At 46.1% G+C, this 71,557-nt stretch overlaps 2 protein-coding genes across 2 annotated transcripts in view; one reads left to right on the top strand and one right to left on the bottom strand.

Moving 5' to 3' along the window:
* Nucleotides 1–17,317: 17,317 nt before the first annotated feature.
* On the bottom strand, nt 17,318–40,226 carry TGFBI (transforming growth factor beta induced). Its single transcript, XM_075056514.1, has 17 exons — nt 40,068–40,226; nt 35,439–35,537; nt 28,568–28,632; nt 27,522–27,679; nt 26,291–26,455; nt 25,657–25,803; nt 24,814–24,955; nt 24,002–24,214; nt 23,715–23,852; nt 23,333–23,478; nt 23,030–23,166; nt 22,377–22,507; nt 20,337–20,461; nt 19,270–19,372; nt 18,993–19,072; nt 18,580–18,604; nt 17,318–18,412 (listed from the first exon to the last, which is right to left on the bottom strand). The coding sequence occupies exons 1-17, from the start codon at nt 40,181–40,183 to the stop codon at nt 18,357–18,359; spliced, it is 2,046 nt and encodes a 681-aa protein (XP_074912615.1). The 5' UTR covers nt 40,184–40,226; the 3' UTR covers nt 17,318–18,356.
* Nucleotides 40,227–70,073: 29,847 nt separating this feature from the next.
* Nucleotides 70,074–71,557, top strand: part of LECT2 (leukocyte cell derived chemotaxin 2) — a 3,115-nt gene continuing 1,631 nt past the window's right edge. The window contains exon 1 of the mRNA XM_075056515.1: nt 70,074–70,225. Within this exon, the coding sequence (XP_074912616.1) occupies nt 70,174–70,225 (52 nt within the window). The 5' untranslated portion in view covers nt 70,074–70,173. The remainder of the gene's footprint in view (nt 70,226–71,557) is intronic.

The raw sequence follows: 71,557 nt of genomic DNA, 5'->3' as shown, positions 1-71,557 counted from the left end.
TAATTGCTTGGCTCAAAAGCAAGCACAGCTTTTCTTATCAGTCTTCTGTGCTTATTGTTAATTTTCTTCTATAAACTAAACTCCAGACGTCTTCCCTGTAAAAGCATGCCAGAATTTACAGTGGCACCAAACTGAAGCAATAATTCCTGCAGAAACTAAGCAGCTTTCATTACTGTCAGCATGTTTTTCACATCAGAGGAAAAGGTTGAACAATTCAAATGTCACATAAAAGGTGGGATCATCTTACTAGGAGAAAGGGCTGGAGGATCTCAGTCCCCTTGGTATTTTAGCAGCTATAATTCCTCCTACAAGGCAGAGACTAAACTGCAGAAATCTAGAGACAAAATACTGAAACAAAAGCTTTCTCTTAATTTCAACAGAATTTGGACCAGCACAGGTATGCAGAAATAACCTTGTTTTGCGTCTCCTTCAGCTCTTATAGAAGGTTTTGGCATCACTTTTAGCTGAAGCAGACTATGGCTGCGTAAGACAGGTCTGCAAGGAGTGTTGCCACACTGAGGAAGCAGCTAGCAGACCTTCAAAAGAGAAATCCATCCTGGAAGCCAACATCTAAGTTCCTCATTAACTCTCTAGTCGCCTTGTGCAGCCCCCAGGAATTCATCCAAGAGCTCTGGGACATTGGGCATTTCTCTTTAAATTCTCTCAGCACCCCAGTCATTGTATTTTTTAAAGTTAATTTTTAAGGAAGCCTCCTTTGTCTCTCTCTCTCTTTACTTTCTCCTCCTATAAATTCTTGTTTGAATGTTTGGGGACAACAAGCCCAGGTCCTGCTGACTGACAGTTTCTCAGTCAGCATGGAAGGTTACAGCAAAGGAATAGCAGTTGTCAAGAGCCCTTCTTTGACCTTGAAATACATTGTGATTTGGAGGAAGCACAGGGGAAAACCCAAGAGGATATAGGAGTAACCCAATACAGAGAGGGGAACACAGAAATAAGTCTTTTACCCTCACACAAGAATAGAGGCACTTTCAATCTGCAATCACTACTGTGGACAGGCAAATTCAGGAAGACCCCTTAAAGCTAAAAGCCCATTGTTAAAAAAAGATGAAAGGGGTTTTTTGCCTCAAGAATGGCCCAGAGGAAAGGCAGACGGCCTCTAAAAAAGCCTGGAGGAGCTCCAGACTTGTGGGCTGTTTTCCTGCAAGAACAGCTAGAGAAAGTGATGCCCAGAGACCTACATCTGTCCATGCTGGACCTGGATTTGTTCCCCACAGTTTATGTACGTGGTGCTGCTGAACTCGTGATGGAGGAAGGACTTAAAAGAATTTTTTCCGTTTACCAGCCCACACCCACGTTCTCCCACTTTTCAGAGTAGCAGGAAGTCTAGCAAGTCCTGACGCTGTTATATAAATGAAAATCGTCTTAATTACATGGCAACGGACACATATTTATGTTGATGTTTAACAGCTGATGAAGAAATAATTGAAACTTGATTTTTGAAGGAATTCGTGACTAGACCATCAGTGCTGACTCCGGGGGAGGTTCAGTCCCAGAGGGACTAAGGCTCCAGTGTGACTTAACATCACTACCAGCGATTGCTAGAAATGTTAAATTAGGAGCCAACTGGTGCTTGCATGGCTCTTGGTCTGTATTAGCATTCCAGATTGCACAACCGATGGTAGAATAACAAAACCACACGGAGAGCCACAGCCATTGAAAACCACAGGACCCAGCCAAAGGCCTGGGCTTTTTGGTTGCAATAGAAACAGAATATTTTCTGAGTAAAAGCAGAGACACATGCTTTCTTCAAGACCTTTGGGACATGCTTAGAATTTAACAGGTTGACTACAGCTAAAGAAAAAAAAAGGCACATGGTAGAGCAATAGTCAAGAATCCTAATGATGGTACTACACTGGTTTTGGTTTTGACCATGAATTACTGTTCCTCATCACAACATAATGTAGTTCTCCATCAATTTTTTTGTTTGTCTGGGTTTTGGTTTGTTGGGGTTTTTTTTTGTTTTTTTTTTTTTAATTCAAAATTAGCTGGAAAAATGTCAAGTTAATATGCAAACCATCAGCTGCATCTTTTTTTCCACTAACACCACATTCAAAAGCTTTTGTCTGACATCACTCCAATGACCTCACTGTTTCACCATCCGTTTCTGTTCAGCATCCAGATGCATTAGAGTCCAATCCCTCCAGCTTCCAACAGCCAGCCAGAAATAAAGGGGCTTTTTCAAGAAGAGGGGAGTCTAGGACTCTTTCCAGGAGCTTGGGGAGAGCTGCCCCGGTGTGGAGATCCAAAGGGAGCAAAGGGAACCGGAGTGGGAAGAAAGATGATGCTGACAGACCTGTGCTTGCAAGACTCGGTGCTCCATTCAAGACCTTCCCGAAAATGCACAGGAAAGGGAACTTCCAGCCATCGCCTGCCCTTCGAGCCAGCCCTGCGGCCACCATCTCTGCAAAGCCAGATGAGATGCTCTGGATGTCCCATCCCAGCCCATACCTGGTCCAGGCTGGTCTCTTCCCTTCTGAAAGGCAATCCCATTCAGATCACCAATATCTCTGCAGAAAGGATGAGGTGGCCTGGGACTGACAGGTCTTGGGTCAAGGCTCAGTGAAAATCAGTCCTGATTCTGCAGGGCAAAGTGAAGGCACTTCTCCTACTTCATATGAAATGTTGGTTATTGAGGATTCGGATCAAGATACAGTAGCACATTTGCAGATGGTAAGTAGGCTGCAAAGGAAAACCCAGCACATACAATATTATAGACAAAATGAAAGCTTGAAAAAGCAATGAATTTAAGGAAATGATTTCTGAAAACCCTAGACTGTCTGCATACAGTCTGACCATATTAAAACGACTGCGCTCGTTCCACAACTAAAATACTTGACATGCTTGAGGAAACCTTATGTAAACAGGCAAATAAACTTGCTTACATTTTATTTAGCAAAAATGCCATTTGTTGTGGCACTGTGCTGTAAGCATTGACACAGCAAGTAGTTTTCGTTTTCAAAATGGAACAGAAAAGAGGAACAGGTAGTGGGAGAGACCATCCCAGGAAAACCACACAAAAACGTGCAAAATACCCTGATGAGCAACACTCTGCAACACCTACCTTCCCTGCTGTGCTTCTATATGAGAAACTTTGATGCCTGGAAAGAACAGCCAGTGCAAAGCAATAGGCATTGCCAAAGAAGAATTCTAGTTTCTCTATCTGGGATTAAAAGCTGTAGTTTTCTGTGAGGCACCTTTGCGATCTCTCTTTCCAAGTGCTCCAGACAGATATTCTTTTTCCGTTAGCTGCTTACCATTTGCAGGAGATGGTTGCTTTGGAGAAACCAGCAGTATGCCAGAAGCTTATCCAAAAGGCTACGGTTTGGACATGAATGCAAGAAGGGAATAGCTTTCAGTATTAAAAAGACATTTTCCATTAATATTTGGGTGTCAAGTGAGTAATTTCAGCATGTGGAAGCTACCGCTGGGAAGGGACGTTCATGTGTTAGTTAATGAGCAAAGGTCATCTAGCCCATGCAGCCTCTCTGGAACGGGCTGGCTGCTGGAGGTGGAACAAGTGGAGCTTGACTCAAAATAGTATGGTCTCAGCCCAGCCTCTGCTAATGAGTCATTTTGATCTGGGAACATTTCTTCAGTACAGCTGCCTTCAGATCTGAGAGTTGACATGCACGGTTGAAGTCTTCAGAGGCATAGGAGAGTCAGACACCGCTTCCGACACCCCCTTCAAGAACAGGGAGTTCATGTGCTCAAGCATCAGGGTCCATGTATGGAGCCTTCTTACTCAAGTGACATAAGTGCTGGAAATGGCCAAATCTTCTCTACAAGTTTTTTCTTCTCAAAAATACCTGCATCCACACATGTTTCCCACACAGAAGTTGGAAGAAAAAAAAAATGACTGTGAATATTCAGTGTTTTAGATACTTGACTCTGTGAAGCTGAGTATTTGGCCATCTATCTGCAGTCAGAGGAGAGGTGTTCAAGCAGTGGCAGCTCAGCTACACTCCAAACTCTTCCCTGATAGCACCTGGCTGTGTCGGACAAGCAATGCTCAGAAAGCTGACCATGATGGAGCTGCAACTCAGCTGGAGATGTTCAACACCATCCTCTGAGGAAGGTGACCTCCAGACTGGGAAGTCACCTTCCGTGTGAAATCTCTGCTTATAACCTGAATGATTGAATGGACAGAAGGGAGGCTGAGGACTTGCTCCCAAGCAGCGAGAGGCACCTGGAGACCAGGATGATCCATTTTAAGAAAGTTTTGCAGCTATAGAATAGTTCACAGCTGCTCTGTGGCAGACCAAGGCCTGGTCTACCAAGTGTGACTTAATAAAATAGTTTTACCTTTGTTCCCATGATTTAATGAATGTAGGAGTAGGAAAAAAAACCCCAAGTACCTCCTACATTCACCCAAACCTTCCATTTGGTTCTGACATTCCTTCTTTCCCTTCTCCCCTTTGCCTCCCAGGGCCAATAGCATTTCCATGCCATAAGCTGGAAACAATTAATGCAGAGACAACAGAAAAACATCCTTTACAGATTAGTTCACCTAAGTAATTGCATTAGTGTTGAAGCCAAAAGGCTCCTGGCTTCAGTGACTGCAGGTGGTTCCAATTAGTCACCCTCTTACAAGTAAAAACACAGGCTTGCTGCAAGTGACAGCAATTCTGCTCCTACAGTAATTGTGTGGCACAGTTATGATATATTTGACTGCCAGAGACATGGCTATCTACTCTCCAGAAACAGATTACTAGAACCAGAAGAATGTGGATGGAGTTTATAGTAAACATAATTATACCTTACAGTGGTGGTACATTTTCTACATAAGGCTCATAAAATGCAAGGCATCTATATGTGCAAAATGTGATGGAGAAAAAATCCTCACTAAAATCCAACAGATGAAACACAGAATAAATTCCAGAGTCTTTGCCAGTATTAAGCTAGCAGCAATTACAGCCACTGGAGACCAAAACTTTACAGACGTCTGCATCCCATCAGCACATAGTTGCAGAAGGACAGGTAATGGTTCACAAATACACCTCATACCATGGTTTGAAGGGCCACACTAATGTGAACATGCACTTACTACCTGGATGGACCTGCTGCTGCTATAGGTGTAACCGTGGTATTACAGTACTGTATTATAGATTTAAGTACATATATTAGGTACATTAAAGTACATGTCTATCTATTTAAACAGTTTACTTCAATGGAGCAGATTTGCATGGCTGACAGCACTAGCCAAAGCACTTGCAGCTGAGCCTCAGCATCATCCCAAGCACAATGCCAAGGTCTTCAAAGTCGAGATGGGGTAGGAAGGGACCAAACCAGAAGCTGTCTCACACCCGCTGTAGGCAGGCAGGGCCAGGGCCATCACTAAAGAGCTGTGAGCTGGTGCTGCTCACTATCTCACATTTGCATATCCTTGGTTGAATTCTGGCCCTGGTTAAAAATAACAAGTGAAACAGAAGGTAAAGACATCTTTCCACAAAGGAGTGGGCTGGAAGTAGTTACCTCAAAGGTACATCTATGAATAGAACCCTGGTGGGCGAAGCTCTTTTGGAACAGCAGCACTAATACGTGTCTTCGCTTTTGGACCAACGTGTGGCACATACAGGTCACCAAAAGGTGTTACTGTCGGGGCTAAGTCAGCCCAGCAAGGTACATATATGCCACAATCCATACAATTAACAAGCCCAGAATTACAAGGACATTGCAGCAGAGCCTCATTCCTTCTGACAGGTCCAGTTTTAAGAGTCTAATGGGAACTGCGATTAATCAACAGGGTAAACTTTCACTCTTTCTAGGGGCTGTCCCACTTTCAGCAGGACAGCCTCGCTCAGCTAAGCCCCCAGCATGGAGCAGAAAAGCCATCCTTTGCAGAGCAGCTGAAAAAACAGAAGTTAATGTTTCTTCCTCTTTTCCATCCCTCTCTAATCAGCTGCCATCCCTGGTGAGCATCTAGGAATGTCCCAGAAGTCAGGGAAGAAAATAATTTTGAGGTAAGAATCATTGCTTTGGAGATGAAGTATTAGAAGCAGGGTGTAAAGAGGCATGGTAGCTTGTAATGCATGGGGGGATTCAATCAAGCTTAATTTCCTCTTCCGCTATTGCAACTAGGAAGAGTCTGTGGAACTGTAGGAGATGTCAAATGCTTAAACCTGACAAGTTAATTCCCTGCATTGTGGAGCCAAAACCAGATGTGAACCCATTAACCTCCACCTGTTGTAAATCTCCAGCAAGTTCTGTGTGCTTAAGGGATGCCTCATGACCCGCTGGTCAGGGAAGATCCTCTCCTCCAGTCTCTAAGAACCACCTTGGGCTTTGTAAGGAGCCAGCCAGCTTGTATACTCTCCAACATTTAGTTCACAGCACTGCCCGGGTCCATACAAGGAGCTGGGAGACCTCCTGGGTCCCTCAGGGGAGGAAAAGCACCAAAGCTGCACCTGAGGTATGGGCGAGCTCCTCTCTAGCCTAAATCCAGCCTGAAATACCAACCTCAGTTTCTTAAGCCCAAGTGTGAACTATGCTGTGATGGTCTCCATCTCTTACCAAAAATCCCGTCCAGGATATAAGAACGCTTTCTCATTATCATTATACTGTCAAAGTTTGGGGTTCAGTGGATCAACATTTCCCAGCAAATAAGGGTTTCACTGGAAAAGTCCTAAACTGGATATAATTTGCTCCTAAATGTCATAAAAATTCCAGGCTGGATCCTCAAGTGCTGCAGCTCCAGCGCCTGAGGCAAGGTGGGGTGATGCCACCTCAGCAGGGACCTGGCACACAGCACTTTGGGCAGCTACTTTCCTCTCACTTTTTATGGACATTCCAGTTTGCCTTTACCTTAAACAACCCAATCTGCACTGGGCAGCTGTAATTAGATCTGTAGCTTGCTCCTTTTTTCACATCTTGCTGTTCAAGCTGCCACAGTGATCTCTCGCTCTGAGCTATCTGTAAATCTTGTGTTTGGCTGTGGATGGTGCAGGCCAATACATTCATGATTCAATGTTTGTCTCAACCTGGAACGAGTCAGCTTTGCCTTTCAGGACATGGTTGTCTACTCCCATGTGGTGTTGTCCCCAAAACCTTGCAAAAAGAGTTCTTGGCATTGCTCTGTTCCTGTCATTCCCTACAAATCATGTGGAGGTTGGGACAAAAATATCAGAATAGCACCTTAGTACTTATTTATGTTAAGGTAAAATAAAAAAAAAAAGTGTAGGAGTCAGGCAATGCCCATCCAAGTTGATGGGCAAAGACTTACAACTAATCTGCAGCCCAAAGCCATACAGCGCCACATTCTGGGAAGAGTAAAGTTCCTTCTAAACCACATTCTTTAGAGCTTAGTGATAGGCAGCCAGAATTTTCTCATCAGTTATGCAGAAAATGGATTTAATTTCTGGCCTTTCAAAAGCAGGCTTCTAAATAGACCTCCTTGTCACAGCAGTGGCATCTGACCACAGCTCAATTGCTTTGTCTTGCATCTGTGTGTTTAAGATGTTGCTGAATCCCTGTGGTCAGAGGAAGACATTGACCGTGGAGACAACCGAATCTAAACAAGAGTCACAGGACAGCAGACAGTGAAGAGCTGAGGCTGTTCCAATGGTGCTGATACACAAAGGCAGGGAAACACAGACCTTAGGTGTTTCTCCTTGTCTATGCGTGCAAGATCCACATCAAGGCTTTGACCAACCGTTGGGTAAAGCCATCACTAATGATTTTGAAAAGCCGTACCTCTGGAGGAAAGGTATGCATGGAAGAACAACCAGTTGAGTGCCCCAGCCTCCACACTATTAGATCTGTATCTAAGAATGCATCAAAGAGCTCAGAGACTTACCCAGTGGCAGTAAAATACCTTAACTGCTTTTTCAAGCCTCACTTGGTGACACTTGGGGCTCTTAAGCATTGACTAGGAGTGAGACAAAACATTTCTCTCTGCTAAGATTTGCCCCTCCTGACTGCCTACACATCTGCAGAGGCTCAGAGGCACATTTCTTTCCCACTAAGCATCTGGTTCAAATTAGACTCAGAAACTTGTTCCAGATACCAGAACACGGAGAACTCGTGACTCATGCTCCGTCATGTCTATTCTGGCCCAGAGGAGCCTGGTGCGTCCTGCCAAGCAGGGAAAGGAAAACCCAGGGATGCTTTAAAGGGTACGGCGGGAGGGTGCTGCAGCAACAAGGAGCTGCCAAGGAGTCTGCACATCATGCATATACTCAGCCAGGACTTGCAAGCAGAAGTCAAGCCTCTGATGCAGGTGATTTAAGGTCTAGGATATATATTTAATTCCCGCAACAGGACGAACACACGCTTCTGAGCAATTCCCAAGGGAAAAGTTGCTCAAGCATGGCACACTACCTCGGCAAACCTGTGCACTGATGGAGATTCAGCCTTAAAGAGAGCTGGAAGATTGATTATGTGGTGACAAACAACTAGCGAGATATCTTGCTTAAAACCCTTGTGATCAAGAACATTTATGTGGATACTAGCCAAAGGTCCCCACCTTTCTTTTCAGCTACTATGGTGTCTTTCCAGCCACTGAAAAATTTGGCTTGGTTTATATATAGTATAGTATCTGCAGTGACAGCCTGAAAAAAGAAAGAGTAATCGCAAAGGGATGTTTTCTTTTATGCATGGGGAAAGCCCGGGCAGGATTACTGCCCATACCACCTGCCTGCGAAGGAAGGAGACTGAACCCTTTGTTTTGTCCCACGTGCACCCTTCCAGGGTGCCAGGGTAACAACCGAGAAAGACCAAACCTAAAAGCAGAGAGTTTAGCAGCAACCTACAGAGGTGATCAGCAGAATGGAAAGCGGGATTTGAGAGATGAAACTCCTGCAATTTTCTTGTGTAATGAAATTCTGGATAGTGAGCTGGCAATGGAGCACACCACGTTCCCAAGGAAACTGTTAGGGACCTCTGAGAGCCATGGATGTCTCTGACCACCAGCCTGCAATGCTCCCCTTCATCCCGGGCTGAGACCTTCCTTCATCACAGTATCGCAATAAAATCAAGTGCTCACAGAGTTGCCCACCTGGGTGCTTTATTTCCCACCTAGAATTAAACCAGATAGAGTCCATTCAAGTAGAAAAGCTATGAATTAATTTGCTGCTAAACTCCACATTTTATACTGTAATAAAGCCTTCCTGAGATCCTACTACTCTTAGATGCTAAAATTTACAGGAATCCTTAAAACTTAATTTCCTTGTGCAATCTTTTTGCCTTTTAAAATGCATGCTGCTCACCAAAAACCACCCAGACAGCAAAGTACAATTCAGCCCAGGCACTCTATAGCCGAGCTCACTGCACACCATTGACTCGTTTCAAAGAAAATTAACTCGCATAAAGAAGTGGATAAGGATTTGCTACCAATAGCCAGAAGTTGAACAAAAGAAATCTCAGCATCAGAAAGCTCTTCTCTTTCCATGAAGGTACCATGGTAAACAGAGTTTAATCAAAAAAAGGAGCTCATAAGAATATCTGTATATGAAGGCAATAGTGGGCATGGTAGAGGCAGAGTTATTTTGATAATTCATTCTTTGAAAGACTCAAGATCTGTACTTCTCCACTTCAGTTTGACGATGCTTGAACTGGAGAATACAATTTCAGAATTAATATGCACACTGAGGACATTTGCTTTATTTCATCTCTATTCCAATATAATTGACTATGAAATGACATGAATCAGTTTTAAAAAGCCTAATAATGCCTTTTGGCTGAAGATGAATTTAATGAACTCATAAACAGCAGAAGTCGTTTAAAACAGATAATTCCACAAAGATTTAATGTTACATTTTTTCCATGTTTTACTGGTCCAAAATATTTTCTCAATACCAAGTAATGAATGAGCAACAACAAGAAAATCCTAGAAGAGAGCTTGAAAGGGGAAAAAAAGCCCAAGAAATGAAATGCAAGACAAAACAGGGCTCCTTTCGCTTGGGTGGCCACTGCTCCCACCAACCTCATCCCTGGCTCATTGCTTTCCATTCAAGTTCTGTATTTTTTTTTTCCCTCTTGAAATTACATTAACCAACAGCTTAATATGCCAGTCCCCTGAGACTGATAGCTACCACGAGAGCAGGTACAACATATGTACCATTACTGGAAGCTTCCCAATGGCCCTTTCCTGCCGTGAGATGACCCTAATGTAAAGACTGCACCATGATGCAGAGCTGTCACGTCATACAGCACAACTGCCTGTGGTGAGGTATAACCCCATTTTCTTTTTTAAAGCCACCTTCTATAACACTGTGCAGACATACTGCTTATAGAAAATTGCCCAGCTGGAAGGGACCTAGACTTCAAGAAATCATGAACTTCTGTCAGGATATGGAACAGTGGAAGCTTGTTGCTATTTAGGCTTTTTTTTTTTTTTAAATACTGGTCTTAGCTACAGTATACTTTTCCCACTTAGAAACGTGGAAAAGTTTGTTCAGCTTAAAATTTCCTGTTTGGCATTAGCAGCTGCTGGCTGTAATATTTATAAATATTTCAGCAGACATTTCTAGGAGAATCTGGTTACAATTAAACGGCGAGCAAGGCAGCTCTGCAGTCCTTCACAGAATTCGTGCCACCCGAGGTGACCCACGGGAGAAGAGGGGTTGCTGCTCGGCGAGCCGCGTGCGCTGCGAGGCGAGGGTTAGCAGCCAGCAGCATAACTTCAGGGGACCTGTTTTTAACCAGGAAAGTAAAATCACTTGCTTGTGGTCCCCAAATATAGTAGCTCGGGAGGAATATTTGGTCAGCAGGCCTGGGACCACCTACTCCAAGCATTTCTCATTGTGCTTCCCTCGCTCCCCACTGCCCTTGAGCATCCCCAGGTTGTGCGGTGCAGAAACACGCTCCACGCCGAGCGTCCCTCCATGCCCATCAGCCCCACGCACCCCAGCATTTTGTGCTCTCCAGGGTACACCCAGCCTCAGTTTCCCTCGATTCTTGTTAATACGACCTAAAGCTAAGCAAGGTGGAATGAAGGGCAGGAGGAAGAGCCCAGATGAAGACAACAATTTGATTTCCCAGGCACATCTGCCCACAGCTTTCCAAAACATTCACCTCTGCTGAACCAAAGGCAGGTTATTTCTCCCCAGGCAGCCACCACCTCACTTCAGAGCTTCCCGGGGCCAATTTAATTCCATCTTTTTAAAATAGCCTCCTATATAACCTGGACTGCTGCAGTCCTTAAAAAAAAAGCAACCTTCAAACATGTCAGTATCTCAGACTCAGCAAGAGTTTTGCACGGCTGGCACACAGCGTCCTGTGTGGATGTGCTTTCGACCCTCAGTGCCATCACCCAGTGACAGGCGGAGGAGGAAGAGGAGAACACGGCTTCCCAGTGAGCCAGCTCACCCTGAGGAGTCAGGAAACCTGATAAACAATGAGGCAATGGTATTGCCTCAGAAACCACTAACCTGAAACAGCAGCTGCCCTTTTTACCGTAAAGGTACTTAGCAGCAGGGAGATTACTCAGAGGAATGGCAGGTGGAGAGGACACGTCTGCCAGTGAGTTGCTTTCCCCCAAACTGTCTGGTTTTTACCTCCTTAACACTACATCTTGCCTCCTCACTGTGTAAAGCCAGGGCAGCCCCAGCACCCACTGTGCCCCAGTGACACCAGCCTCACAGCTGGGACCTCTTGGCAAGCACAGTTCCCATGCCCAAGCACAGGTGGTCTGGAATGGATGAGCATCTTTCCTGCCCTGTCTGCACACCCGATGGAAAGAATCTCCCAAATCTCCAGCAGGAGCTCTTTGGGCACAGCACAGGACCATGTCTGAGCCCGCACAGCTCAACCAGTACTACTGGGGTCATGGTTCAGCTCTGATCCAGCTCAGTGTCCCATCTTTTAGAGCCTCAACTCAGAGCACAGGCATTTCGGAGAAGCTTGGAGCACAGGTCATTTTATTACTGTTTCCCTAGATTTCAGGGTAACAGCAGCAAGAATGTAAGGTAGAAGCAGCCCCAAAGAAGAAAGCCCATGAACAATTCTGCAGTCAAAAGCTTTTATGGGAAAAGCGACTTCAAGTTCCTCATTTGCTGGTTTTACGTAAAAAGAGGCAAAATATGCTGAGCAAATAAAAGGCATAATTGTAGAGCCTCACCCCCAGTCTGTTTCCTGCTGTATGCAACAGCACCATGAACTTCTTAAAGAGCAGCATTTCCTGAACCTCAAGTGCTCGCAGATGGTGTTGTCCTGGAGCACTTTCTGCTGATGTTCCTCGGTTCTCTTTGCCTTGCGTGACTACTCTGCAGCTTTGGTTTATTTATTCCACTTTTTCCTGCTCTTTAGTTACGAGCTAAGGAAGGGAACCAGCCACTTTTGCTAGTTTAATCACTTGCTGGTGCCAGTGCGTGTCCACGGGGATGATTAATGGGGTGTGTCACTACTATTCATGTGAGCAAAGATTGCAAAATCAGGTCCCTTCGGCTTGAGCGCAGGGATGGACGTACCATTGTCAGGGATGAGTCTGTTGAGTGCTTTGGGTTCTGCACGATGAGAAGGGTGAGGATCTATTATCCGCCTAGGAGTAGGACCAGGTGTAGCCGGACTTGGTAGGACACCCTGTCCAGCCAGACCCACAGCCTGAACCCTGAGGTTGCAGCTCCAAGCTGGAAGCCGCATCACCACTCGAGCCTATCCCATGTCCAAAGCCACAAGCACCACTGACAGCATTGCTAGAACACACACCATGTTGGGTACAGGGATTAGGATGCCTACAGCTTACAGCAAAAGGATGTGTCTTCAGACCAGTATTATAAAATCAGCCTTAATTATAAAGTCACAAATGCTGTCACAGTTGTCATGATACTTCACCTTTCTTCAGAGCCATCCTCCAGCTCTTCATGGAGGTTGGTAACTCCAGAAGAGCTGCATGTACAAAGGTAGTGTTGTAATACTTGGGGGTTATGTGGGATTTCCACATAACGGCGGCTGAAAAAGGTCACTTATCCCAATTGTAAACTTTGAAACAAAGGCAGAGAGCTAGACAAGCTACACAGAAGCGCTGGTGGAAATCCTGAAATTCATTAATTCATCCTCCTGCCTTCACAAAACCAGAAATTCAACACATGCCCTCAGAATGCCTCCAGCTTCTGCACAATTATTTTTGAAACAGATCTTGATTATTCTCCCAGAAGTAGCAGTTAAAATATAACTTTGCATTGGTCCGATGCACAAGCTGCACATGAAAAAAATGAGGGTGTGACTTCAGAAGTCAGGTGAAGTCCCACTGGAAAGATAGACTGAACAGAGAAAGAAGAGACAGGTGGAAAGTCAAAAGGCTAAAAGGCAGTCAAGCTCTCTGAAAAGCTGCAGAAAAGTCAAGGGTAATTGTACCAGGACAGAGACATGCCTGGGCCAACTCACAACAATTCTGTAAAGAATTTTTCAGTATTGTGAGTGGCAGCATCCGACAAACAGACCCTTCTTGTCACCTTCCTTTCCAGGAGGTAATAACTGATCCTTAGGAAAGTTATTCTACCTTAGCAAGAGGATGCCTTCATGTGGCACAGTGTGCTGCATGACTCACTGGACACTTGATACCCCTTTGCTCTCGCACCAAATGACTTCTCCTAGGAAAAGTGATGAGCTTTTGCAAAGTATTTAATCATAAAAAAAATATTAAGAAACAGTAAGGCATCATTCATTGTTGGAAAGAAAGACCGCCTAAATATTTTTCTTTGGGGAATTTACAGATTTCTGCAAAATCTCTCAAGTGTCACTGAAAAGGACTTGGAAGAAAAAAAAAAAATGCAAGAGTTGCCTGATCCACAGCTGGATGCCTCCAATGCAGATTGCTCCTTTGAGCCTATCTTTCACCAGCACTAATATTACCCTTAGTTTTTCTTTCTGCTCCTCCTGAGACAACAGCTAACAGGTGCAATGACTTTCCAATAAATCACATGCAGAAGCAAGAATGTGTGTACAGCAGAAAAGCAGGGAGTACAATTTCTTCCAGTGATGGCACGTGGGTGGCTTCACCCCTGCCTTCAGGTTTGACTTTCAGGGGTCACCCTTCTGCAGCACATCTGGCTGCGATGCCTTGGCTTCATTCAAGCCTCTGCCTGCCCTTTGACACACACGAAGGCTTTTGTCTTTCCACTTTTCACGTAACGAGGCACAGGGAGCTGCCGTCACCCACCTCGCAGCCCTCCCAGCCTGACTCCCCTCCCGAGCCCCAGCACTTGGGGCAGGTCAACTCCCAATCTCTTTCGTAAGCCAAGCAAAGAGCGCTCCGAGATTTCCACGATGCTGGAAGAGCACGTGTTTTCCAGTACAGTGCTGCATGTGACATCTCTCCTGGGACAAAGCACAGTGCTGCTTTTTCTCTTGCTTTAAGTATATTTGCAGAAGGCCACTGGAAAGTAAAAGAATTTTCTAGAAAAGCATCTCTGGCTCTTGTCTTGAAATGTAAATGAGAAAAACCACCACATTAAGCTTCCCAAAATGCAGTATTTCACATTCGACATTTGCTTTTCCAGCCCTTCAGAGGTGCTGCTTTCTTTTTACTGCTCCAACCCAGGAGAGCACTGGTGCTCAGCTGGGACAGGAGCTGCCCACCAGCATCAACCCAGCCATGGTCACTAGGCGTTGGTGGGATTTCAGGACTTAGAGCGCACACTTAGAAGCTGTATTTTTCCTAAATGGATTTCTGCATACATTTAATTATTTTGTTGAACTGCAGCCACTGCAAGTGAAGGAATCATTATTCTAAAAGAGTAAACAAGGGCGGCTGCACATTCCTGCAAATTTTCAGTAGAAAACACTCTTGACTCCAAAGGAGGAAAAAAGCAATATTCTCCTCCAAAAGGCTCTTCTTTGCTCTCAGTTTGGCTCTTTTTGCCCCAGCCCTGAAGAGATTTCCTGCAGAGGACAGCCCGGTTGGAGCTCGTGGTGGCATGCACCCACACACTCTTGGTTTCAGGTGGAAATCCTCTGACAACGTGAAAAACCAAAAACCACTGGTGCAATATGGTTATGTGCTGAACACCTCGGTGGTATTTGCCACAAGAAAGCTAATCCTAAATGCTGCTTGTCCCAGGGCTGCCCCAGGTTCTCTGCAGCCGCAGCAGCCCAGACCCTCACCCAGCAGCACCTTAATCAGGTTTTCCTCCTTCCTTGCCCCTGTGCTGTCTGGAAACTCCTGGAGCTGCAAGGTGGGATGGGATGGGTACCCAGGGGAGCCCCAGCTTCTCCATCCCACCACAGCTCTCAGCTGGGACATCCCTCAGGTTCCCACATCCAGCCGGGCTCGCGGGAGCTCCTCGGCCAGCACTTCCCCACGGGAGTTATGTTTCTCCTCAGCAACAGCAACTTCCTTCTTCCTTTCACTTCCACCTTCTGTCACATTAAAAAAAAACCCTTAAAAAATATTTCTTTAGAAAGTGACAGACAAGTTTTATATTCCCATCATCTCAGCACTCCTCATTTCCCCATCTTTCAGCTGCTCTCCTCTTGCTTCCTCTGTTTGCTCCCCTGGAAAGCTGAAGCATAACATCTCGCTCCCGTTGGTGGGATGACTGCCAGCACCCACGCTCGCTCGCTTCACGGGAGTGAAGGTACAGGAATGAATATCCAGGGGGGAAAACATCCCCAAAGTATCACTGAATCAAAGCGAGAGATGCAGTCCCTGCTGATCAACTAAAGCAGCTCAACCATTGCCGTTAATCTAAGCCATCTGGGCAACCCTCCCTGAGCACAGGATGGTGAGAAACCAACTTGGAGCAGGGAAAGGAGAGAATTAATTCATCTCAAGAGCTTCCACCAACATGAACCGTCATCTGGAGACACCAAAGCCCTGGGAAGCTTCCAAGCAGAGCGCCCATGGGAAGGCACCCTGGGATGGCTTCCTCGGATGTGGGATCCTGGGGAAATTAGAGAGGCAACACAAGAGGGACCCAGCCCTGCATCCGCAGCACCGCGGGGAGCTGCTGCTGGCACCCCACAGCAGCTCGGAGGATGGAGCAGGCAGCGGGAGGAGCGAGGGAGGGAGCACTGCCAGAGAGCCAGGGAGGATAAGCAATGGGATAAAGCAAAAGGGAATTGGACTGAGACGCTAACATTCCTCTATCTGCTGGGACTCGTAAGCCTGGCGTCCCCATCAAAGCAAGCCTGGCAAAGTCAGGCCATATGCAAAATGCAAAGGAGATCATCGCTGCGGCACCACCAGCCCCTGCACCTGTCCGTAAACCACACGGTGGAAAGCCGGGCTGTATTCCCAGGGGATGAAACCGGCTCTCTCAACAGATGGGACTTCTTGTAGTTACTAAGCACATCTAAGCGAAGTTTCCCCTACTCCCATCTAAAACGGTTTCATTTTGCAAAGAAACACTTAGTCACCTGGCCAGACACCAAGAAGGTACCAGCAAGGGGCACTCACCTAGATGAGGATCAGATCTACTTTCCACCTTCCCAAGTTGTGAAGAACTTTCTATCACTTAGTCATGAAGCATCAAGGAGGACAAAAAAAAAAAGAAAAAAAAAAAAAGAAAAAAAGCAAAGCAAAACAAAAAAAGGCAGGCCTCTGCCCTTGCAATTGCATGTGCTACTACTGAGCAAGATGCAAGGGGGTTCTTCCTCTCTCTCAGGCTTTTGTAGGAGGTACTAATTAATTATTCTAATTACAAAAATCTGAGCCCCCCACAGGAGCCAGTCCCCTGATACGACTCCTCTTCCTTGGGCTGCTGGGAATAGGTGGCTCAAAGGGCTCCCCATCACCACTCCAGCCTTAAATAACAGGTCTGCATCATGCCAGAAAAATAAAAAGATGAGATGGGAGGTTGGGGAATGGAAATAAAAGAAGAGCTTGATTATTTTTCGCACATTTCTGTTATGCAGATGGCTCAGAGCAGACGGGATTTCAATTTGGGCTTTCAACAGAAGAAAAACTACCAGCATATTTCTCAGCCAGAGCAAACAAAACAACTGGGGGTTTTTGTATTCTGCACTTGAGACACTTTTTCTTTTTTTTTTTTGCCTCATAATTCTGTGTGCCACCAAGGTAATAACTGCCCAGGGAGTGAGTATAAAGCCCTGATGGGGTGAATAAGTGCTGTCAGCATCATGGCATGGAGCGCTGAGCTCCAGCTGTCAGCGAAGGTGGCTGAGCATCCAGCTGGAAGGATGCGCGTGGCTGCCCTGTGCTCCCTGAAGTGCCTGACAGCGACTGCTCATGAAAGCACCGCCGAAAAATTATGACAGGCCAGGCTCAGAGAGGAGAAACGCTTTGCCATTCCACTAGAGTAACTATTAGACCTCTTAATACTGATCCGGCCAAATCTGACCTCCCTCCATCCCAGTGCTCAGGTGGTTAAACTGTGCCATCAGGCAATTCAAACCAAACAAAAACCCAAACAAGCATTATCATCACTTGTCGTATTTATATTTTTGATTTTATTTTTAATTTTTATTAAAAAAACCAACCATTATTAAAAATGAATCATTTACTGGAAGGCTTCAGCCAGGGAGAACTCTCATTTCAATCTCATGAACAAAACGCAGCACAGTTAAAACCCAAAGGCATAAACAAAACCCAATAAAAAAAAAAAAAAAACAAACCATAGCTTATAATTATGCAGTTTCTTCAATGTCAATAGAGAGGCTTTTGTTAAAAGCCTTCAATTCAGAATTTCATGGAAGAATTTTAAAACACAGGGGAAGAAGGAAGCACATGCTTGTTTAAAAAAAAAAGGAAGGACAAACAATTGCTTGGATGATAGTTAATTAATTCAACAAATTTACTTCCTCCAGAGTAATCGCTGTTCATCCAGCCATACAGTTGGCCCTGGGTGATGTATTTGCTCAGAAAGCTGAACATATCCAATTCCTGCCAAGTCTTTCTGGCCAAAATTTCCCAATTCTTGCACTGGTTTTGAGGGGGGTTTCAGTGAGATCATACCTGGCTCCCTGCTTTGGGAGCCTGGAGTTTGCAGTGCCAGTAGGTACCACTGGGAGCCTGGAAAAGAGGTTTTAATTCAGCCCTTTTCAGTCTCCCCCAGTGAGACAGCACCAAGGCGAGCTCTAAGCATCTCTCTGAGCTCCTGAACCAGAGCGGAATACAGCACCTGCCCTGGTACATACGTATCAAGCCCAAAACTGGCTATGTTAAAAATCGCAAATTAGTGACTACTTTGTAAAAAACAAAACAAAACAAACCCAAAACCTATCCTCAGTGTGGGAACTTTAAGGTCAAAACCAAATAAAAATGATATTAAAATATATACATATATCTATGGCTTTTCCTTTTTCCTATCCATTTCATTGGAAGCAAAAATAAATTTAAGGGTGATATTTGGTTTTTAAAAACAATTCTGTCCTTCTCTTTAGCTGTCAGCCGGAGCGGATGGGATGGAGGCGCTGACTGTGGTTGCTCACGATGCAGCTCAGAATCCGCCCGAGTTCTCCTTCATCCTTGCTAGTAACCGGGAGTAGACGGGTGCTGCAAGGAGAAGACCGAGTTGGGTGGGACAGATACACAGCATCTCCCTGTCCCTTCCCCTCCCAGTTATGCTACATCTTGCTTGCAGCAAGACAACAGAATAAACGTCTCCTTAAGGGACAGGGACATACAACAGAAATTAGAAACGAGCTAGAGAAGTTATTTACCTAGTCGAGGATTTCTCTGAGAAACCTGCATGGAAAGAAAATATAAGGTTTGCATAAATGCAACAAATCTCCAACAGCTATAAGAACAGTTTGCATGCCAATATATTTATCCTAGTCTCCAAAAACTATGGATGAATGACTCCTCAGTACCATATACGTTATTGGAGGTTGACATATATCGTACCGTGCCAAGGGTACATTCACAGTGCGCTGCAAACTGTAGGCTTCATGTTGCAAAATCTATTACTTCTTATACAATTAAATCATGTAATAAGAGAGGATTGGTCATTCCATGAAACACATACACTCACTCTCTTTGGAAGTAAAAATCTGAATGTGACATTTTCTTCCAGTCATTATTACCAAAATATAATTTCAGTAGTTCTACAGCGAGAGATTTTTTTGTCTTTTACCTTGGATAACGCAGATGCCTGTTTGAAGATTTCTAATGCAGGATCTGCAGGCTCATCACCTCTTTCTTGCGGCCTTGAAGCTAAGGGTGGGACATAGATAGCATTGAAACACTCTTCAAAGCACACAGGCTGCTTCCTTCCATTACTTTGTGTAGAAAATCCCATAACAGACTAATCCTCCTCAATAAACTGAAGCAATTGCCATGTGTCACCACTCCCTCCCAAAGCAGCTCTGCTGTAATGGTGTGGCTCTAGGTATTTCTAACCACAGACCTACCCTGCGGCTGTAAGACAGAGTTCACGGCATAAATCACGCCATTCGTGGCCATGATATCGCTTTCAGCAACAGGCTCCTTATTGACGTGTATTACGTTGTTTTTCTGTTCAGGAAAAGAAAAAATTTTTTAAAAAGTAGGAAATGAGAAACTTTTGTCATCAGTGGTTTCTAATTTTATTTAAAAAGCCCTCACTCTGCATTCATTCATTCATTTACTGGATGGCTGTAGGTGTTTTCATCCCTCTTGCCAATTAAGGAGAACATAAAAACAAATTATAGCCGGAGCAGTTTGTCCTGGAGGGGCTGGCAGGCTTTGGAGCACGGACTTTCTCGCTGTGCTGGCTGGGAACGCCGTCCCGCGGCAGCAGAGCACATCCACCAGCTCGTTGGAGGCAGCGGGCGCCGCTGCTCGTGCCAAGAGGGATGGCTGTGGAGATGGCATCAGGAGAGGGCAGGTCAGGACTGGGCACGGGAAGAGTCTAGCACACAAGTTGGCCATCTCAATGCCCTTGGAAACACTGGCCTTTCCATTTTTGTCCTGCCTTTTTGTCCTTATGCACAGAGTGGGTCTTGAGTTATTCATTTTCTGAAGTATATTTTTGTCGTCAGTAGAGGATCCTACATTTTCTTAATGTAGTGCAGAATTTTTTAAATGAAATTATACATCTAAATAAATCCTGCTGTGTTAAGGGAGCCCATGCAGAGATCATTTTCGTTACACTAAAAAAGATGTGTTAGCTGAACAAGCTATTAATTTAATTTATTTATGCTTTTTCTCCCATGACTCAGGGTTAAATTTATAACAGCTCCTGGAATTAGTTTACAATTGGTGTGGGGAGAAAGCTGAAGCAAACCACATTTCAAGACTGCCAGCTTGTTGAATTGAACACATGGCAACAGTCCCTCCGCTACAGCCCAGGAAACACTGTTTGGTGGGTCTGTGGGCACATTTAGAAGAGGTTCCCACACCATCCAAATGAGCGAAGACACACTTTGGTCCTCGACACGGACAGCTAGACACAGCCCACAGCCCTGATGACCACGAAACCACATCCCAGGTGACTCACCGTGCTGACTTCCAGTTTATCTCCCTGCATGGACTTCAGCCTCACCAGGGCACTGACTGCGCCGCTCACCAGGATCTCATCAGCCACGTGGAACTTGAGGATGTTGGCAAGCTCCTTGGCATTCCCTGGGGGAAGATAACATTTACATTTGCAAAACAGCAGCAGCGCTTGCTTCCCATATTTCATGCGTTGGAATGAAATTACATGGAAGATACCAGAATTTCCTGAAAGTGCAAGGAAACAATGTAAAATTGAGAAGACCCAGCAGAAGGAACTTGGTTGGAGCTGGTTAGGACATTGAGGCCATTCCTGCCCAGGCTGGTCAGGGTCCCAGCAAGTCCAGAAGGACACTCTCCCGGTGTCCCACCTTGGTACATACCAATAAATCCCTATCTCTTGGTTTTTCAGTCCCTCATTCTCTCACTGTGCACAGCATGAGCCTGCTTCTGTTGCTGCTTTCACTTCCCAAGGAAGTCTGGTGGGGAGGGGGAGACCTATGTGAAATAAGGAAGCAGACAGAGCGCTCCGATATTTGCAAATGTCAAAACTTTCACCAACGCCAGTGTCACTTGGCAATAATCTTCACGGCTGAAACTGCAGGATTCCTGGGTGGGAAGTGGAAAACTGCAGGAGAAATGTCACTAATGGCTCACAGATTGCTGGCCTGATCCCCACCCCACTGAGTCTACTCATCTAGCCATGCTTTGAAACAGATTTTAGGAAGGTAAGAAGCTTCCCCTTCACCATCTATTTTCCAGAAGAGGCAGTGACATGCGCAGCACGGGCCAGCAGCCTCTCTCCATCTTCTCCTTTAGAGGATGCAGTGTCACTGCCACAACCCACAGAGAACCGATGGGGAACTGCTAGTGCAAAAGATGGCCTCCACCTACAAAGCCAGAGCAGCTCCTTCAGCAAGGGGGACTTTTTCTTTCAATGCTTGTGTCTGAATACACTGTGAGCTTTTTTTTCCATTACAGTTTTTCTAGGGTAGCCACAGTTCACACTGCATGTCCTCACCAGCATGATTCACCACTTCATCAGAAGCATAAGCTAAATATTTGCGTGAAAAAAAGAACAACATCTGAAGTGTCCACATCTGGGATACTTCATTCCTGCAGCCGTTTACAAAAGCTGCAAAACAGTTCTGAAATATTTATATATTAAGCACTAGACTGGATGTGCAGTCTGATATTACCAGTTCCTCATCCCTGCACTTAAAAGGCTAACCAGCTACCATGGGCAGATGCTTCCCAAATTATGATGTCAATGTTTGGTTGGACTTTAATGACGAGAAGACATTACACTCAAATACCTGACATTGTTTCCAACCACAGCCGGTTTTCGACATGAACAAAATAAAAGATCGTGCTGCTTATCCAGAAGAGCGTTATTAAACATTCCCATGCTTTTTTCCACACCCAGCCTGCACGCCTGTGCTTTTCAGGATATTGGTCTCCGTCTGTGCTAGACTGGAATATTTGTTGTCTTCTCAGAATCAGGCTGGACTTCCTGCTTTGTTCATGTACACATAGATGGAGCAACAGCTCCATCCTTTTGCTTCTTAAATTTCATACAGTGTAACTTGAGGCTGAATGTGGACCATGTTTTCTATTTGCAGAACATACTTTAGACACCCTGATCCTATGTGATTGACAGCCACATTCTCATTTCTTTCATCCCTGAGAAAGGCAGAGACCTCATTGGTTTCTCTAGAAACACCTTGGAGTTATCTTGCTTACACCAGCCAGCACAGCCAAATTAAAGTCATAGTAAGTTTGTAGCACACACTACAAACAAGTCTTCCAAGCACAGGGAGAGTATAAACCCATGCCCACGCTTTGTGTGAGAGTTCAGTGCCACACTCTGCATCCTCAGCTTTCTGCTGGATAGGACTTAATCCAAATCAGTTGTGTAGGAAGCTTGTGCTTCCAACAGACAGGGTCAAGGAATGAGATATGTCAGAGAAACTTAGCCATTCCTTCCTGTAGTATACCGATAACACACACCAGCTGTTCATCTAAATGCTCTAAAAATGCTCACCCATTAGTTTGTTCAGTTCCCCTTGGGGCATGGCTCGGAAAGCTTCGTTTGTCGGAGCAAACACTGTGAAGGTACCCGGCCTGTTCAAGTTCTCCGTTAGACCTGCAGACTGGATTGCAGCTACCAATGTACTGCAAAACAAACATGCATAAAATGCTTCATTATAAACTACTGCTGGCCTTTGAGCAGCTGCATGTTGCATTCAAAAGACAGCTGTGGAGTTACAATTGCAAAATCCTGCTGGGGTCCAGCAAATCAGTTAACCAAAGAGTTGATTAGGTAGGAAATGAGCTTGTGAGGTCCAACCAGAACATCTGAGAAATGGGAAAGCAATCTGGGAATGCTGACTCCTTGGGTACCAAATAGTAGTGAGGAGACAGAGAGGTCTGGCCGCAGCGGCTCTGCTGGGCAGAGATGGCTTCAGAGCCAGCTTCTTACTGTGGTAAGGGGGACCACACACTCTTGGCTCACAATTCATTGAAGGGTTTTTTGAAGTCTCACTCCCTATAATTTAGGGATGAGACCATGGTTTTGGATGCTCTTTCTATGTTAAAAAAATTATATATAGTCATGACTACAACCCATAATAAATAGAAACTCCTTTGGCAGCTCTTCTGCTCCTAACTAGCACTTAGGAAGAGCAGAAAGGTCACCTGAAGCGATGGTCTGCCTTGAGAACATCCATCACTGAGCCAGACGGTGGAGTCAACATTTTGTCCACGCTAAACAGGGTCCCAAACCTTCCTCTCTTGTCATGGGCAGCAATGCAGGCATTTTCAATGCAAAGGTTCTGCAAACAAAATTGCAGAAAAAAAGACTTTATTAGCATGTGCTTCAAAAAAGAGATTTTTATACTTTCCACAACATTCAATTACACTTTTTACATGATAGCCATAAGATTACAGACATCGAGCATCATTCAGCCATATAGAGCACTGCACACTGCAAGAACTTACATTGCGGTACACGAAAACTCTCAGCTCCTTGTCACCCAGAGTCTGTAGTTTCTGTCCATGGTAAAGATATTTAGAGGAGAGCTGGTCTCTAATAATGTGGTTCAGAAGCAAGTTTTTCATGTTGCTGTCAACCACGGGGAGTCCATCTGCAGCAAAAAGTATGGAAAGAACCAGTGATTCACTTAAAATGACCACTGAGATGCTAAAGAGTCCAAATACAGAGTGTTACCCACTCCGGTTTTTAATTGTAAAGCTAGATGCCACTGCCTATAGCTGAGGCATTTGACGGAGGACACTTGTGCACTGAAACTTGGCTGAAGACTGTTTGAAGGAGATCTGTGGCCCAAACTGATGGAAGAAAGGGATTTACTCCCCAGTTTACCTTTGAAGACATCATTCACTGGGGCAAGAAGGGTCACTCGCTCACTGCCAGTTAGATGAGAACTGAGACCAGCTTGTCTGAAAAAGTCCATAGACTTGGAAACTTCAGATTCTTGTGCCAACTCAAACAGAGTCTTAGCTGAAAAGAAAAGCAACACATAGTAACCTTGCATTAAGGGCAATCCACCCATCACCACAAAATACCTACACCCTCTAAATCCAGTATTTCCTTGGCAAAACAGACAAAAGAAAGGCAACAGAAAGAAAGACGCAGAGAGGCACCAGTACCTGAGTCTGGGATCAGCAGCTCATTAACAAAATGTACAACGCCGTTGGTTGCCAGGACATCCTTGTTGGCAATGATGGGCTTTCCGTTGAGGGTCAGCTCTTCCCCACTGCAGCCCACGTCCAGGGTGGTTCCTTCCAGAGTCTCCATCGTCAGGCCAGCGATGATGGCCTCGGCGCACATGGCTGACTTCAGGATGTGGTGGTTCAGCAGGTCTGTAAGAGAGGCAAGCGTCTTAGTGAGCTGTAAAAATCAGCTATGAAATTATTTCAGCTTTTAGGGATCCTGGTCACTAGCAAGGGCCTCCTGTACTGTACTGTATGGAGCTCCACTCGAAAAGATGCGTGGTCATTTTAAACCGTGCTGATTTTAATTCAGCAGCCTGTGAAATGAAGTGCCTAAAAAGAGTTATTTTCATACACCTTTGCCAACTTCAAAAGGTTTCGAGTGGTTATTTGGCTCATTTGTCAGGGGAAGTTACCTTGATTAGATATTAGTTTTCTTGCATCTTGCTGGACTGATAGAAATCACCATCACATACAGGAGTGATAAAGGAAAACTCGGAAAAGGGACTGCTTCAGCTCCCTCCTCCATATCTGGATACCGCTGTCTCTGCCATGTCTACACGTCTACCATATCTACATCCAAAGAAGTCTGGGCTGTCCAGTTTAAAAAGCTGGAGTCTGTCAAATCTGTTTACTGCAGCTGTTGTCAGAGTGTATCAAGGAGCCATTCAGACGTCCTCGAGAAGGAATTTAGATGAACTGAAAAATATCCTTCAGTCTCTCAATGGGCTCAGTAAACAAGCACTTACCCCTCAGGGCTTCTGGATCCCCCAGGATCCTGTTCAGTGTTTCTCGTGGGATCTTCTCAAAGGCTTCGTTGGTTGGAGCCAAGAGCGTGTACTGGCCTTCGCTTTCCAGCAAGCTGTTGAGGTCAGAAGCAGCCACAGCAGCCTTCAGAGAAATGAGGAGAGAGGGTAAAACACATCCAGCCAGAATACAAAGGTCAGCAACTTTGTCCAGGCACACACTAAGGGCCAGATTTATTAAGGCTTTTATAATTTCAGAGGACTTACAAAAAATCCTGAATAGCTTCTTTCAGCCCTTTGGTCCCTTTATAAATTTGACCCGGCCCGATGGTTCTCTTGTGCTCCAGAAATTTGAGTACAAGAGCCCTTTTTTGGCAAGACTGAGAGCTAGTTTGAATACCCTGATATGCCTGGAAAGGGCCACAGTAGTTCCAGTGAATAATTCAGATCAGAACCCACAGCTGGCTAACTGCAAATCCCCTGTGCTTTTTAAGTTATTCTTTAACTTGGCAAATACCAAGGCAAATAAATTGGTACTCATCAAATCTGAACAGTTAATATCTCCTAAGGCTAAGACTCCCACAGAAGAGCGAGGAGACAAACTCAGTCTACGTCTCTTTACCGACAGCAAGAGCAGCGTGACAATTATTCTCGTAAAACCCTACTTGTGCTGATATCAAACACTTCTCTTCCTAAAGCAAAATAAGCTATATCGGTAAAAGGATTTTATCAGCAGCTTTAGAGTCACAGCACCTCGGCACTGGCAAGCTCTTCAAGACAATTCACTGGGCGTGGGATGACTGAACACCTTTAAGGAGCCCTGGAGCACACGTGGGTTGGACTCACCCGAAGAGTTTCCAGGCTTTCCTCAGTCTCAATGATGTGCTGAATGCTGTTCGTAGTGGTGGCGATGACTTTGTCGATGACATGAACCACTCCGTTGGTGGCGTGGTGGTCAGCTTTCAATAGCCTGGCACAGTTCACAGTCACAATCTGCAGAGGGAAAGAGCCACGGGGCGTTACGGGCACTAAAACAAGAAGGCGAAGCAGCCTCTGCCGGTTTTCTATTTCAAACGCAGCGAGTGCTGTAATATTGAATCAGCAGGAACAGAAAAGCGGTTTCCTAAAAAAACACCCAAAGAATGAGAATGCTCTATCAAGAATGTTTGAAACATTCCGTGTTTAAAGAACTTGGAAAATAATCAGTGGTTTTGTCTACCCTGCATCATCAGGACTAAGAAAACACGCAAGAACCAATACTTAGGCAAGCATAGAGCAATGTGGGCAACTTCTCTGCAACAGCATCGATGAAACTATCTGCTTAGAAATATTCTTTTCAAGCTCCTTCTAAATACGTATCCTAAATCAATAGTTGTCAACCTAAGCATTACAGAGTCCTGGAGGTCCAAGGACAGTGTAGGAGGTGCGAGGCAGCAGAAAACCAAGCCCGCTGTGGGTAGGTTTAATACAAATCTCTTACCCCATTGGGATAGTGGTGAATCTGGATAGGCAGGTCCTGGTACATTGAGTTCAGTGTTGTTCCATGTTTCAGATCGTCCGTGAGGACCCGTTTGTTCACCATGTGGTAGCGAAGGGCATTGAGCAGCTCAATGTTAACATTACTGACTAAGGAATCCAGAGTTTCCTGAAAATCAGAAAAATTAATTTTTCAGTGCTGAGTGCAATTAAGCCGGTTGTTAGCGAGAGCCAGGAGGTCTGGCTGCATCCAAGGTGCTTCCAAAGCGTGTGTATGTGTGTATTAAGTGATGTATTCAGCCTTAAGCCATCTGTGCAAATTAAGAGCTCTAACTTTCATAAATCTTTAGCTCTTGCCTTACAACAGCAGCTAGCAGCTCTGGCACCCCCGTCCTTGGCAGACGAAGGGACGATGGCAGCAAGCTCCAGTGTGGGATCACTGAATCGAAACGAGCAGTAAGGCAACAAAAGGCATCACTCAGGGCCAAGGACAAATACATCAAGAGACCTTCCCCAACAGCATCATCCCTGCAAGGGGCTCTGCTGGTGCACGTTTGGGGTAGAGGCTTCATAGTGGGGATGGCCAAAAAGATGCCTCCTCCCTGCCCCAATAGTTGTTCTTACATATTTATGGACAAGTGATTTAAATGTGGGATGTAACTGGATAGGACTTGTACTGGCGGGACTCTCCCCTCTTCACAGAGATGCTCCATGAGGATGGGAGCACCAGCAGGACAGCAGTGACAATTTCAGGAGCGGAAATGCCACAGGACACAGAGTGAGAAAATCAAAACCAATGTAAAGGAAATCTATATGTAACTGAGCATAGGAACACACTGATGCAGGAAGGCTGAAGGTTTACCGAGGCTCCAGTTGGGACTGGCCACTTGTAAAACTTACTGAGAATAACCAGAGCAGTAAAGTAATGGTCGACAAGAAAAACCGAAAGGGATGGAAAGTCTCTTGCTGTGGGTCTTAACGCAATCTCTAGTGGTAAGGGGCAGGGAAAACTGAATGAGGTGATTTCTACATCCACCTGCAGGAGAGCATCCGCATCTCTCTAGTGTTGGGCTCTTTCAGAAACAAAGCTCTGGAGCTGATGGACCAGTACAGTGATTCCCATCTTGGAAATTCAGTCCTTCCTGTATCAGGACTGTGCCTATTCTGCCAGAAGAGCTGGATCTCCACTAAAGAAATCCAAAGGAAGAGGAGAAAGAAGAGGAATTATATCTTACAGCAGGCAAGGATGCCCAGGCCTCATTACTTGGGGCAAAAATTGTAAAACTTCCAGGTCCTTCGATTTCTGGCCTTAGGTTAGACCGGTCGGAGTAGAGCTGCGTGGTGGCAGAGCCAACAACTCCCAGGGTTTCATAGATGTTTGAAAGTGGCAGCGCTGAAAGAAGAGAAGGTTATGTTCCCAACACATCATTCATCCTTCCCGCACTGCACTGAATTAAAGGAGAGCTGCTGCTGAGAACGCTTGGGGAAATGAAGCATGTCAGGAAACTCGTAGCTGTTCGTTAATTAGATAATAAATAATCATAGCCTGACAGCTCCAGCCTCAATTACAGCAACGTAATCCAGGATCTACTGCATCTCTGCAGGTTTAAATGGAGTTACTCTGGATTTCCATGGATCTGAATTGAGACAAGAAAAGATATTTGTTGCTTTCACCCAATCCTTGTTTGCACTCAGGCTTTTGGTGCTCGGAGCTGGCAGCTCACCGCTGCTCTTGGTCTCTGCTGACCCATCTGCACCAGCCCACAGGATTAACAGGGTGGCATCAAACTTTTGTGGAAGGAAGCATTCAGAAAGCAAAAGCAGAATATGTCTTTCTTCAATAAACCCGGTTAATTCCCTCCCAATCCCCACCAGTGGCTGAACTGTATTTTCTCCTAAATGCAATTTTGCTAACCTCGTGCTTGCCAAAATAAAAATGAGCAGAGATTGGCAGAGCTGTCTGCTACTCTATCATTCCTTTGTATTGCATTTCCAATACAGCTATATTACTTGTTGGAATAAGTAGTTCCCTATGGCTCTCCCATGCTTGATTAAGTTTAATTATATCCAAGGTTTTAAGTTGTCTGGAACATTTTGCATGCTTTGGAGCTGATCTGGCACTCCGCTGGTGCTCTGCTGAGTCCATTTTTTTAGTTGTTCATGGCAATATTGTGCACAAATTGCAAAAATCAAATCCACTTTGAGTAATTTTATAACATTTCCCTTTACTAGGCAGCTGTACAATTTTAAGAAGTCTAAAAAATGTCAAACATATTTTTACCAGCTGGGCAGCCTTTTTCTCCAGGAACTTTTTCATATCCAGGACAGCACTCATAACTGATTACTCTGGAATAAGAGATGGATACAGCAGATTAACTGATGGCGTCTCACTGCTTCTTCTCTATTTGCTATAGCTTTGTGTCCATCCATATTTGGTGATGTTTCTAAGCAGACTCTTCATTAGAAATATAGGCTTGAACAAAAGACAAACCACAATTTTTATCTCCTTCAGGGCTGCATGTTGCCAATTTCCCCACCGAACAAAAGCAGACACAATTTCTTTTCAAAACCACACTTTCCAGGAGACTTTGTACAAACGGTGGATGGAAACCGATGCCACGGTCCCAACAGATAAACCATACAAGACACCACAAGTGCTGGTTCATTTGGGCGCATTTCCCGCGGGATTTGGGGATCTCCCCGGCTGACTGCTACTGTCACGTCTGATCACTCTTTGGGCAACACGCTGCAACTCCAGTACGGCTGCTTTGTCAAACCAGCCAAGCATTTCCCCTTCATTTCACCCCATTCTTGTCCACCACCAGAATTGATTTGCTTACCTATGGCAAAATCCACAAGACAAGACCCGGAGGGGATGGAGCATCCCCTGGTCTTGGATGCTCTGGCAGAAGGGCTTGGGATAAGCCCTGCAAGGACAAACTTCACCGGTGGTGGCACGTGCATCCACGGGCACCCCGGGCTGTACCGCAGCACACCCTTCTTTGCTAACACCGGGTACGACCGTGCGAGCACCCTCAGTGCAGCGTATCCTTCTGGCTGGCAGCAAACTGCTGCTCTGATTAACCACTATCCCCCAGTAAAACCAAAGGGGCCAGAGACCCCAGCCCGGGGACTCAGGGCCTGTCCTGCAGATTTGCAGACCCTAAATAAGCAAGAGCTGCCTGAATGCTGTGCCCATCGTCCGCAGCTCAAGGGGAAATAAAAGTCATCCGATTCTCAGAGCTGGCCATTTGAGGGAACATGTTTTGATATTAATGGGATGGGCGGGGGGAAGGAAAAAAAAAATCAATCCAGAAGTTGCCCGTTGATTTTTCACAAGGGATTCTTTCACCTATTGCTCTTATGCTTGGTGTGAAAGGAGCAAGGCCATCTGATCGATGGGCTAAGGCAGCGAGGGAATAGGTGTTCCTCCCAAAGACGAGCCTTTCCTCTGTGCTCCTGGTTGGATTTGAGACGAGTCAGATGCTGTATCGCCGAGCCTCAGCACACTCACTCAAAGAGAAAGGAAAATCCTCAAGCTTCAGGTATTTGTCATCATTTTAACACTGTTAACAAACAGTGGAAATGCCTGGGGTTTAAGAGGGAATTCTTCAGGGTAATTAAGAGCCAGTAAGTGAAACAAATACCTGCTTTTCTGTGACAGAAGCAAATAAATTCTGTGTCATGGTTTCCTAAGAGAATTACAAAGCAAACCCAGACTGATTGTCTAGACATTATATATTCCATGTGGGAAAGAGTTTGCCTAAAGCAATCCCTTCCTTTGACTACTGGAGATCTTAACACCCTGCTGCTCCGCTTTCCCCAGCCCCCCTGTCTTGCGTTCATTAGAAACACACACTTTCTCGCCCCGCCGCTTCCCTCCCCTACCTCCGATTTTTCTTTTTTTCACCCTAGAAACTAAATCCAGTCTAGACAGTTCCCTTGGTTCAGACCTGTAATCAAAGACGAAGAGCTGATTAAAGAGAAATCATTCCAAAGTTCAGCATAAATAATTCCTGAGTGCTGATGTAGGCCTTAAAAGTCTTATTTATAGATCGATCGGAGATTAATGAGCTGCGACGAAGGGGCAGGACGCTGATGCACACAGCCTGCAGCGCGCGGCGCTCGCCGGCTCGGGGCTGCCCCGGCACCAGGCGCCTGCCGGGAGGGGAGAGCACTGGGAAGGGATGGCGGAACCGCGCTGCCTGCTTTTCAGCGGGTTTGTGGGCATCTCCAGCACCACCCCACAAGGGAAGCCAATGGCAAGAAGCACCGAGGCCAGTAATGGGGCCAGCTCCAGCCGTGCAGGGGCTCCTTCAAGCCCCCGGTGTCACTCGCCCGCTGAAGGTGACCTACCAGCATCATCTGGTAGGTATTTTGCATGCCAGCATTTTGAGTCGAGTACCAGAAAACTTCTGCAAAGGGCCAGGTGAACGCAGAGCTGCTCAGCCAAGTGTTTGCACCTACAAGGAGTCAGAAATTGGGATTGTAAAAAAAAAAACAACTTCAGCTTCAGCCACTTGCCTTCACATGGCTGGTGGACTTGGTGGAAGCACAAGACCACCCAGCCCACCCAAAGGCACTGTTCGAGGGGTTTCTTGGGGCTGGGCACAGGGCATTCTCCCAGCTGGTCCTGCAGCCACCTCCGGCCCTCAGGGACAAGCAGCACGGCCGTGGCTGAAGGCTCACTTGCAGGACTCTGCACCTTGATGCTACGGTCCCCTCCGCATCCATAAAAGAGGAAGGCTGCTCCCTTGACATCTCCTCTTCCAGTTGGGTGCGAGCTGCAGCCTGGGGCCCGCGGAGGAGTATTTCTCTTACGCCAACAGGGGCAAACAGCTCACGGGAGAAAATATTGAACACCTCCTGGCCACCGCACCGCACGGTGGGTTCTGCAGAAAAGCCTTCGGAGTAGCCAAGTCCATCCCTATTTCTGGTGTCTGCTCAGCGGCTACAGACCACTACGCTGGGACACGACGGATGCCAGCGATGTGGGTTAAATAAGCAATACCCTCATACAAAGAGCATTTGTCATCCACTCTGCAACGCTTCTGACCACAATTTCCTGACCTCCTCATTGAGTAATTTTGAGTCAAATCTATAGGTTTTCAGCCTCTGGTTTTGAAACACTCTATTTCTTAAATGTCTATCTGCGTCTGACTGCAGAAGCAAGGTCCCTGGCTTTTATTAGTCATTGTTTCACTGCTGTTGCATTCTTAAGATCTGAAATTAAATTTTAAGTGCATTTTTCAAGGTAATAAAAATAAGCTTAGGCATATATTAGTGAATAAAGATCCATTTGTAATAATTTCCTGTAATAAAACCCATATGTTTTGTTTTTGTAAAATAAGTGCCAGAGAGTCATTTTTTTTTCCTAAACTGAGGAAAGCACATCAGACAAGAAAAGGAAAGTTAATTTAAAAGGAAAAAAAAAAATGAATGTATTAAGGGGCAACTTACTGCCACTAGTTATTTCTCAAAAAATAATCAAAACCCAAATTTATATAAGAAGTTTTCTTTTCATTCTCAAGACAAAAAGGTGTGTGGGGACACATTCAGTTGCAACCCCAATTCTGGAAGAATGAGTCCAGTGCATAAGGGAGGTAGAAAAATATGAAAAACACAGGCATAGCAATGAGAATATACTCTAAGTAAACTATTTCTTTGGCTTTGGAATAACCAACAGTGGAAAATTACCTAATTACCACAACAATCTTGTTTCAGTACTCATTAAAATCAAAGCAGTGTCAGACTTCTTGCCAACTGTCTTATCTCACTTCATCAGCAATGATAGAAAATGTACATAAATCCTCTATCTAATTTCTCCCTAACCGTGTGAGCCAATACTTTAGCAAAGAGAAGAAAAACAAAGCAAAAAAAAAAAGCAGATAGAGGTAAGAGCCCTCTTCCGATGCACGAGTGGAAACTTCCACTGTGCACATCCAGCCCCAGCAGCACCCCATGGACCAGAAGATGCTGCTCAAGCAGCAAGCCTGCAAAACCTCACCGTCAAGCCTCTGCCTTACAGCCGTGACCTATTTGTTTCTGGTAAGAGCTATGGAGCAACTCAGCACGGGGCCCACCGCACCCCAGCACGACCACGAGCCTGGAGCAGCGACCGAAAGGCGACGCACCTGGAGGCAAGACGAAAAGACCAGGCACATCCACGTGTTTTTTCTCCAGCTGGCTTTCCTTGCTGCTCCAGCCGCTCTGCGTCTCCCGATGCAGGATGTGATCATCCAAGAAGGAGTGAGTTATGCTACAGGCTCGCAGCAACTTTTCAGCTTTTCCTCACTCGGGGCTGAATTTCTCTGCTCTGAGTCAGCTCCGCAGGAGCTCAGCTTTGCTTCGCTCCAGTGCCTAGTCTCTCACTGACCTCCCTCCCTACTACCTGTTTGAAAGAGTGCTCAGAGCAGGAGAAGAAAAGAAACCAAAGCAGTCAAAACTTTCTTCCTAAAGCCAGGTATTTACACCTGCAACACACATCCAACTTGTGGCACCACTGACCCTTTAAGCAAAGAAGGAGGATAACAGCCAGGTCAAAGGTGAGGTAGGTGAGATGGGTCGCGCGTCTCCTATCGCAGGACTGCTCTTCTCACCGGTGGGGAAAAACCTTTTAGGAGGATGAGAGAAATCACCATGCTTATCCAGCTCCACCACCACCCCTCGGCTGATGGAGTGGATCCCCCTGCCAACGGAAGGACCAAGCACACAGCGTCGGGAGAGGACTTCTGACTACGGATCCCAAGCAGAGGCTGGATCCACCAAGTTATGCTGACGAACATGCCAAATCCTGACTCTTTCTGGGATTTAAAGGTATCTGGTATTCTCAAAACCTCTCAGGGACCAGGTCAGTCCCACGCAACGGACCAGTTCCGAGGGTTCATGCTGAGCACTATTAACTGTGCCTACAGACTGATGCACTGAGTACAGCACAGCATCAGGCCCCTGACACTGGTTTAAGAATTTGACTGCCGCAGCATAATGCGTCGTGTCCTTTACGGCCCAAATGACTCCTGATTGCTTCCATACGCCAGGAACACCACGTCCAGTGGGAGCCATCACCAGCAAACGTTTGTAATCAGAGCTGTCCCAGGGTCCTCCGGAAAATGTGAGTCAAGGCACGTGTCTTTTGTTCTGCACAAGCACTGCTAAAGGGCAAAGTAGGGCCCGGGCTCAAAAATTACTAGGAAGAGAGAAGAAGACAATAACACCCATTGTGGAGATGATGCAAAGCAAAGATTAGTGAGCAAATTCCGTGTATAATGGAAACATTATCTCATAGGTTAACAAGCAGGTTAATGCTCTGTGTGCTTTTCTCTCAGCGATGCATCATTGGATTAGACACTTGGGTAAAAGCAGAGAAAATGAGGTTAGAAGAGATCACCCCGTCTCCTCAAATGAAATCATGAAATACTGCCAGATGCCAGTTGTTTCACCTCTTTCTGGAGATAAGCGGACGAGTTTGTCTCTGCCAAACACAGCTGCACACTTGGGTTACGTGAGGTTAGCTTCTCATTTGCTTCAGAGCTGAAGAAGTCCGTGGCTGGATCACTTTGCCTTTCAGTGACTATAACAGCAAAGCTATCCCACATCCACAGCTGAGTCATGTTTTCTTTGGAGACCTACTAAGCTACTCTGTTATCAGAAGAGGCAATGATGATACCATATTGCCATGCCATAATGTTGTCCATTTTACGTCAAAAAAGCCACCATTCGGCCAAGATGAGAGCCTGAACTCTGATCACCCAAATTAAGTCTTCCCAGATTTGGTGGTTTTGTGGGACTGGGGACAGGGGAGGTTGGTTGGTTGTTTTTACAATAGTGCCTCTCCATTTTTTTTCCTTTTTTTTTTCTGTAAAGACAATTGGACATAAGGGAAACCACTATACATGCTCACTACATGGCACATCCTGCAATATATCCTCCTGAAGTACAGAATTTTCTTTTTTTAGACGAATTCATGGGTCGCATGATGAAAGGCCAAAAGCCGTGCACAGTGACAACTCCTGTTTTGCCTCCCTCCTCACCATACCAACCCCAGACACGTGAAATGAATCCCAATGGCCAGCCATCACAGCTAAACCAATGAAGGCAACCAAAATAAAACCCATATAGCTTACCGCAGTTCAGGATCTCAAAGCCTGCTGTTGACTACAGAAACAGAAGTTATTTATTCTGCAGTAAAGAACAGCGTGTTCCTATAGATCTAATCACAGTTTACATTGGGCCGTATCAGAAACGCAGGAGAGGATTTTCTGCTCTTTGTTCTTCTTGAGCTTGCAGATCCAGGACCAGACCTGGCCCACAGCTCTGCTCTCCACAGCCAGCCCCTTTGCACTGATATGGGGTAACATGGCAGCGCGTGCTAAAGCGTGGGCCAGCAAATGTGTCTGAAAGCCCAGTTTGGCCTACACCAAGGAAAAAGATTCCCCGCTCCTGATCTACAGCCTGGCAGATAGTCAAGCATGCATACCCTTAATTATCTGCTGACTACATCTTTCAAAAGAATGTCCCGAGGCTGCTTACACAGATACTTTATGCAACAGCTACTTGAATATTATTGTTTGCAATTTTAGACGTGGAATTGGCCTGCAAGTCTAATTAACTTTCCTGGTGGAGTCATCAGAGAGTGTTGGCTAAAACTGACACTTCTTTCCCTTATTTCTGTTTTCCCTTCCAAAGCAAACATGTGTAGATGAATTTTACGTTCTCTCCAATATCCATCAGCTCTGGATTGCCTTTTATTTCTCTTTTTTGTTTTTTTTCTTTTTGAGCTGGGCAGCATTGAGCCTAGCATGGGGCAAGACACAGCTAAGTACTAGAAAACATCTGGTACACACTTCATTACAGCATTGAGAGCTCTGTAAGTATATCTAGAAATGCAATTAGAATAAACCATCAGGGTTTGTATTTACATCGTACTTGCCATTCTTAACATCTAAGTGTTTTCGGATCATGCTTGCCAATTGAGAAAAACAAGTATTTCTTAGCAGCTAAAAGGCTAAAACAATTCTCAACACATATACACATTAGGCCCACACCACCGGCTCTGACATCCCATGTCTGTCACACCACCCGCTTCTCCCACCCAGCACCCACCTCCACAAGGGGGTCTTCAGGGAGACTCTGCCCGGCACTCAGGTACTTACGTTGACTTCCCACAGATCTTCCTCTGGTACCACTGCTTGCAGTTGGTGAAATATTTCCTGTTCGTGCCGATCAGCTTCTGCACCGCACACACGTTGGGGCTACAGGGAACGACAAAGCAGAAGAGGGTGCGGTAAGCCTCCCTCCTTACGGTGCTGACCCCCAACGTGGAGCCAGACCCCACCTGACGTTGCCCAAAAAACCCTGCTGGGGTTGCAAAGGGAGGAAACTTTGAGAGCTGCAAGTCAATTTGCTCCATCTGAGTGGATAATGACTATCATGAAGTGGAGGAAGCAGTGAAAGAGATCTCTTTTCACTCTGCCAGGGTATCTTTTTTCTTCACTGAGTGCAAAATCTTGACTTTTTTCCATGTTCCCCCTCTCACCAAAAAATAAAGGAATTAAGTTAAAAATAATAATTTGGTCAGTATTTCCATCACGAACAGCTACTTACAATTTAGGATCCCAGCTAAAACCTGATAAAGTTATGCAATAATTCAAATCCTTCAAAAAAAACCCATTATTTTATTGCTTAAGACAAAGAAGGACAGATATTTATCAGCCTGTGGACCGACTTGCACCAAAACCAGAACAGGTACTTTTGCTGTATGACAGACTCAGCTGATTCTGGACATGGATGCTGAGCCGCTGATGGGGAAAATGAGCGGTGGGACTGCCCGTTCCAGTGTGAACCCACCAGGAATGACAGCACAGGCTGCGAGTGGCTCTATCAGCCCATAAGGTACCGAGAGCTCCTTCTCAACCAGAAAAGCAGACGGTTCGCCTTACACGTGTGATTAACCCCACTGAGGGCAGACTGCAGCCTTTCAGCTTTCTAAGAAGTGGTATCACTGTGAGCAAAGATGTGGTCAGACCAGAGCTGGGATTTTACTCGCTGCTGGTTTGGCCAGCACAGCATTTCCCCGCTCAGCCTGGCTCACCATCTCTGTGGTTTGTGGCCAGCAGCCCTGGCCACGGATGTGGGCAACACGCGGTCAGTGCGTGAGATATAATTTATGGACCTGGGTTGCGAGGCCACCGACTGCCTCTGGGCTTGAGCCAGAGGTGTAGCAAACGCCCAAGCAAGCTGAGGATGCTCAGCCCAAATGAGACTGGAGTCTCAACACCATGCCCCGGTTGCGGCAGTGGCATCCAAATTATGGGCAGTATTGGCTGCCAGGCAGATGGAGGGAAAACAAATAATTAAGCAAAATACATAATTCACCACTTCGGCCCATCAGAAGCGCTCCGCACTGTCCAAGGCAGAGTTTTCATTTGAGCAAATGGAACTCCGGATGGGGCCTGGAGATGCTGTTGTGAAGGTCTTGTTGATCTGTTTAGGAAAACAGACAGCAGCCTGTGTCCTGCTGGGTTTGACCGAGATGCTGCCCGCTCGCCTACCAAAATTAACAAAAGCCGAGTTTGCACCCTGACCGTCACCCAGTCTTCCTGCGGCCGTGCTTGCTTTTCACCAGCGTCCCAAATTCATCTCTCTCCAAAACGGGCCAGCCTGCCCATCATTAGCATGAATTAATGTGAGGGTCTCCTATATGTTGGCTAACTCCAGCGCCAGTCTCAGCGGGAGCTTGGCTTGCCTTCAATGAGCCTTTGTTGATGGGGCTGCTGCAGGGCCCTGCGGAGGCAGGATCCGACCCTGCGCAGCCTTGGCACCTTCATCCTGCCCCGAGGGGAAAGTGAGGGCCCGTAGGACCTGGGGGAATTAGGCTCACCGTTTTCCTCGTTACTGCCATATCCAGTAATGGTAGTTTGTTTCTGCGTGAAAGCGTTTAATTCCCTTTCTATACATAAGGCAAGTGACAAGGAGAAAGAATCTACTGAAAAAAAAGTTAGAAATCGCAAAGCCAAACTTTCAGCTGGTGCAAACTGGCCCAGGCTCAGTAATTTCCACGCCAAATCATCGCTTAGAGAGACGTCTGTGCTCTCTGACTCAGCCCACCTCGGCTACCCCGGCCCTGCTGTGCCGAAATATGGTTCCAATTACATCGAAATTCCAAACCTTGCCTCGATTTCAGCGTCTGGCTGACGGCAGTGGACAATCCCTCTAATATTCGTCTTGACAAGCCTGGCTACTGAAGGACTTGTTTGATCATTTTCCCCGTATCCCCGGGGAAGAGCCTGCCAAGAAAACCCTTGCGCCGTCAGGACAGCGTCAAACCCGGCGCTGCCTCGCTCCCTCCTCCCTGCCTGGGACCGCAGCTCCGCAGGGCTGCCGCTCCCTCCGTGACTTATCGGGGAAAACTTCTTCCCAGTTTTTCCTCCGTGTGGAAAAATCCCCCCCCAGGGCCATGTTATCAATGATTCCCACAGGCAGGCTGTAGTAGCGGCTCCCCGCGGTGCGTGTTCTGGTCCTTTGCCCGGTCTGGCTTAAAATGAATTTGTCAACACTCTCCCCTCTCCTCGTTGGAGTTCATCACCTCTGCCATGCCGTTCCCAGCCAGCCGCGCTGACTCGAGGATAAAACTGCCTATTGTTCCCCTTCAGCTGAAGCCTTCCACTTGGCAGGCAGCAGCTGGGAGCTGCTGGGGCAGGGGCTGCTCTTCGGGAAGGGACAGCGAAGAGCAGGACTTACCGTACGGCCCCAGCTACCTGCCACGACTATGTCCACGAAGCTCCCCAGCATCACGTCGTGCCCACTAAGCCGAGTGGGCTTGGGGAGAGCGCTCCTAGGGTTTCACCTTCAAATGTTAATATTCCTTATATACTTCTCAGCTCCCCTCCCAGACTTGAGCCGATTCACTTTTAAAAAAAAAGAAGTTAATTAAGATGTACAAGTTTTGCTGCAGAGCCAAGTTCTGCCACCCAACTTGCTCTCGGCTCAATAGGAGCATTGATGGTGGCGGGGGGATGCTCGCAGCAGAAAGGGTGGCAATCCTGGTTGCACATCCCTCCTGAGCTCCCTCCTGCAAGCAAAACAACACACCTCACATCCAAGATCCTTTTGGCTGGTTTTGTATCTCTTTGGCATGTCATTAATCAATGTTCAAAATTCAGTTCATGTTTAAAAATTAGCTTGGTATAAATTGCTTTCTCCATCAGAAAGGGGCCAGTGAGCAAAGTGCTGTGGTCAGCTACCCCGGGTTTATCTCAGCGTCACTTCATCTGGAAACGCGGGCATACTAATTCCTCGCATGTTCCAAAGATCTCAGGCACGAGCATGGACCACAATCACATCTTAACCCTGTGCCTCTATTGATTGTACAGGGAGTAACGGGCTTCTCTCTGTGGAGATGAGTGCACTGATTTATACCAGGACTGCACTAACTTACCGAGTCTGAGCAAACTTCTGCCTCAGGGTTATCAGCATAATTGGATATTTGCTTAGTTTCAGATCATGTAGAGATGAAGAACAAGACTCGCTGTATTTGCATGTAAATCACTGTAATTCTTTCATTATTGAGATTTTACAAATAGACAGCGGCTCAGAATTTGTCTGTTGGATTCTGTACCTGATTACACATATAAACAGCATACCCTTTTCGTAAATACTGACCTGGATCCCTGCCAGATAATGTATCAAATTGCAATATTTAAGTCTTGGGTTGTTTCAAAAGCATTTCACAACCCTGCCTTCAGCAATGCATTTAAATGGAAGCTACAGTTCAATCAATGTCACCACCCTGAGAGACGGAAGCCAGCTGAAAGGTCTGTCATCCCTTCACCCTTCTGAATTCCCAATAAATTTTAAAAACAGTAGGAACAACTCTTAACATTGGGTTAGTTTTCTACCTATCGATCAAGACTCAAAGTACTCGCTCTATAATGTATTGTCCATCTAGCAAGAGAAGTCTGCATGCATTTTTTTTTTTTATATCCCTTATCTGGGAAGGTTTATGAGTAAATAAGTGATTACTTCTGCCAAAAAAACTTTCAAGACTTACTGGAGGTTCCAGTCAAAGAGTAAGTTGGTGCTTACTCCACAGAGATGCTCCCCTGCCACTGAACCAGTTTTCTTCTTTTGCTATAAATTCATGAAAACGAGAATCCCTTCCACAAAATGTTTAACTGTTTGAAATCTGGGTGGGTTTTTTTCCCTTTTTCCTTTCCACAAAATGTTTAACAGTTTGAAATCTGGGTGGTTTTTTTCCCCCTTTTTCCTTTCCACAAAATGTTTAACAGTTTGAAATCTGGGTGGTTTTTTTCCCCCTTTTTCCTTTCCACAAAATGTTTAACTGTTGGAAATCTGGGGGGGGTTTTCCCCCTTTTTCCTTTCCACAAAATGTTTAACAGTTTGAAATCGGGGGGGTGGGGGTCCCTTTTTCCTTTCCACAAAATGTTTAACTGTTTGAAATCTGGGGAGGGTGTCTGTTTTTCCTTAATGGGGCCAGACCGCTAAAGAATCACTGAGGGCTCTAAAAGGACATCTACAACGTTAAGCATCCTGAAAGAAAAGGAAGTTATCCGAAGAAGAAAGAAAAAAAAAAAAAAAGTTACTGGAGGAAGAAAGCAAAACTCAGTAATTCTCCCAGGAAGAAAGCACCCACCCGGAGCCTCCCCCGGGGGCAGGACCGAGCCGCTCCCCCCGGGATTTGAGCAAAAGTAGAAAAACAAAGAAAAAACCCCCCAAAAACCCCAAAGCGACGTTCGGGGGGGGCGGACAGCCGCCTGGCTTACCCGTGCTGCCGGCCGCGGAGCCGGCTGTGCTGCAGGACCTGCTGGTACGGGGACTTGGCGGCGGCGGCGAGACCCAGCGCCAGCGCCAGCAGCAGCGGCAGCGGCGGGTGCTCCATGGCCGGGGAGGGCGGACGGGACCGGCACCGGCACCGGCTCCGGGAGCCCCGTTAAATGGGGGCGGCGGAGCCGGGGGGCGGGGAGCGGCGGGCGCGGCCCCTGCGGGGGGAGCGGAGGGGAGGGGAAGGGAACCGTCCGCCCACCCAGCCAGCCGGCCGTCTGTCCGGCCGTCTGTCCGGCCGTCTGTCCGGCCGTCGGTGCCCCGCAGCCTCCCGCGGGAGGGGGGAAACGGGCCAGGGACGCCCGCCAGGCTCCCTTCCAGCTCGGCGGTTCAGCCACAGTTGTGTTTTTCTTCTTCTTTTTCTTCTTCTGAAGTTTTTGCCTCCGTCCTCTCCCCGCTCAGAGCGGGGTGGTTGGACTGACGGACACCCTCCGGGGGTCCCACCGAGCTCAGCCCCTCTGTGACCCCACCACCACCACCACCACCCCCCCAGGGAGCTTTTCTGGCCAGCCCAGCCCTGCCCCACAGCCTGTTTAAATGCCACCCCAGGCACCCTGAGTGCCTGCTGGTACCCCCCACCCCCACCCCTCCCCTGGGACCTTCCAGCACCCTCAGGGGTCACGCGTGTTGAGAGGTTCCTGGTTTCTTTTAAATCAAAGCAGGAGCAATAAGGCTGCCATCGGCATGGCCCCTCGGCCGGGTTGCTTGTGTTACCTACGGCTCTGCGGTGAAGTCCACGGGTGACTTGCAGCGAGCCACGTGCCACTCTGAAGGGTCACAGACACAAGGGTGCTGGCCCGCCGTGGCCAGTGGGACAGGCCCCCAGGAGCCAGCCCTGGCATCACAGCCATCGGAACAGCTCACATGGGAAAAACCTCCATTCCGGCTAAGGGCATTACCTTGTAAAGGTAATGGCAGCAGAGAGGTCAAACCTTTACTTGAGGCTGTCACTGTGCTCATCACCACGGGCTTCCCAGGAGAGAGCCCATGCAGAATTCCTGAAGGGGCCAAAATGTGGGTGAAGCACAAACAACTGAGGTTCCTTGTGCAATGCCATGCACAGAGGGGCAGGGAAGAATCAAGTCACCTGGCCCCCAGTTTATTCGACCTGCCTCACCGCAGCACCCCAGTGTTTGTAAGGGATTTCCTCTGGTTGAACTGACACCGAAGTTGAAGGGCTCTTTCCTCCCTAAATCCTCCTGGGAAGCAGAAGGGGTCCTTTGTGGCCACTTGCCCTTAGGGACAGACTTCTGCAAAACCCTCATGCAGCTTCACAGGCTGGGCAGCGGCCAGAAAGGGCAGCTGCTCGGCAAAGGATGGGAATTGAAACATATCCAGTGAGCAGCCACCGAGCCAAACAGAAGAAGTCTCTAGCAATAATAAACACTTTGAATTTACAAAGACTTTTTTCCCAACAGTAAAAAAATCTGATTAGTGTAAACAGCATTAACGCTTCTTGGATAAAAGACAGAAAACCATTCCTCAGTCAGGTTTCCTCTCCCTGAGGAGCACCTCATTGCTGCCTCCATCCGAGTAGGTAAATCATGAAGTCTTACCTGCAAAGGTTCATGACTCCAGCCTAAAAGACAAGAAATGGGGGTTTCAGGTCTTCCTGAGAAAAAGGTGAGGTTTTGAACCCTCTTTGGTATTGCCTAATGCAAGCCTTTCTCAGCTGCACCTCTGTAAAACGGAGGTATTTTATGAGTGCCCCCAGTGCTCTGTTTAAAAGGGAGGAGTGATCTATGGTCTCCCCAGAAAGGGCTGACTTGGTTCCCCAGCTCTGGGAAAAGATTTAGGGCTGCGAAGCCTGATCTGATGGATGTGCATTTTTCTAGGTCAGAGTTAGACCCCTTGGCCCCAGAAGGGAACGAGCCTGAAAATTCACTCCTCCTCTACCAGCTCTCGTAATTTATTGCCAGGGAAAGGCTTAAAGCTCCTAAAAAGTGAAACGAAAAGGGGAGGGAGATCACAGCAAAGGCATTGCCAACTGCTGAGTCCTCTGAAAACAGCAGCCGGTTGCAATTGCTCTGTGAAGATCAACAGCGAAGATCCCACGTGGTGGCAGGACCAAGCACCTGGATGTAGGCTCCTGCCTTGTCTTCCCCAGTGCTAGACTGCCATTTCGGGAATGGCAAGGTCCCTCTCAGGTTTATAGACCTGTGATCTTCTCTCCTGGACACCCGCAAGGAGCAGGAACCCCAGATCCTCGGAAGAACATCGTCCCCCAGGAGCACAGGGCTGCCTGTCCTAGGATGAGCTCACCAGGATCACCACGTTCCTGTTCCGACCTTCCAAAGTGAGGGTTGATGTCCTCGAGACACCAAACCCCGCGCTGCAGTCAGTTCGTTGAACCCAAAATGTTGGAAATACGCTTGGCAAAGATTTTTCCCAGTGAAGCGTTTTCCTGGAGACGAAGCAAACGATGGGTGAGGAGGGAGAAGTGGCTGCGAGGGGTCAGGGCTGGGAGCGGGGAGGGATGGGGCAGCCTCGCCGCCTTCCTGCGCCCAGCCTGGCACGCATCCCGCATCCCCCGAGTGACACGCTGCTTTTCCTGCCCCAAAAAAGTCTGGATTGGTTGTGCCAAGATACACAGAGCAAGGCAAAGGCAGGACGGGAAGGCTCTCGGTGTGCAGGCAGGTGGGCAGAGCCGGTGCGTTTGCCGTTTGGGGAGCAGAGGGCTCACGTGGAAAAGCATCTCCCGCAAACCCCGCTGGCAAATTCACTGCTTTTATCTGCCACTGCTGGTCTCCTTCCTCCCCACCGCTCCCTCCCAGTCCTGCTGCCTCCTCGTTCTTCTCCAGTGCATCCTTATTCATTATTCCTCTCCAGCAGGACTCTCTGTACTGACCAAGCTTTCAATTAGCTTCTGTCAATCTGTTTGAGAGCGGTTCAACTGTTGCAAAGAAATATTCAAATATACTAGGCTATCAGACTGTGACAAACCTATTTGTGAATGACCATTGCTTTGGTTTGCACTTGTTTTAACCTCTGCTTTCAGACGGATGTTTAGTTTGAAATGAAATCCACGGGCAGTGGACTCTCTGCACACTCATACAAATACTCTAAAATCAATCACGTAGAAAATTGCACTTACACAAATAGACATTTCTATACACATTTCAGAGTAAGCAATAAGCAGAAATAACAGCTGCTCCAACAAAAGGGAGGCATCGCAAGACATACCCTAAGCCAAAACGAAGAAATCTTCAGCAACAATAAACATCTATTATTTAAAAAGCTTTTCCTGTATAAACAAATCTGAAGGCTGAAATTACTAAATCATTAAGACCATAAATATTTTTTACTTTGTTCTGTGAGCTGCACAGAAAAGCCGGAAGAGCTTGTAAAGAAAACCACCTTTCCACTTCTCTAGTAACAGTTTTAGGAGAAATGATCAACAGCGGAGAATTAAAAGGGGGTTTGTATTTGCCTGCCATATTAAATTTCTACTATCCTCATAATACTATAAGCAATAATTCCCATAATAAAAAGTTATGGTGACATTTGGTAAAACCCACATCCCTGCAACAGGCTGAATCTCCATTTCATTTCAATCTCTAGTTAATGGTGATTTCAGGTTGGATTTTTTTTCCCAGACTAGCCTCCACTTTCATTTTCACAGACTCTGAGCAAAAGCACTGGAAATAAATCTGAGCGTGTTTGCGGTGCTCTTGTTTAAAACTCAGCAGAATTTATTCAGAATAATAAATAGATGATCCTTCACTCATTTTACTCTTGGAGCGTTTGCAAAATGCCCAGCAGTTCCATCACTGCTGCGCCTGGAGGTGCAGCCCTGCACGGGACATGGCAGGACCTGAGCGGCTCCAGCACAAAAGGGCCTGAAACAAACAAAAAATGATCCAGATAGATGGAATCAGAATGTTGCAGAAAAATATTCCCTGGTGACAGCAGCACTGACAGCCAGCGGTTCGTGCCCGGCTTGGGTAAGGACTTCGGCAGAGAAATGGGTTAATTGGTGGGCAATGACCTTAACCACGAGCCTCTTAATAAATTGGTATAGAATATATCCCAACTCATCCCACACTCCCATTTTGTTATCTGTTTTCACTGTCAGTACTAATATCGAGGGAAAAGATTTCCCTTCTGTGTCTTTTTAGGTCTTTTTTGAACAACTTCTTGGCCCCAAATGCTCCCGCACTCGCCTTTTGGGTCTTCTTTCCATGTCCTATGTGTTAACGATGTGGCAGATGCTCCTTCACACCACGCTCTTGTTTTCACACATCAGTCTTGTAAAAAGATCTCGATAAAGATCACATAATCCTCTTCGTTTCCCTTTGTAGACAGCTCCATTTGATGTGTCCAGAGCCTGCTGAAAAAGGAAGAGAACTAATCCCGCTTGCCTCTGCCGCACACGGTGGGGAATTCATGGGATTTATGTTCCAGCTCCACTCAAAACTGTGTCCAAAAGGACCTCTGTATGTGTAAAACGTTGTTATTATTATGTACAGTAACATCTAGGTCAGCAATTGGAATAGTGGCAGGCAGCATGAGCTGGTTTTGAAACCTCAGAAGAGCCTGTCCAGCCCTTTAGAGATGTGACATACAGTGAAAATTCAGAATAAAAAAAAAATCAGGGTAGCATCTGCGGGAGGAAGAGTGGAGAAGAACAGAAAGTAGAAAAATGAAACGTGCTTTGGCTATCAAATTTAGTGCGAGGCACTTTCGTTAAAGCCCGAGAAAGTGAAAGAAGCGTCCTGCTCACAGCTCCAGTGGTACAGCCAACTCCTCCCTGTCAAAAGGCCTGAAACCTTGCCGGTTCCTCAGTCTACAGCATCCCTACGGGACCTTCATCACGAGCTGCAGACAATTTGGGTACCCAGCAGTTCACAGAGCATGTGTTTGCCTGGGAGGAGCCGCGATGCTCCGTGCCAAAGCTCAAGCCCCATTCTGACACATCCCCCAAAAAGCTGCTTGAAGGAAATCGGGTACAGGTACTGCTTGGTCTCTCCTTTCTGATTAAGGGCGAAGTTATTGCTGTATGTCTTGTTAGATCTGGCCAAATTGATCTGATCCCAGAGATGCTAAACCGCCTCCCCACAAGCATTTAAGCAGGGGAGCTGCCCTGAGTTAGCTCGCGAGATTTAAAAGGCACCCCCTCGTCCTGTCCTTAGGGGCCTCGGGGAGTGCTAGCCAGAAATATTCTGCTTCCTTTTAATATATCGTTGTGATGGAAGAAATATGTGCTTTATCTTCTCTGGTAAAAACAAAACAATTCTCTTACCTCATCGTATAAGCTTGTAATTATCTTCCCACATTAGATACTTTGAGATAAATCTTTTTAAGAACGCCTCTCTGTTGCTGTTTCTCTCTCGTATGCCGACAGGCACACACACAAAATAAACCCATTGAAGCTCATGAGCAGTGCTATAGGGCCAACCTGATATCCCCTCATCTGTTTTCTATTTTCCCCTCCTTCCCCCTGCACCATATTGCAGATATATGATACAGTAAAATTATAGAGCAGGAAGTCACAAGAAGTAGCAATTCAACTTTCAGGGAATAATTCAGTGTCGCTTAGTCATATTGTCCATATATGAAAAAGAAAAAAGGGAGATAGAAAACAGCTCCCACAAGACATTTCTAGCTCTCACATGTTCTCATTTTATTCCTTATCCTGCAATTTATCTTCTTGTTCTCAGCAAGCCAGCAATGAAGTAGAAAAACCCTGAGAAATCTTATTCTGACATATCTTTCTGGGGAGTATTCATTTCCACGCATAGCTGCATAAGCCATGGAAAAGTCTGTGCCATCACTGGAGAGCAAACCACTTGACGAGCAGAGTCTACAGACCTTAAAATGGATAAAAGCGAGTTTTTTCTGGCCTGCTTCAACTGATTTAAAGGTCTGATAGACGCCCAACGTCAGTGCGGTAATCGGCTGAGGTTGGCTGTAGGCCATTTTGTAATGCAGGAAAAGAGCAAACGTTTGAGCATCCTGAGCCAAATTACAACAGACTGTTATTTTGGGATGCTAAGCTTTGAAATCTGAATTCATTTAGTTTATTATGATATATTGGAACTTCCTAAAAAAAAAACCACAAAAAACAAGATACTCATTAACTTCAGTTAAATAGAACAGGCAGAAGAAACCATTGCCTGCCAAAAAGATACACAAACTACATTATGTCAATAGACCATCTTGTAACTGGAGATGCGTAGCCAGAAAGCTGCTTCTGTTAGCCTATAGACTTTGGATGAAATTCAGCTCACTGAAAGCATGACAAAACTCTGACTTCAAGACCAACCTCAAAAAGTCCCTCTGCAGGTCAGCACAATAATTTCTTCAGCTAGATTTTAATATCCTACACCCAACACGACAAGGTGGTCATTACCTCCTGCTCAGAGGGCCTTTGCACAATCATCTCTCAATACATTTCACGTGGTGTTAATGAAGCAAAGGAAAAGAGACATTAGAGCATGAAAGTGCAAGCATGTTCCCTACTGTACATTTCCCAGCACACTATCCACATTTCTGAAGTAAACCCGAGGGTTTATACAAACCCTGTGGGCTCTCGCAGTTAGGAGCATATTAAAAATATTTAGAATCACAAAGCGCTGGGAAGTCGAGAAACTGTTTGGAGAACAGCAGAGTATTTCTCAAGGCTGCAACACCTTGTTTGATTCACACCTGCCTCAGCAGAAAGAGATGCTACATTTAAGAGAAGAAAAAGAGCCTTAAATAATAATAATAATTGAAAAATGATTGGTTGCTGTTTCGCATAGCATTTGCATATCGCTGATATCCCAGTTCTGCAAAGTTATACAAGTGCTGGGTTTTTTTCCTGGTTACTCCGTTCTTCAGACAACGGCCTCCTCAAGCACCAACGTGAAGCAAGTAAGTAGCAAAGCGCAGGACAGAAGAGCAAGCGAGCAGTAATAAACTTTAGGAAAAATAGGTCCTAATAAGGAAAGGAAGGGAGAACAAACTTCAGTGACACTCGAGAGACATCTCACAACGCACCCACTCGTGCCTTGCTCGAGGCCACCACCGCAGAGGCAGAGCCCGCTCCCACCGTGCATCGGACCAAGCGTTTGGACCCAGAAACCACCCTCCTTCCATGGGATCTGACATTGGAAAGGGTCTGTACGGCCGGGAGGGAGGAAGCTGAGCAACCTCCCCTCCTGCTTTCAGTAACAGCTCGGACAGACGTCTGCTGGGAGGGGAAAGCTCGCGCCGAGCCGGCGCTGGGATGGGGAGATGGACAAGATAACCTGAGCTGTCAGTGTGGATTAGGTCCACTTACACCCTCCTGGACCAGTTTCTGCTGGGTAAAGTGTGACATTACGGCCGACTTGCTCCAAAAAGGATGCTCCTCCCTCTCCCACGTGCCAGCTCTTCTCCTGCCTCCGTCAGCCCAGCACGGCGGTCACAGGCAGCTCCTTTTCCCCCAGCGCGGTGGGACCCACGTTGCCGGTCCAGCTTTCTGCTGGATTCGTGGGCTGAACCGGCTCCCCAGCAGTACGGCTGTTTCCAGAGGCAGCGGGCAGGATGGGCAGGAGCAGGCACCGGGAAGGGAACGATACCAGCAGTAGCAGAGACTTGTGTGCGGGCTCTGCCTGCCCCAGCTTTCCCACGCTGGCACCTCCACGGCCATCCCCACGGGGTTGGACCACGGGAGGCACGAAAGCAAAACAACCCCACTCGACACGCTTTCCTGCCCGGCATTGCACCGGCAGCAGCAAAAGACCTTCTCAGGCTTTCCTTCAGCTTTGAGACTCTGCGCACTGAATGTGATTCTATACCTCATCAGCTCCTTCATGTCTGGATTTTACCTTTTCCTTCTGCTTCCTCAGGGCTAGAAAACACAGAGACATCCCGTTCACCACTGTCTGCTTTGGAGGGCTGTATACCAATCACACAAGCCTGTGATTCCGGAGCATTTCTATCTGCGTACACACACAAACACACACAAAACCCATACGCACACGTACTTCTCGACTAGGTATTGCGAGTTCATCATCACTGTGAGGAATTACAGGGGACATATGGCTTAATTTAGTTGCAGTGGGTTTGTAGTTACAGCTGTGTAGATAACATGACAAGGCTAGTAATCATTTCTGAGAGAGAATGATTTAGTAATATAGTCTACAGCTCTTGTAAAGGCTCCTTGATAAAGGGCCAGGGAGAGCTGGAACGGTTTGGATCCATTTCCTCACCGCTGCTGAAAACGAATGTTGCAATATGCGTTAGGAGGGTTGAATGGAAAATAATTGCCTTCGTTATGCAAGTTCAACGTACAGACATATGTTCCTGGATAAACCCCTTCTACAACTAGCCAGGTCCACGTAGCCTATTTTCCATAAAATATAAGGAGCAGCATTTTCTACAGGTTTCAGTCAAGTATTTGAGACAGGCATGCGCTGTTTTATCGAGGAAAGCATATGCACGTTTCCGAGGTTCACATGCATGTAGGTTTATTGCTTTTTACAAGAGGTGCAGGTGTGGGAATAGGTCTCACAGAGGATGTCTGAACATGCAGCAGAACTTTGGCATATCCAAAGCAGAGAGAAACTGGAGACATGGATTTTTATAGGAGGCATAGCACATTGTAAAGCAAGGTATCTTGGGCCAAATCCAGTTCTTCCTGTTTAGGCAAATTGACCTCTTGATTTCAGCGGTGCTTCTCACTCAGGCAAGGTAAACAGAAACTCACCGTTGGGCATTTATGGGAAGACTCAGAGAAGTGATTTCTTTAGTGTGATACAATAGGACTTTGTATTAGTATTAGCCCCAAGTGCCTGGAAATCTGGAATTTAAATGAAGCAAAACCTCACTACAAATAAAGCACTTCTTAAAACCAAAGTTGTTTCCACCACTACTTTTAAAAAGCAGAGTTGCCAGCTACTGAGAGAGCGAGTAAGTGATGCTCTGGCCTGGGAGGATTCCAGTAGGATTAGTCTGGCAGTTGTAGCGCAATCAAGACAGACTAATTTCTTCATTATTAGTTTTTAATTCTTCTAAGTCTGCTTTATACAATGGTTTGGCACCATCCGCACCCATCGCTCTCCGACTCCGAAGCTGGCAAGCGGACACATTTGCTTTCTTCTTTTATTATAGCGGAGGGATGGGCCAATTTACACCAGGAGTCCAGCGTTCCTGCGAAGCCGGGAGAAGCGGGAAGGCAACGCTCCCTCGCTCCAGCTGCTACGGGAGAGAGGTTTCGTCCATGAGCAGGAACAAATATTTATCAGACAGGCTTTCCAGTCATATGGTCCTAATCCTCACAGCAATGTGAAACTCCCAGGATGAGGTCATGGTTTTTTAATCCCAAACTGTACTTTTTTTTCTAGAGGCCAGATCAGGTAGGTAGGAGATGGAGCACGCTTCTCCCTGCCTGGGGCTCGCTGAGAGCAAACCGCAGGGTTTTAGGGACACGATGTGCAAATACACATACCCACAAACACGCACAAAGACTAGCTCCAGAGCACGACGGGGCTGCCAGGGCGCAACATTAAATTTCCAGCACTGACAGCAGACACCCATTGCTCTGTTTTCAGAGCTTGTCAAAATTCAACTGTCAAACTCTCCAAAAGCTCCTTTAAACAAAAACCCTTCTCAAAAGTGAAAAATAAAAGAAGATTAAAGGGTTTTTTAAAAGTCATCAGAAGATCCTCTGAGCTGATTACTGCTGGGAATACTTTTTTAGGTGGTTGAGGTACCTTTGGTTTGCTCATTAGCCTTTCAGGGGCCTTTGGTGATTTACGCTTTAAACTGAAGAACCAGGGAATTCCCTGGCCATTTTCCTCCAGGGACTGTTTGGATCAGGGATTGTCCAAATTAGGAATTGTATCTGAATCCTACTGAGGTCTGAGCTAACAAACTGGCTCATGGCCCCCGTACAGACCCTTATTATTTTAGCCCAGATGGTACTAAAAAAAGACCATCTCAAAACATGAGACATCCAATGGCATATTTTAGGGCTGCGCATTAAACACACAGACCAGCTATATTCCTTCAGTTTTCTCCTTACATAGAGAGGTGTGCCATGCATATGATAATATTCCAAATATTGTGTGATATTAAGTGAAACAACTTAAAATGTGTCACTCATCAGTACACAATATACAGCAGCACCATGTCTAGGGAAGAAGTTATCTCAAGCAGGACTGAACCAAGGGAAAGAGCACGACCAACATATTGTGTGTTGCATTTTCAGCTGGAAGGTTTCCCAAACCTCAGACAAGATGAAGTTTGGGTCACTCCCAGAAGAACCTGACAGCCAAGTAATCAAGGAGGTTGGAAAGTCAGGTCATGTCTTTTATTTTGAACAAGCCTTTGGCTCTGCAATTTTATGTAAGATTGAGTAACTTCTGAGCGTGACTAACCCAGAGCAGCCCATTTACCTGCGGCCAAGTGCTTCCCGAGAAGGGAGCTGAGCTCTCCCACAGCTCAGGTGAGCCCCAACCACCAGATTTGGCTTTGAGAAATCTCTCTTTCTCTGCACAGGTTTTCTCCAGAAGTCTTGGGTTTTGCATCACGCCAAAATGAAACCAACAATTAAAACCTCTGGGTTTCCGTGTCTCTCCCCGACGTCTGCGGCAGCGGGAGGACTCCCACGTTTGTCTCGGGTCAGCGATGGGTGCTCCTTGGGTCATGCTGCTGGGCCAAAGGCAGGGTCACAGGCTGAGCCTCCAATGCACTCACAAAATCTGGATCAGAGTTTGTACCAGGGGGTGGTTTGGGGGTTAGTTAAAGCTCTGCTCACCCCATCCCCAGGGTGAGCGTTGCTGAGCCCCAAATGCTCAGTCCAAGAGGGGAGGGTGGCTGGGGAGAGTCCCTGAGCCCCCCCACTACCCTGCCGAAACCCAGACCCTGCAGGGCTGAGCACATTTTGCTTCCAGCGCGTTGTAGTCACCTCTGATAAAGAACGGGAGAAGGGGCAAGCAAGAGAAAGCAGTTGATGCTGCAGAGCTGGGTTGTTTACCCTCTTTCCTGAGCAGGTCTTTTATTTATTTCACATGTGGCAAGAACCAGCCCTCGGATCTTCAGTTTTCTTTTCTCCTTCTACCTCATTCCCTTTGAATCCATCAGCCAGGGAGATTAGCAGTGTCACAGGAACCAGACCTTTCTTCTAAATCCCTTCCAGATGTGCAGAGCCACAAACATGTCAGTCACTGACAAGAGCCTAATGACAAGTTGCTCCCTGTTTGTTAACACTGGCTACTGTTTCCTGGCAGAAAAGCTTTTTCTTCCCAGCCCCCAAAAAGCTCTGAAAGCAGTTTTTGCAGGGAGGATTTCTTCTTCCTTCGCCAGGAGCAGGGCTGCTATCTGACGGCTCACGAGATGCTCCCTGGCTCGACTGCCATTGAGAGCTGCTCTCAGCTGCCCCAGCGCTGCCACCAGAAAAATGGGCACAAGCCACCACATCGCAGAGATATTTTAGGATCTGCAGAGAAGAAACAAGTGCCAGACCTGGATACAGCTGGCGGGGTTTGACAAACCTCAGGCCATGAGGTTCTCCAAAAGCTTGGTGGCATTAGACAGTGCTTTTTCTGCGTTGGCATTGCCAGCCCCGAGGAGCCAGGTATGAACTCGAGCAGACGCTGAGGTCAGGACGGCTTTGGAAAAAACAAGCAGGTACGAGGGCTTTCTGGCAGCAGTTCAGGATAGAAGAGATGGAAATCATCTGGCTATTTCTTTCTCCTAAGCAAGGAGAGCCATGTGGTGATGTTCCTGTCTTGCTACTGGAGAAGGTCAGGAGCTGTGTGTCGAGGGGCTCTCTCAAGCACAGGATGCAATGGGATTTTGGCTCCAAGCCTGGTAGCCAGGTCCTTTCCTTTCTGCTTGCCCAAAGACACGTCATGGTTTTCTCAACCTGTTGCAATACATTAAATTTCACACCCTTCTTCAAGTGCATTTTGACCAGTCTGTGATTGCTATGTTGGATTTTTCTTACACTCCCAGCTCCTTACAAGCTCAGGAGGTACTTTTCCAAGCTAAAAGTATCCTCAGAAAAATCAATACCATTCATTGTGGAGATTCCTGACTTTTGATTTTCCCCTCCTTTCATCTCAGTTAATGAATAGAATTTAAAAAGTGCAGCTGGCCAGGAAAGGCTGTTTCTTCCATGGAAAGTGCCAGTCTCCTCGCTGGGATGGGCAGGCGGGATGGACTGATGCAACATCCTTTGCCATCCCAACCACACCACTGCAAGGAAATGATACTCAGCAGCTCGTCCCACCTTGGCACAGAGGCTGCAGTGAGATGCCAAGCCAAAACTTGCACTGAAGTCTCTGAGAACTGCTCTTTTAATGTAGCTGCTTATTAACATGACCCTACTTAGGGAGATTTCTTCCTTTATCCTTTGAATTACGAAAACCATTTCAAAACTTGATCCCCATGAAAGTTGGGCATTGTGTCAGCTTTAAGAAGCTGAAAATAGCGATGGGTTCTTTGCAGTGAGCAGAAAAACCCACTTGGAGTCTGTCATTTGGATTTATGAATGTAATGTCTGCTCTTTTGACATAATCTTCTTGATTTAAGCTTGTGGTTTCCGCACACAGTTTCCATGAAAATTAATGTAAGTCATCTGGGCAAATCTCTCCCAGGTTGACAGGATGAAAGGTTCAGCTCCTAGAGCTTTATTCCTTGTTTGTGGGTTCAACACTGACCTGTGCAGGATCCAGCCCACAGCCTGGGTTGGAGCCTCCCATCCCTGCTCAGCAGGACCTTCAGTGATCGGGTACAAAGTGCCTGAGCTGGACACCCAAAGCACCGGGAAAGGTTAGCAAACGCCTCTGGAAACGGTGCTCCTGAGCACAGCCTCAGAGCAAGCCCAGGTATTTGCTAGACAAACCAGAAAGTCAGACCTTGCTCACCTCTTTATGCTGCAGAGCTGTTGCGGGTTGAGATGTTCTGCCTGGTGTGAAACCGGCTTCAGCATCAACATCGCTTCCACAGCGATGTACCGCAAATGGGTGAAGCAGAAAATAAAGCAACTTGGCAAAAAACCCAAACAAGGAGGGTGGTTTGCAAAGCAACGCAAATGTGTGCTGTAAAAGAACATACAGATATCTCCTCAAAGACATTAGTGCCTCATTTTAAGTCAAACCCACCAGTTTTGCAGAGCATCATTCACATCACACTCATTTGAAAAGCAGCTGGAGGCTGAGTCCTTCCCAGATTCAGGTCATCCGTGTGAGCCCACCACAGCCAGCCCACAGGAGCATTGCCTGAGAACCAGTCCTCCAAACTTCCCCAGATAAAACCACTAGAAGATGCAGCTCTGTTCAACAGTGAGCCCACAAGTGCTGACTCAGCTCACCGCCTCTCACACAGTTCCCAGTAATGATTTATTTCCTTTTTTTCTCCACTACTATCATATCCATGACCCTTGGAAAGGACCAGTAGCTCTCTCCAAAACAAGACCTCTCTCTCCTTCCCAGCAGATGTTAACACATATTCAATGGGCACTCAGAAGTAGGGTGCTTCATGTTTTCCCCAAGGAAATTTGGAGAAACCCATCTCCCAGAGCCCTCTTCCTCCTCTCCCCACCTGCGAGGTGGGTTCGTTTCTCCATCCCCCAGCCCTGCCCCATGGTCCCTGCTCCCTTCTGCAATGCCCCGGGGAGGGGATGCCTCTCATGGAAATTGTTCCTTAAAGCAGATGGACATAAAGAAAATCTCACCAAAACCCCACAAACCTGCAATATTGGGATCCCCCTGTGCTAATATAACAGCACTTTTCCTTTCCCTTGAGCCCTGTGCATCCCCAAGCCCACATCCACTCAGACCTGTCACGAAATGCCTCCCAGTCGCTCCCTTCTGTACACCTCAGGCTGCCTCCTCCTCCTCCTCTTCCTCCTACAGCTCATCTCAGTGATGGAAAGCAAATATCTCAGAGCCTGAACGCAACCCAGTTTTCTCCTAAGGTGCAGACAAGTATGGTGGAAAACACAAACGTAACCTTATTCCTCCCCATGAAGGACAAAACCACACAATTCTTTTCCAGTAAGTGATACAGTTGGTCCAGAAAACACAGCACGCTCCAGGCATTGGCTCCAGTTTGGGGAGTGAGGTGAGATGGAAGGACAGAAAACCAGATGAAAAATGAGATAGGTGAAACCAGGGAGCAGAGCTCTCTGCAAATGTTTTGCTTTGACACTTTTAACAGTGGTTATTCATTTTCCAGTAACTTTATACTGCTCTTAACCAAAACAGTCAGTGCAAAAAAAATGGCATTACGAGCACTTGAGGATTTCCGTGAAGTGTTTATATCAGAGCACCCACGTGTGGGGAGAGTCCTGTGGCGGCTGGGATTGCTCCACAGCCTGGGGACAACCTGCAAACAGGGACCCCTCGTCCCCAGGAGCAGCAGCCCTAGGGGGGGGTCCTGACCACGGCCCCCCCAGATTTGTACCATGCCTCAGCCCTGAAAACAGGTCTAATAACCTCCACCAAGTAAATGGTTTGGATTCCTCGGTCATAGCAGCAAGAGCCTGATGTGCCCCTATATTCTGATTAATTAACAATGCCACTAATACTTGCCAATCATTATTTTTTAAGAATGATTAATTAAATAAGAATAATTTTTTTTTCCCCCCTGAACATTGGAAGGCTCTAAGTAGCCTAAAGGAAGAAAGGGGGATGTGTGGCAATACTGATTCTACTAGGAGGAGAAGTCCAATACCCTTTAAGTGACTGAATTTAAACTAAAAATTAGAAAAGGAAGCCGGGTGCATACATACCGTGGGCTATTTATTTCTTGTTGCTCTGGCTTCCCCGCTACCCTTCAGCTCTCTTGCCTTTTACATAGCAAACACTGCACTATTGTCTCCTAAAAGCCTTAGTTCAGCAAACGAGAAACATATTGCGGAGTCTGACATAATTGCGGGCCGTGATTCACCCGCATCCCGGTACCCTCAGCAGAGTCCGTGCTGCTGTCGAGGGCTGCTCCTCGTTCCCGGCCGCCGGCAGAGACGTGGAGGGGACCCAAGGCTGCGGCTCTGGGTATTACGTGTGGGAGGATGAAATCATCACGGCTAGCACAAACGGTGAAAGAGAAGGGAAAATAACAAAACTGCTTTTTGCTATGTGATATCTGGAATTAGCCTATTCCATCAAATTGTCACCTGCAAGCAGAGGCCAAGCCTGTGCTCTCCACTACGAGCTGGTTCGCCAGACTATAAATCCCAGCGTAATACCAACACTAATGAACCAGCAGCACCATGAAATGGATATGTCTCGCTGGTGCTCAGCAATTCATGCGCGCTGATGGTAGCTGAGTACCTGGCCTAAGTGCTGCCTGAGACCCTTGGGCATCTTCATTGAGGATTTTTTAATTTTTTACAGTTAGAGTTTGACTTTCCCATTTTATTTCCCCACTGGGAAATTCTGGCACTGCCTCTTGTTCTGCTTAGACTGTAAAAAGCAGAAAAGGAGGAAGAAAAAGTCCCTCCTATTTAAAGGAAAAAAAGAAAGCTAGAGTGAGAAGTAAACTCAAAAGCATAGAAATTGTGAAATCTAGTCTGTAAGACACTCACCAAGAATATTTCCTGCTAAGTCATAGCTCAGATTTCTCTTCATCTAAAAAAAACATTTCCCTTTCTTCCAAGGGCTATCACATTTTTCAGGATAAAAAGCAAATGAAGAGCCTAATGTGAGGAATTTGAGATAATATTGTAAACCCTGTAAGCTTTTAAATAATTAGAGGCCTTCATTGGTATTACAAGAAGATAAATGATTCCATATAGTCCAAAGCTGATCTGTACTCCTGCTACATACTTTAGCCTTGGGTAACTGTAGGAATAAAGAAATATTGCATATAAATCTCTCCATGATCTTTTAATATAGAAAAATAAAGTGCAGTTGGTTTTGAAGAAGATCAATGGAATTGCTGTTTTCTTCTTATTCCATTGTGCAAGTATGCCATGTAGGAATTTGGACAACAAGAAGTTTATGAAATGTCAAAAAATACATTCGTTGGCATTAGAGTCATAAGAGGATTTTTGATCAGTGCTAATGTATTATTCTTTCATATATATATATACACACAAGCGCGCACATATATGTTTGCAACATGTTACCATAAATCATGTGAAACTGTAGAGCAGATGTTCTGTAGTAGCTGGGATTATTGAGCCTTGGTTGTGCTTTCATGGGAACTGACCCACAGCAGGCTCAGCAGAACATGCTTTATGTATATAGTAATGGGGCTACTTGAAAAGAATATTTATACATGGGGCTAACCTAGTTTTTTTAAACATGAGAGGTGACTTGTCTTCTTAGTCTGCTTTTAGATGAGTCAGACTGTATACAGACGGTTTCATTAGAAGAATATTTTCCAGTAATTGGTCATTTGTAATTGTCTACACATCCAGAGGACAGGTTTTCTTAGCCATTTCCCCAGCCCACGCATAGGGATGCCACAAGTTGAACCTCAGCTGCTTTTGAAAGCCTGCTGGACCCAAAAGATAAAAAGCCAGAACAGACCCAGTTAAAAATGACTGGTCGGAACGAGGTTTACAAAAACTCCTGAGGTTTACACCTTTGTTTCTGGTGGGAAAGTGCACATCGGGCAGAAACTGTCCTATTTATCCCCACTGTGCCCAAGCCAAGGGATTTGTGTATCTGTGTCCCCAAAAGGCAGCCTGAGGGAAGATCAAAATAACTTGTTCTTCAGAATAAACTGCTTAAATTATGCCTGGTTGGCTGCCCATATTTCTAAGGACAATGCAGCGACTGCCGCAGAGCTGTATCGCCAGCAGTGTTTCTCTACAGCAGAGGTTAGAGGGACTAAGATCATAATACAGTATATAAATATATGGCAATTTATAAGAAACTAAGGATTATTGCAGCAAAATCCTCAGCAGCACCGAATAAAATGCAGAAACAAACGCACCTTTAAGCAGCATCAGAGAGAATATACCACACAACAATTTCAACTAAATCAACGAAAGCAGTAACTGGCCCTTGGCGGTATTCCCAGCCACTTTTTCCCCATATTTGGGGATCTGCCCTCAGAGCATGTGAATTTGGGGCTGCCAAGAGCACATTTCTGCCAGACGGAGGGGGCAGAGGGACACCCCACCACGCAGCACCCACGGTGCAAGGAGAGGCTATCTCGGCAAGGCAAGGCGAGACCGCAAACGAAACGTGGGAGACATTGCAACGCCTCTGCAAATATTTTCCACATCTCAGAGAAGACAGCAATGAATGAAAAATTAGAAATTTCACATGCATACATGTTTTTTTTAAAAAAAAAAAAAAGTAAAAACCCACTAGTTTCTATGCCGTGCTTGCCAAGGGGCAGCTCTAATTCATCCCCTTGGCCATCTCTGTTGAATTTTCCTCTCTACAATTTACTAAACAGCCAGATTTCCATGGTTACCAGGGCTTGCTACTGATACGCCTCAAACATACTGTACATTTTTGCTGGGGAGACGCAGACACCAAGTCATTCCTGCACGACTGCCCGGAGCAGCGGGCTGCAGCCGAGCCCCGCGCCGGTCCCTGCCGAGGGCACCGAGGTGACGGCAGGGACTAACCCAGGCGAGGGGCGATGGGAGAGATGGTGCTTCATCCTTGCTTCTCCTTGCTCTGGGGAAGAGACGTCACGTAGCCACCACACACAGCTTTAAACGTTTGGCACTGGCCACAGGATTGTGCCACGGGAAGCCCTGGATCCTCTCTTCTGGCCTTACCCCTTGTACACGCACCAGCGTCTTCAGCTAAGGAATCCACATGGCTTTGTGTGGCCAACTCCCAACATTCAAACCTTTTTCCCATTTTGTTTTTGGCACACATGTGCCTGAACGCGCACACACGTATTGCATCGGTGGTGGGTTCGTAGGAGGGAATTACTATGTTAAAATCTAACTTTTTTTTTTTTTAAAAAACCCAATGCAATTATTAATTTCCACCAAGAGATCATAATATTTTCCTACTTTTGATGTCTAATAAGCTAATTTCAATCAAGAGGTTGTATAATTTCCTGCTTTTGAAGTCTAATGAGTAAATTGCATGGAAACCTCCATAAAGCACAGAACTCATTAATAAATGTATAGTCTCTTTGTCCAAGAGTTCCAACATTAAATCAAATGCACAACAACCAGATGTTTTTCACATTACTGCATTTCAAGATTTTACTGGAAGTGATCTCATCATACATACTTAATGTAGGTGTCCAACTGTGCATGTTATTCGTATCACGAATCAGACCTTGCAGCTTTAGGACACTGTGTGGCAAACACAACTATTGTTTAAAGTGGATAAAATTTATGCTAAGCTTGCCACAGGGATATGAAGGAGACCAAATTGGATACAATACACTGATTTTGATGAGTGACAGAAGTGAGGAAATTATATCATTCAAACATTTGAACTTATTGTTAGGAAACACTGAGCCACTGTTTCTGGGAAAGATATTGAATTTAGCCAATCTAGTAAATCAAAGACTTTTCTGTCTGTCTTTGAAGTAGAAAATTAACTGCAAATGCAAAAGATTGAGACCAGTACAGAGACAGAGCTGAAACGAGATGTGTGTTTTTCAAAGAAAACGAAAACGAAGGCTCGCTTGCAGGGAGGGGTGGAATACCGTTTCAGTAGGAAAACATTGCTTCATCATTTTTGAAGAAAATGTATACAGTTAAGTTAGGATTTGAACTTTTTGCTAGGAAGCACGGCGAGCTGGTGGAACAAGGCTTCCTTCCCTGAAGGGATGGAGAGAGCAGGATGCAGCTCAGTCGGTGTGCTTGCATGCCACGGTTTCAGCTTGCCTTGGTCATTAAAGAAATACCCTCTATGGACTTCAACTTACAAGTACTAATTAGTCACCTATTAATTGCCAGCAAGAGTTGGCTGAAGGTTATTCAGGACTCTTTATCATCAGAGCTGAGCAGTGGGCAGCCTTTTGCCCGAGGCAAGTTCACACCTCCAGTTCATTGCAGAAGAGCCCTGGCAATTCCCCTCTTCTTCCCTCCAAGTCTGAGTAAGATTTTGAGTTTCCTCAAGACCGTAAGAAATCTCACAGGAAGGTTTCACAGCGGCCATCATACTCTTTTTGGTTCCCTCTCCCATTGGAAACACCATCAGTGCTCAAATCACTCAGAGCATCCCGTGGGGCATTTGCTGAAACAGAGTTGCTGAGGCATTCGCACACCCCAGCTCCACTCCGAACCAAGGGGCCGTGGGAGGCAAGGAAGCAGGAAAACGAGTGTTTCTTTTGAGAAATGGGTGCAATTAGCTCATCTTGTCCTCCCCATCAATTCATCCCAACCTGCTTTGATGCCACCTTCCTACAGAGATGAGGTTCCTCCGTACTGCTCTGCCACAGCTTTCTGGGATATTCTCAACAGCAAAGGGAGGGCTCGCAGCCTTTCTACAGAGAAATGACCATCAAAAATGAAAATACTGCCACTTCTTATGGGCTCAGCTTTGACTTACAGCACAAGTAATGGGGAAGCAGGAATACTGACCAGCATCTGCCTGGTTTCCTCTTTCAGAGATGTGGGAAGCCCACCCAATTTCTCAGCCCATTCATTGGGAAGGAAAAGAGGAAGCAGAAATGAGTCATTTTCTCTTTCTACCACAAGAAGAGTGTCCAGGAGCTGTTGAATTTGTGCCTCTTACTTGCAGCCGGATCGTCTGAGCCCAACACATCTGAGCAGGTCCAGTGGAAGCTGTCCAAGTCCTGGTGTAACAACACGGATCGTGTTGGCACATAGAAACACAAAGAAGTGTCACATTTAAATGAGGGAATTGTCTCCTTTTAGAGAAATAATAGGCTTTTCAAATACATTAGCAAGCCCTTTAACGATGTCTAGAGACAGCTCAAAATAAATAGATATATCAAAAAGCCCTGAGCAGGAGAGCACATGGTCCCAGGCTGTACCCAGACCTGAGCTGATGTTGGCATGGCCCTAAGATGTCAGTGGGAGCAGCAGGTCTGAATATGGGAGCTGAATTGCTCGGTGCAGTTCCTGCAGGAATTAGATCACTTTTTGGCCTTCATTAGATTAATGCACATGGCTGTTAGAGCAGCTAAGGCGATGAAGGGTGCTCTGCCTGTGTGCAGCCAGCACACAGCATTGCCGAGGTCTTGGCTCTCTCTTCCTTTGCAAGAGGAATAAATTTGGCACGTTGCTTATAAAATGCTCACCGATATCCCGTCAATAATCTTTGTAATATCTGTAGCTCATTATGAAGAGAATATAGACTTGAATTAGGAGGCTGAATCCAATTAGGCTGAGCTGAATTGCAATGCTCCAGGTCTTAAAGAGACCACGAAAGCCTGATCCCGTTTGAGATGTCCCGTTTACATGCTGGATGCTTGCAAAGAGCAGATTTTGCAAACCCTGAGATCATTTTTACAGCAGTCCTCATTATCGCCATGCCAATTTCTGTCAATCAAAACTGGCACTATAAAATAAATAAATCCCCATACCGCTACCAAGGGGTTGGGAACCTTCTGGAGACTTGGCACTCGTGTCGCACTGCTTGCCAGTGGGTAAACTCAGCACAAAAGCCCACCGCTATGAGAATAACAAGGCCTTGATCAACTCAGCCTTCAGCATCAAGCCCCGGTCTAATCTAGTGAAATTATCCTCTGTCACTTCTCACCGGGCGCCAGCGTACAAAGGCAGCAGCGTGCCTGGGCAAGCAGATAGCGAGGCTGCCCAGCTCACACCAGCGCCGTACCTGCCCAAGAAGGGGCAAAACACCCACTGGCTTTTTGTAGGACCAATGTTTGGGTTTGTTGTTTGGTTTTTTTGGTTGTTTGGGTTTGGTGGTTGTTTTTTTTTTAAGAAAAAAAGGTGTCAAAACAGACTTTGCTGGCCAAAGCAACTGCTTGATCCCTGGCAATTCTCTGGCGCTGTCTGGCTGACCCTTGGTGGCAGAGAAATTATTCACAACTGGTTGATATAAGGATCATAACCAAGCGACTTCTGAACCCAGTCCTACACAGGAGGGCTTCATAACTCCGGTATTGAGTTCCTCCTGCCCAACTGTGCGTATTGTGTGGACAGTTTTCAAAGCTTGTTATTCCAGGGGAAAAAGCTCATGTCAGTCTATACAGACATTGGAAGCAGCAGCCATTGAGCACAAGGAGAGGTTTCGTAGCTGGTTTAAAGGAGAGCTAATTTTGCACAGTATGTGCATTTTGAAAGCAAGAGTCTAAAGACTCAAAGGATCCACGAGGTAATGCTCTCCTAGGGCATCTGTGATACCAAGAACTTGTAACATGAGAAAAGCAATATCCTGCCCTTGCTACAAACACTGGGAATAGTACACCCCAAAAAGCATTACAAAATTTTAACAACCCCAACACAATTTGATACGTAAAGGCTTCATAAGAGCATATAAAATTAAATGTAAAAGGACACTTATAAACCTCCCATCCATTGCCTATTTGCAAATGTTTCACATAGTTGGATATCAGCATGTTTTCTGAATGAACTGTAATACTGCTATACTTTTCTCCAAAATTATGTAGTAATTGTTTTTGATATGGGCATTAAATAACTTCGGCTTTCAGGCAAGAGAATGCCCCTTCAATCCCTTTCGCCCTTTAAAAAATAAAAAGAATAAACAGAAGTGAGGAAGACCTCCTTTCCCTGAAAACCAGCTGTGCAGACATGCAAAGCTACTGCACCCTCTGCTGGGCACTGCCGAGAGGAAACCCTTACACAAACCAGACAAGCTGCATACATGACATGTTGTCCTGTACAAGAGAAATTCATTTTTCCTGAAGATGTCTTTCCAATTGTACAGCACAGATGAAACCACAACATGCCTCAAAGCAGCTCTCATCCCAGTTAGAGATGCCCAGTGGTGCAAATTGTGCTCTGGTACCAGGAATGATAAATCCAGCATCAGCCATGACTGTAAGTGAATGGGCAGCTGACAAGTTTGCTCCCAGCAATAATTAAAATGAAACATCTTTTAGCCTAGGAACCCACAGCAGCTCAGGGGACAGCCTTGCAGCAGCATCCAGGAGCAAACAGGGGAGGAGATGCATCCAAGACTTCTGGTCTGGGTATGTCTGGGTCAGAAACGCCAGAGAGGGGCCAAGCACCCTTCACTGCCCAAGGAGCACCCACCAGCCAGCCAAAACAGCCCAGGGCATCCTCCTCCCTGCACCACATTTTAGGGATCCACAGCCCTGCATGAGCTCGACTCACCCCACAGCTCTTGGTGGGACATGGTCTACTGCTGAGGGGCGACGGGGCAAAACTGAGAGGCATCATCCAGCTCCTGAGCTGGATTACCGTGGCCTGAGATAAAGCTTTCTGGGTTTTCCATGACAAACCATTCATCCATGAGGCTTTCCAGAGCCACAGGTCTCCTCCATTTCACAATGCAACCAGCTAAACCAAAGCCATGTGTCCAAGAAGGACCTTGCAGACAAGTAGGAATTTCTTATCAGAGCTGCAGGAACATGTAGTCTACCTGCAGACACTTGATTGTTTCTTAAAAGAAAAAAAAAAAAGCTTCCCTAGCCTTCATTGCATCAAAGCGACAAATCCCAGAGAGGTTTTAATTAAACCTCATGCACCAACGGAAGGAAACGCTTAGCAGGAAAGACTGTTTTCCGAGAGAAGCCATACAGGAAAGTTATCAGCAACCCAAGCAATAAAATACAGGGGCAGGGAATGAACTGTGGATTTAATGGCACAAGTAGGAGTTATTCACAAACCGTCTCTTAATGGTGAAGTGTAGCTATCAAACCTGAAGCCTGCGTTCAGCAGTGAGGGGCTGATACCACTGGAAGTGGCATTTAAGGTATCGCAAAGCAGCTGCGACACCTCTAAGGCATCAAGGGGAACCCTGGACTTGCTCATATCCTCAACTCTGAGGTTAGTCGCCCAGAAGCAAGAGTTGCTGCTGGATACTCACTGACAGTTTTTAAACTAAATAGGATTATTTTTCTAGTTTAAACTAGAATTAATTTGGATGACTTCAACAGTCCACTCCAGCTTCACTGTTTGTGGCTCTAACGTGGGATGTGTTCTCACTCAGAGGAGCCTGGGCTCGTTTTCTGGCTTGTCAGCATAACCACATCACTCTTCTTTCCGTCATTCCCCCTCTGTTATGTCAAACATGTCGATTCATCCCCATCTCAAGGCTCGTCACAGCTCATCCCTACACTGGCCATCTCCCACATGCTGTCAAGCCATCAGCGCCCACCTCCAATCTGCCAGCATCGCTCACCTTTGCTGCCAACAGCAAACTCTCCAGCTGTCCTCTCCCCTGCTTGGCTGCGTGCAGAAGAGCTCTTCTCCATCACCCAACGACCCTCCTCAGATGTCCCCTGGATGTTTGCTCCTCCGTGACCCTAGGAAAAAGCAGGCTAAGCCCTTCACCCCTGGTGCTGGCCAACGCGGTCTCCCTGCTGTGCACAGATCTCCTTCAGTGGGCTTTCACACAGCCCTGAGCACGAGGGACCAGAGTGACACGAGGGAAACCATCAGCCATGACCACGGAGCAATAAATCACCAAACACGCAAACGGGATAACAAATACCGCACAAACTTCCAATTTCTGGCTTTTTTTTCTTTGCCGGGTGAGTGACAGTTTAATGATGTCTTCCCATCATTACCAACAGACTTGTGTTAAAAACAAACAAATCAAAGCTCTGGAGCCAGCTCTGCCCCACAGCTGGATTCATGAGCCATGAACAGCCTTGGCCAAGGCACTGCCGAGGGAAGCAGCTCCTTCGCAGCTTGCCTCCACTCTGGCAAAAGCAGGTATGTGCAATGGAAGTAGGTAAGAGAAATTATATTTAGACAGATACCTACATTTTAGCAGTAGCAGGCTTTTTGACTTGGAACGTTAACGCAAGCCGGTCCTTCCTCCTCCGTGCCCGTACTCCAGGCCCAATCCTCTTCCATGGAAAGGCTTGGGCAGAGGAAGGGAGAGAGGCTTCATCATAACAAACATTTAAGCAAATGGTTAATTTTCCCGAATCAGGACCATAGACTTTAGGAGGCATTACTTGACCTAGAGTCAGCAACTTTTTCCACCAACACTAAAAATACCCTTGAATGAGCCGTGGAAATACGATAGCTTAAACACTTAGCAGCACTTTAGGCTAGACAGTGGTTTATAATGATACGGTTTCCGTTCAGAGACCTGCCAAGGGGCCATTCCCACACAGTCTTTATTTTAGTGAGGGCAGGGCTCTGCCAGCCCAAAGGTGAGGATGGCAGGCGGTATCTGCCTTTGCCTATCAGCAAAACCAGTCTCAACTCCTGCACCGCATTTTCTGTCTGCAGCTTTTTAAAAACCAAGAACAGCTCCTCTTCAAGTGTAAAAGAAAATCTGCTGACCACAAAAGCGTAGCAATCACCACAACAGCTGTATCGCTTATTTTTTATAGTCATCTTTGTGTGCTTTCATATTTAAATATCCAGTATATTGCAGTTCTCCATGCTGCTAATGCCAAAAGACTGAGAAGTTGTTTGTGGGCTGATCCCAGAGGCTGGGGTACCTAGACAGGGGAGATTTGGGAACCTGAGCAGCACAAAACCTCTTTTGGAATTTTGAATTAAACTATTTGAAGCGAGATAGATGTCTCCCTCCCTTCTTCCGAATGAAAGCAAAGGTGCTGGAGCACAACCTTGGATGGCAGGAGGTGCAGGGACAAAGAGATCTTGCAATGAAGGAAAAACAAAGCGACTTTTCCATTTCTGCCCACGAACCTCTGCTAACAGCAGCCTCCGGGTCAGCATTTCATGTCAGATAAAGAGCATGTCCCCAGAGGAGGTAAGGGACTCATTCTGTGCTACACACTCCTTCCTCAGCACATGGGCATGGGAGGGATTGTGCATGCAAAGCAGAAAAAGAAAGAAAAAAGGGCTGGCAGCAGCTGCACACACCAGTTCATCCCAGTCCCAGTGGGCAGATGCTGATGAGCATCTCCATAAACCCCAGCACGGGGCTGGGCTTCCCTTAATCAGACAAGGAGCAGTACAGGTGGCAAATGTATATACACACACACACAGAGACATTTTATCTCTGTCTATAAACACAGATATAAAGATCCAAGGAGATAAAGACGAGCTGCTGGCAGGACTGCAGTCGCCTGCTTTCCATCAGAGGGCAGTGGCAGCTCAACCATTTTCATCGTCCCCTGCGGTCCCGTTCATCTCACAAACACCTTTATGTTCTGGAGGATGAGTGCTGCCCTTCCCTGTTTCTCAGGGTGTCCAAAGCCAAGACTTGCCTGTGATCAGGTTTCCAGAGGCTTCTCCTGGATAAAGCCAGCAATGCCAAGAGGAGCTCTTGCTCAATAGGTTTTTTGGAAGGAAAAAAAAAAAATAAATCCTAAAATACTCCCAAACCCAGCAACAGGACACGAGCAGAGACAAGGCCACTGATGGAGAATACACAGAGAGTGACCATTTCCCTGGGACACGAGGGACATGTTAGGGCCGATGCACCTCATCCCATTGCACCCTGCCACGCTGACGGGGACCCGGGACCCCAAAGAAATTTCTTTCCACGAGAGCCAACGGGAAGCTCTGCCCAGTAAAACTGGAGGGTTTAAAGCTAACAACGGACTAAATTAAAGGCTGGGTGCCGAGAGAGACAAGGGTGTTCTCAGCTCATGCACACAGCACCTTCCGTTGCTCACATTAACTAATAAAAAAACGACTGTGTGTTTCTACAGCAAGGCTTTTTGAGGAACCACAAACCCCTTCTTTTCCACAGGCTGAATGTTTCTAAACTATTTCCCACAGAACTCTGCAATAAAGTCTCTCTCTAATTATACTCATTAGTTAAATTGGGTTTCATTACCATCCTTTCCCTCAGTGCCCACTACACCAGCTGGATGCTGCATTTCAGGAACCCATTACATGCTAACAACAAAAATGTTTCCTCTTACAAAAATAAGAAATACTAATTAAAAAAAAGACTTTTCAGTGATAAACTAGTTCCTATTTCTTTAAAGGTCCAAGATGTTATCAGAGAAGGGGAGGCAGATGAAACAGCTGCTTTTGGACACCAGAGTGCTGTCTAGAATGCCCTGTTCTTCCAATTATTTTTTTTTTAATAAGCATAATTAACAGAAGCAATAAGTTGTTATCAGCATAGACGGCTTTTTGATTAATTCAGGCCCTCTTTTATGCACTCGGCAGTCTCTGGGAAACATGGGCAACACAACCCAGCCCAGGAAGAGGGAAAGTGTGCTGGCACATAGGATTACAGCTCGTCACCTCCTTGAATGGCTCATGTGTGGTGTTTGCCACCATCAGAAAAAAAAGAGAAGAAAAATAAGACGTTGACAATAGACGTCTGCAGCACCATGTCTCGGGGCTTACTTCCCTTAATTTCATGTTAGAAATTGAACTAGAATCTTGCAAAACCTGGATATTTCCAAAACCTGACATTTAGGTAACCAAACTCCCCTCTCTTCTTCACTGCAATCTACCCATGCCCAGGGATTTCACTCTATTTGAATCTGAAGGTCTTTTAAGCATATTGAGGTGTTTCAGGTTGTACTAACTAGTGAATAGAAGAAAATGAGAAGGCTCCTGTCTGTTGGGTTTATATGCTGGGTAATTGTGGTAAAGCAAAAACCAGAGCAGGCTGTGAGCTTCGGCATATCTTTGTTATCAAAAGCTCAGAATTGAAGGGGTAGGAGCAAAGAGCATTTTTAGCATAAATTAGTTGGGAATTCACAGCCTTTACAGCATTGCCAACAAACTCAGTCATGCCTTGATACTTGGTAAAACAGAAAGGAAACTATTACAGCTATTTGCATCCCTTCCATAACAGGGGAAAAAAACCCTTCATATTGCTAAGTGACAGGCTGAGTCAAACACTTCCTCTTTAATGAAAACTTTATTAGATCCCAGCATGGTTACAATTTTGGAAATTGCTTTTAGTGAGTTTGATGAGCGTTGGAGCTAGGACTTAAAGTCATTATCTTTTAAATTTAATCTTATTCGAATTACATTTAATTTGATTGCACCGTGGTGCTTACTTGCATACCAGTAGTTTACCATTTTGCTACTTATTCACCCCTTTGCAAGCAAGACACCCGCCTCCCCCAGGTGTTACCCCCAAACACAGCACAGTGGGTATTCATAAACCACAGGGCGTCCTGCAAAGCCTACAAAGCTGCAGCCTTTGGGGTTTTGGGGTTTGGTTTTTTTTCCTCTGCAGACATACATGCTATCTAGGCTTTGCAGCTACTGTTAAAGAGGATTGCTTATCCCATACGCACATTTTAATTCTATTTCTCCGTGGCTCCAGGCACCACGTGAGATGAGGAAAAGCTCTGTCCTGCCTCACTTACCTCCCACACAGTTTTCACCATCTCCTCCCCAACGAACGAGTCCTACATTGCAAAAGCTTTACCCTTGGTTTTGCTCCCTCTCTCCTGCTTTAACTCTTCCACACACCTGCCATCAATGCAAAGTTAAGTAACCGCCAATCGCTTCCATCTTTCTGTGCCTGGTTTTTCTGCAAAGAAAAAAAAAACCAACTTTGGCTACAGCTAGCAATAAGCAAAATGGGAAGGAATTGGTAGGTTGCATGCGTTGCTTCAGTCCTTGGAATGGTGTTCAGACACAGAATAAGGCTGTAACCCCTGTGAAATGCAGCGTGGTGGGCACAGAGAAGGCAAGCAAAGCATCCGCTTCTCTTGCACAGTTCACACAAAATCTACATTAATCACTCTTTACCTCCCTGATCGTCATCTCAGAGTATAATGTAAAACATCAGCAAATAATTTAGTCTTTACCATGTTTAATTCACTCAATTAGCTCTGTAAAAACTTTTCAAGTCAGTTAGCAAAATCAAAACAGAGCCAAAAAATGTCACGGAGAGGTACAGGGAGCCGTGCCTTGCAGATCTTGAACAGTCTTCCCATCCTCCACACACCAGAGGCGGCAAGGCAGTAGTTTATTAAAAGACCCTGGAGAAACCAATATCCAACGTGGGAATCCAGATTTCCAAAAAGCTCTTAACCCAAATTTCCCAGGGTGACCCAAGGGCATATGCACATTTTCTATAGTCTACGTGGCCAAGTGTATTGGTGACACTGCTAATTTAGGGCGCGAACAGAAGTTAGCTGTTGTGGCTGCTCCCATGAGTCAGGGGAATATCAGAAATGGCCAAAAGACCTTACTGTTGGGTTTGAAGAATGCCCTTGAAGCTGGTGGGTTTTCCTATTGCATCTCACCATGGTACGTTTGCTTCTGCTGCACTAAACTGAGCCTGCAACTTGAAACGGGATGGGCTGTGAAAGTATCTGGCCTTCAGGATATTTATTAGTAACAGATTAGGAAAAAACCTCATTTTCTGAGCTTCTGAGGAAATGCACAGAATTACTTCACTCCTTTTCTCCTGTTTGATCTTGATTGGTAGGTCTCTAACAAAATCAGTAGTTAACAAAATTAATTTAAGAAATGCAATTTTATCTGGATTGGTTTAGCTGAGCCCTGGGCACGAGAAGCATTGCACGGAATGCTAGGCACTGTCATATTTTTTCCTACATACTCTGTCTAAACATAACATTTCAAAATGTTACTGTCAAATAGATTTTTCCCCTCTCTACACAAAACATCCGATGACCAGGAAAACAGTAAGCCAGGAGTCTTTCTTCTGGTGAAAGAACTCATGCAGGGATTCAAATGGGAGTGTGGGGCACAGGAAGGTGGCAGCAGGTTTAAAACCCCTCGTGTAGCAGGACTGGCACGACTCTCCTCCTCGTCTTGCTCATTTGGAGTGGGCTGTCTGGAGCTGAAACATCTCGCGGGGTCTCCACCAGGCGATGAAGCCCACTCCAGCCAGACTTCAGCTGGATTCAAGTGTTGGCTTTGTCCAAGGCAAGCTGTCACCCTGTCACTGTTATTATATGACAGACAAAAGTGGCATAGTTGGATGACACGTCACTGGGAGAAGGGGAAAGGAGAAGGCAGCACATGTGTCTCGAAGACATCCTGGTGGGATCACTTTCTTCTCCAGTGAAATACAACTTCTGTTCAGTGGCATCCACCCGCTGCTGATGTTTCCATCTCCAGCAAAGATGGGTTTGAATTCTACACAGCAGAACTGCTCTTGGTTCTGTTTTGGGATGTAAGGCCAGTCTTCACCCATTTGGTGCCACGAAAGACAGACAGCAAGGGCACAGCATTCCAGCTGAGAGCCCCGACCCAAAGGCATATCTAACCTGGGCTCTCAGTTTTTATTGCACGGGCAAGCAAAATGGTCAGTGGCTCCCAGTGGCGCAGGCCGGGTGGCCAAAGAGCCGAGAAGACAAACAACTTCCAGCCCCTGGCTGTAAACCAGGGCATCGCATTCCCTCCCTTCCCAGAAACAACACTCGAGGTAGCCTTGTTCGTGCTCCAGTGTTCTCTTCTTCTTCTTCAGTTTCCTGTAATTTTGCTCAGCCACAATATTATAGGGTTCATAACATTTTCCGTTCAGGCACAGGGAAGATTGTAAACATCTGTCTCTCCCACTGTTAACGTTGAAGGTTCAGCAGCAGCAACATGGCAATATCTGGGATGCATTAATGAAGCCGGCAAATAAAAACAGGGTGCAAGGATCTCATTTCACAGATCGCCTAATCAGATTTTTCCAGTGTGATGCTGGGTGTGATGCGTGGCACAGAGCTGCGTCCACCTGGCTGAACTTCTTTCCATGAAGCAACAGCCACGGTGGGAGGGCAAGGTGGCACCCATGTGCCCAGATATTTTGGTCAGTTCATTTGAACTCTTTTCCCCTTCTCCACCCAAGTTATCTTGCTAAACATCAGGATTGTGCAACAGGCAGGAATAGTTACAAATTGTCCTTAAAATTTGGGTTTAATATTCACAGTTTTGTTGTAAACAAAACCACGTAGCTGCTATTGCTAAATAAGTTGGAGCCTCTACACTGCCAATTAGCCAGGCTGGTGGTACACCTCGAGGGCTGCTCAGTTCTTGCTGTTGGCCTGAATCTGCAAGCAAATAACTAAGGCCACATCAATTTTCTGATTGGCTGGAAAAATTTGGATACAGCCTCTGTTGGGATGTATAAATAGAAGGCAAAGTATTTTAGACCTTTCACTTTGAAAGTAGAGCTCTCAAGGCACATGAAAATGCGCAGAGTCACAGCAGTCATACTCGTGATTGCGATCTCCAGTGGTGAGTTAGCTGAATTTTAGTAAACATTGCTCATTGTAGCTTGCCTTCTTTTTCTTCCTCTATTTTGTTTTTTTTGTTTGTTTTTGTTTGGGTTTTTTTTTTGTCTTTTTTTAATGAGGTGTTTCTGTAAGGATTTAGGAACTGATTTGCTCTCTGCCGTGTTTTACTTTTGAAAATAGAGTCGTTTCACTGCAGAGAAACCTCCACAGAAAAATCCTTTTCAGATATGGTAAAGAGTTGTGGCAAAATTTCGTTGGAGTAATAACGTTGACTGAATAAGAAAGAATCAGCTGAGGCATATCAATTACTAACAGCATGCATGTTTTCTTAAAAGCCTTTTACTTAAAGCTCAGCCCGCTGAGCATAGAGTGTTCCCAGAGATGTTTCTGTGTTTAATGTCATCACCTTTGATTTCACAAAGAATACACAATTCTCTAAAAGAAATGAAGACTACCTAGAACAAAGGGCTGTTTTGCTTGAGGAAGGCATTAGAGATTTCCTGCACCCTTTTAGCACCAGACCTTCGGTGCCAGCACATCATTTCCCCTGTTTGTGTATAATCCCAGAGCCCAACCGGGAGGGTGCCTGCCGAGCTGCTCACACATACGAATAAACCTCAATTTGTTGCTTCTTACTAGGCCAGCCCCATTCTTCCTAAAGCATCCTATGGGAAACCCTAGTAGTTTTTTTGGGGGGAGCAGGGCTGTTAGAGGCTTGTAGAAGGTACCAAGTCAGGAGTTGCCTTTCCTCCCTTCTCCCCTATCCCTGGGGCCGTAGGATCAGCATGGGGTTGACTGTGGGTGATGATAGCCGGAGTCTGGAATAAAAAATGGGAGGATGGTACCTTACCGGCTGCTACTTTGAAACAGTAATATAGAAACGCTGGGAGACACAAAATGCAATTAGTTAAAGGTAGGTGACAGCTTGTATTTTTGACTGGATCCCACATTAGGGAGTAGGAATGGACTCGGTGGGTCTTTCTCAGTGTTATTTTCCACACTTACAGTTCAGTACCCCAAGCTCCTGGGTGGTTCAGGTCACCTTCCAGGCAGAGAGATCCTGTAGCTCCAGCCCCACGCCTGCCGTGTGAACGCAGCACAACACGTCTGCCCCGGGTAATGGGAGAAGAGTGTCTCACTCCGTGATGTCCCTCCCAGATTTATTTGTTCTGCATTTTTGGTTTGATGTCGCTGCTTTAAGTACTCTCAAACACCACTGGACAAAGCATAAAACAAAAAAATGCTGTTTCATTGTATCTCTAAAATTAACTTGCATTGAAAGATCAACAACTTTCTAGTTCCCTGAAGCCTGATCCCTGGTTACAGAAAAGTC

This window comes from Buteo buteo, chromosome 24 (assembly GCF_964188355.1).
Source record: "Buteo buteo chromosome 24, bButBut1.hap1.1, whole genome shotgun sequence".
In the NCBI taxonomy this organism is placed as follows: domain Eukaryota; kingdom Metazoa; phylum Chordata; class Aves; order Accipitriformes; family Accipitridae; genus Buteo; species Buteo buteo.
This window is presented reverse-complemented; position numbering and strand designations above follow the sequence as displayed.

Coding starts and splice junctions, on each gene's coding strand:
- TGFBI (XM_075056514.1), bottom strand. CDS start 40,183: ATGGAGCACCCGCCGCTGCCGCTGCTGCTGGCGCTGGCGCTGGGTCTC. Junction 28,633..35,438: donor AAGATCTGTGGGAAGTCAAC/GTAAGTACCTGA, acceptor CTCTTATTCCAG/AGTAATCAGTTATGAGTGCT. Junction 24,215..24,813: donor GGATCCAGAAGCCCTGAGGG/GTAAGTGCTTGT, acceptor CCTCTCTTACAG/ACCTGCTGAACCACCACATC.